At 31.0% G+C, this 72,089-nt stretch overlaps 2 protein-coding genes across 2 annotated transcripts; one reads left to right on the top strand and one right to left on the bottom strand.

Annotated features, from left to right (window-relative positions):
• Positions 1-20,190: 20,190 nt before the first annotated feature.
• LOC143074770 (interleukin 17-like protein) lies at positions 20,191-20,962 on the top strand. Its single transcript, XM_076250055.1, has one exon. It carries the CDS (start codon positions 20,230-20,232, stop codon positions 20,755-20,757), a length of 528 nt encoding a protein of 175 aa, XP_076106170.1. The 5' UTR covers positions 20,191-20,229; the 3' UTR covers positions 20,758-20,962.
• A 15,182-nt stretch (positions 20,963-36,144) lies between these two features.
• On the bottom strand, positions 36,145-37,851 carry LOC143074771 (uncharacterized). Its single transcript, XM_076250056.1, has 2 exons — positions 37,728-37,851; positions 36,145-37,393 (listed from the first exon to the last, which is right to left on the bottom strand). The coding sequence occupies exons 1-2, from the start codon at positions 37,740-37,742 to the stop codon at positions 36,824-36,826; spliced, it is 585 nt and encodes a 194-aa protein (XP_076106171.1). The 5' UTR covers positions 37,743-37,851; the 3' UTR covers positions 36,145-36,823.
• Between the last annotated feature and the right edge of the window lie 34,238 nt (positions 37,852-72,089).

Consider the following 72,089-nt stretch of genomic DNA (forward strand, 5'->3'; position numbering starts at 1 on the left):
ATAAATAAACTTAACTAAATATAGCTTTCTAAACAGCAATAATATAATTTTACAATCCAAGTGATCATTCATTTACGTTCAACGTTCAAAGTGTATAGTCAGAGACACGTGCAGAATTTTCGGATGGGGTATGAGTGTAATTCTTAAAATGAAATATGAATATAAAATTTGTTTTGGACGATTGCATGATAAAGACTTATAAATCTTCAAGTTTATAGTACGTCCTCTACACCTCATCATAAAACTGAATCCGTTACTTATAGTTATCATTTTGAATGCATTTACATTGTACCCTTGGCTAGCTCATTAAAAGCCAGCAGCTTTGACTTATCGATTGGTTACATGTAACTGTTTGAACTAACGACTCCAGAAGGTGATAGTGAGGTTTTTGTCGATAGACTTCACTTGCATAGCCTTTATATTTTACTATTTACTTTATTTTATTAAGTGTTTTTACACAGCTTTTATGTTCTCTCAACTGATAGAGTATCTGACATATGTGTTGTTGTTTTGAATTATCTTATATATATATATATTTGCTCTTTTAATCGTTAACGTTTTTGGTTTGTTTCGCTCAAGTCATCCAACATGTGTCATTAATCTACGGGACTTAAGAACTGTAAGGCAATATTCCATGTGTGTTACAAAATGTGTAATAAGTTTTTTTTTTAATATAACATGCTTGCAAACGTTTGTTTTTTCAACTATACTCCTTTCAATTTTTTACTTTCTTTACATATTTCTGTGTTTCTTTATAAAAGATTGTTTTAAGTCTTCCACTTCATACTACATGTACTATTTCTATAGAAATTAAAATGTTGTATTATTATACTTCACGTTCAAATGTAAGGTTTTGATTGTTTAATGCGAGGGTGGTAATTAACTCAATCCCGTGGCTAAGCGGGAGACAAATTTTGACTCTCAGCCTCTTTTGAAGACCAATCGAATATCGATAATTTAAAGAACAATCATTATGATTTGAATTTACGTCAAATAATTAAAGAAAATGCTCAAGTTCTACGTTCTGACTCAGAACTCTTTTTTTATAGACTGTCAATATTAAAAATAAAGTTCAACCGTTATAGACAATAATGATAGGCCATGCAGAATACTAATTTAAACTAGAACACACCCGCGAAATCGCGGGCATTTAGAGCTTGGTTGAAAGTATGTACACTGTTGTTTACAGTCGGGATTTTTGTAAAAGATTGTATGTCTGGAAACTTTCAGAAAAGGTATCAAAATTCATAGGTTCTTGAAGACAGGACAATTTGTTTAAGCCCTCTCCCTGTTTTCCAAAGTCCGTTATTTTTTATTTTTTTTCTGTTAACTTCCATTATTTTCGCGTTTCTGTATATTATGAACATACGTATCAATTTCAAGTTTCTTCTCAACGGCGATCACTGATAAATTTATATTTTATTAAAGAGTCTCTATCAACGCGAAAAATGTTTGTTCTGTCCCCAAGTCCTCTTATAAATGAAAAGGTATAGAACAGATTGGTATCCCCCGCAAAAGCATTGTCAACCATGGCTTCGCCTCAGTTGACATATTGTCTAGAGTAGCAATCTGCACTATTAACCTTACAGTAATGTGTTATTTACATGATAATAAATGTTTTATTTAAAAATATACCAGTTGTTTTGTAGGAATTGACACAATGTGCTACATACAATATTACAAACTGTCAAATCACGATCAAGGACACTTGTATTAAATACAATACTTCTTCCAAATATTTCACACATTTTTATGTCCTATAGATCCGGGGAAAAAATCTCATTACATAAAAATTAAATATCATTCCATCATAGATAATACGGTGTCTTATGTTACAAGCATTAAATTTGGTTTTGGTTCACTTACAGACACATCATTGTTTATTATTTCCTATGAATATTTAAAGACCATATAATTTATAAAACTGATTTAAACTGGAAGTATTTGTTAAACATTTGGTGTTTCAACATGGTCTGAAAACTTACCATCCGCACCGGATTTTTAAACGATAGCTGTCGTGTGTTTTTTTTTTTAAATTAATGGTAACGCCTTTCTAAAGTAATGTTCCATTGTAATTGAAATAATGTCAAAAATCCCATCAATTTCCTGTTTTTTATTAATGCAAATTAAACAAAAACAAACGAGGAATCTTTTTCACGGATTTGTTTTTTATTATTTGACTTTTATGAATTTGACCTTGAACAATAGAAATCAACACCCATACATTGAAAAGAAACTGACAGCACCATGGCGAAAGACAAACACGACAAAATAAGTCAACACAACACTACATACATAGAAAAATAAGGACTTCTGATTTTGTATACAAACTTTTTCGTGGTTTTCGTAGAAACAAAGAAATCACGAATTCAAAAGTTCAACGTATATAAACAAGTTAACTGTTTAATTGTATGCAGATTTTTGAACAACCACATCATCAAAAGTAGGGCAAAAGATAAAAAAGGGATATGCAAACTCACTGAATACCCACATTGTCGTATGCTAGAAGTTTAACAAATAATGTTATCTACATAGAAAGAAAACAATAAACATATAGTCTAAAACATAAAATCTTCAATATTATACTAACCTTTAAATTCTTTATTCATATAAAACAAAAGACGACGTGGTATGATTGTCAATGACACGACTCCACAAGAGACCAAATGATATAGAAATTTACATTTATTAGTCACCATACGGCCTTCAACAATGAGAAAACCTAACTGCATAGTCAGTTATTACACTGGTATGACGGATGAAAACAAACATCTGGCACAAGCTTGCGTCTGGTTATTGAAAATTGGGTTTATCATGTTTACACCTTACATGTATGTATATTCAAATAAGTTTCTGTTAGATGGGATAAACAATATGAGAATTCGTCCCTGTATTTTTGTGCAAGATTAGATGTCAAAATTCGATTTAGAACGTACGTATATTTATAATCTTACCGAATAGACCGAACATCACGTTATCTAAGGAAACTATTTAAACTTACATGCATGTGAAAAGATCGATGTAGTTTAATATTTTCAGATTACCTTATTACATGGCATTGATACATAAAAGTCTTTCTCACGACAATACAGGTTATACATATATATATATATATTGAATGGACGAACACTAAATTTTATGAATTGTTTAATACTTTCCTTTATATACAAGGAAGGTTATCAAAAGTATATACCACACGGTAAGTGAAGCAATTTATAGTAGTCGCCTTGAACGATGAGTTCACATTATTGGTTGACTTTGACAGAAATTTGTCATAATGGATACTTTTATCTGCATGTGACACAACTGGAATAAAAATAGAGCCCAACTAGAGAGAAGCCTATCTCCGGAAATGCACTACAATAAATTTCAGAAGTAGTTATAAACTTTAAGGAAAATCGGGTGTTTCTTCCATCTTAGATTGTAAAATAGCAGAAAACAATAGGTCCAGATCTAATAATGTAATATTCAAATCTTAAGAGAAGAATATTATTTATTTTGTAACTTTTTATCTAAATGAGGACAACATGTGTATATTCATATTTTTGGAACTTTTTCTTTCTTTTTAACATGTTAAAAACAGAACATATCATGTTTGATTATATTTATTTCAACTTTGCCATTTAAGGGGAGAAAAGTACCGATTATCAGGTTGATGTTATTAGTTAAATAGTGTGATAGTGACCTAATACGGTATATATATGGGGTCAGTAAATTCCATATGGAGTGAGCACGAAGCTCGAATCCCCATATGGAATTTACTGACCCCATATATTCTGCATTACGTCACTAGAACCCTATGTAACGAATTTATCTTACCGACTGTCTGAAGGGCATACGATACAGTTTTGATCCCGTATTTATATTTTGATACAAATTTCCATATAGACTATTTTTTACCTGATTGAATCAAATATGATTAAATCAAATATGTAATAAAAATATACCTTCATGTGCTACTTTTTGAGTAAAACGAGGTCGACATTTTGTACATTTGCTCAAAATTCAGATTTGTCTTCGTATTTTCCCTTTCGAAAGAAAGACATAACTTTTTTGTTTTAAAAGATACACGCATATTGGTTTTTTTTAAATAATTTGTAATTTATGTTTTTATAAGTATCCTAAAAAAATATACATTTCTTTTTCAGAAATAACTCATATTTATCAAATGTTCATGAATGTAGAAAAAACAACATCATCTTTTGCTGTTTATTTTTTTTTAAATGCACTATTTACGTTTTCATGAAAATTGGCACACATAATCTTCTCGCGTAATCAAACCAAATGGCATTTTGAAAAAGAGGGATCCATGAACTCGTTTTCAAGTTAAATAAGTATGGATGATAAATATCAGCCGAAAACTTAATCTTTTCCCGATAAGTCGTAGTTTGACTTCGCGAAAATAACAATTTACGTTAGCAACGTCATTATCTCCCCAGTAACTGTATCGTATGCCCTTAACGTGTGAAAGTTAGACTAGTGACCTATCAAAATGTGCTAGTCGTCAATACTGTTAGCATTAATAAACTACTTCAATTGATACTACAAAAACAGATGCCAACAATAACAACTTGTTAGGTTTAAATGTGTTTTATGAAATTATTTCAATCTTAATCATCAATTTCTTCGTCTGTTGAAACCCTTCAGATTTTTTCTCAGTACCGGTTTGTTTTTATAAAGGAACGTTACACCAACACTAACAGTGTATGAAATAAACCCCGCCTCCCATCTACCTAATATGGAATATAAAGGGACGTACCACCACTACTAACCGTGTATGAAATAAGCCCCGCCTCCCTACTTACCTAATATGAAATATACACGGTCTCCACGCGGATACTTTTAACCAATCATATTCCTAAAAAGGTAAGATCATGTAAAATATCAGCTGCGAGTCTAAAGCTTTTTGTCGAGTAAGCGCAGTGAACAACATCATAAAGCCTTGAAGTTCATATTGTGTCGAGCAGCTGATATTTTACAATATCAATATGCAGATAACCTGATAATTGATTTATCGGGATGTCTTTGCGTCTTTTGTAAGCATTTTCCTAGTTATAACAGCAACCTGAAGATGACTTGATAAGTTTGGGTTAAACTTATCAACGTCGGTTCAATTATTATGACGTCGCTGATATGTCAGGGTCTAAGTTATTAAGGCTGAGTCAACGTATTTGACGTTACAAAGCCATAATATGCCATTTTATTGGGAGCTCAGCAGAGTGATATAGCCAGTGGGACAACCGATATTCCGATAATGTAACTTTTTAAGAGGAACGTGCTTTTGTTTTGTTTTAATCTTTTGAAAGCACATTATTAAAGCTACATGTATGGTCTCAGAATTTATTTTAAAAATTCTTTCGTTTTATTTTCTTTTTATCAAAAAAATTTCGTTTTTCCATGTACATAATCTTTACAAAATCTGACAATCTTTCCAACATGTAGTTTGAAAAAGAAGTGAATGGATAATGGGAATGTTTCAAAGAGACAACAACCGAACCAAAGAGAAAAAAAACAGCATGATACATTTTTATCACCTTCATTTTGAAAATTTTTGAAAATATGCCATGATTTTGATTTAGATCTCCATCTATCTAAAACTACGGAAATAATCTACAGTATGGTGCACGGTATATAAAAAGGTCATTGGCAAATACTCTCACGATGTTTTGTTCTATCTGTATTAAAAGGTCAACAGGAAACAATTTATCAAACATTAGTAAAATGTACAAACACTTAATAAACTATAAAAATTAAAGCTTTCTATTTTTCTGAAACAGCAAACCTACATTTTTGTATAACCAGGATAATCAGTAATTAACGTAAACGTTCATAGTCAGGGGCGGGTGCAATATTTTCGGATGAGGATTTTTTGTAAATCAAAAAATGGAACATAAATATAATTTTGGACGATTGTATTCTTACAAATGACAAATCTTTAAATCAAAGTACATGTACGTCATCTACGCCCCACTCCAAAAACTGAACCGTCTGTACCAGTTATCATTTCTATACGCTTTTACATTGTACCCAAGGTCATTAAAAGCACACAGCTTTGACTTATCGACTGATTACATTGTACAAGTAACTGTTTAAATTTATGACTCTAGAAGGTGATAGTGAGGTCTTTGTCGATAGGCATTATTTGTATAGCCTTTGTATTCTACAATTTACTTTATTTGATTAAGTGTTTTTACACAGCTTTTATGTCCATTCAAATCATAGAGTTTCTGACATTTTCTGTTGGTGTTATGAATTATCTTATTTGCCCTTTTAATCGATAACGTTTTGGGTTTGTTTCGCTCAAAGCATCCTAATGTGTCATTAATCTACGGGACCTAAGAACTGTAAGGTAATCTTTATCTATTCGCATGTGTGTTACAAAATGTGTAAACAAGTTTTTGAAAAACTATACCATGTCTGATAACGTTAGTTGTTTCAACGAAACTCCTTTTAAGTTTTTATTTTCTTTACATTTTTCTTCACTACTATTTCTATAGAAAATCTTGTATTATTATACTTCACGTTAAATGCCAGATTTTGATTGGTTAATACGAGGGAGATATTTTACTCTTTCCCGTGGCAAAGCGGGAGACAGTTTTTGAATGTCAGGCACTCGTGAGATCAATCAAATATCGTTAATTTAAAGGACAAAGATTTGAGATTTCGTCAACTAATCAGAGACAATGCTCAAGCTTTACGTTCTGCCTCAAAACGTTTTTGATAGACTGTCAATACTAAAAATAAAACTTAACTGTAAATTACAATAATGATAGGCCATGCAGTATAATAAATTAAATAACATAGCTTAAAGGGTATAGAGGAGATTGGTATTCCTCGAAAAGGCATTATTAACCTTGACTTAGCCTGGTTGACAATATTTTCTAGGGGTAACAATCTATACTATCATCCTCTCAGTTATGTGTTATTTATGATACACAATGACAAAATTAATAGAAAATTTATTTAAAATATACCAGTTGTTGTTTAGGAACAAACACAATGAGCTTCATTATGTTTAACTGTGAAATTATCATATCATGATCAAGGACACTTATATGAAATGCAATACTTCTTTCAAATATTTCACACAATTATACCATCAATAGATCCAGAAAAAATTCTCGTTATATAATATCATTCCGTCATAGATAATACACGGTGTCTTATGTTACACGCATTCAATTTGGTTCTGGTCACTTAAATTACCGACACATTTTAATAATATCCTATGAATATTTAAATACCATATAATTTCTAAGACTGATTTAATCTGGCAGTATTTTGTTAATTTTTTGAGTTTTTTAAATGAAAAATACACATCCGCAAGGCATTTTTTGACGATTTTTGTCTGCTGTTTTATTTATTTTTCTGAAGAAATGGTAACGCCTTTATCAAGTAACGTTCCGTTGTGTCTGAAATAATAAAAAATCCAATGAAATTCCTGTTTGATATTAATGCAAAATTGATAGAAGCAGACGATATGATCTTTTTCACGGATTCGATTTTTATTACTAGTATATGACTCCTAGGAATTTGACCTTTAACAATAGAAATATTAAAAGAGGCGGAAGATATAAAGGTGACTTTTAAAACTCGTAGATCGAAGTGAATCTAACATAGCCACCTGAGCCTTTTGTCGATGACTATGAGATGTTGGCTTTACTCATTGTTGAAGGCCGTACGGTGACCTATAATTGTTAATTTCTGTGCCATTTGGTCTTTTGTGGAGTGTTGTCTCATTGACAATCATATCACATCTTCTTTTTCGAATAAATATGATTATGTAAAATGGTGAATGAAAATGGGTACTATGTCAAAGGGAAAACAATCCGACTAAAAAGCAAAAAACCGCGGAAGGCCTTCAATGGGTCTTTAACACAGCGAAAAAAAATTGAACACGGAGGCTGGTTTCAGCTTTCAGACTTATCGAATACCACGTAATCAATGCAAGTTTTCCTTACTCCATGCACGAAAATAAGTAACAGCGAGAAAAAAAATGAACCAAAAGTACTAGTAAATACTCTTTGAATAGCTCACAAACCAATCAAGAAAAAGACGAATAACAGTTCACAAAAAAATCAATCCCAAAACAATACACAGACAAAAAAAAAAAAAATGACTGACCAACACAAACCATTATAGCTTAAAGTGAGGGTCATTTAATTTTAGTGCTACGGAAGGTTGAGCTTCTGCTTCACAAGCAACAATATATCATGTAATATAATACAGCGTCAAGTTATACAATCAAGAAACTAAAATCAAACAAGTACGCTTAGTATCTATACAATATACACGAACGATAAAGAGTGGAGAGTTGTCTCATTGACAATCATACCACATCTTCTATTTTTTTTATATCTACTTTAAGGACAGTTCACGTATATCAAGAATCTGACGTTTTCCTTGGAATTGTCTTGCATATTAAGCGTAAGTTTGAACACATTTACTTATTGCGGATTGGGAAACAAGTTAATAAAATTTATATTAATCCCTCTCCACTTTGCGGTTGCGTGTGCGGCCTTATAACAGCATTAGTCTTCTTTTTTTCGAAATCTACAAGGGTGTCTTTAACGTGTACAATATATTGCTCTCGCTTAACACGGGTCAGCCATTTATCGTTCCCTTCCGATGGACTAACATTGTTACTCAAGACCATACTCACAAATGGTGTCAAAGGAGAGCCGAAAATTAGGTCCTTGAATTTTTTCTCCCCGGAACGTGAATCGATCCAGGAACCTTTGTGTTTGTAGTCTGATGCGCATGTCACTACACCACGGCTCTCTAAAGAATTTGGAAAGCTAACATTTCTATGGGAACATTTAGTGTTTTGTGTTTGGTCATATTTTAAAGAGAGGAAAAAGATATGAACGACAGTTCTAATGAAAACGTCAGATTCTGGATAAGAGTGATTTTTCTGTAAGCTAGATACAATCATGTAAACCGCCATATTGGATTGTACTATTATAATAGCAGTATATAATCGAACTAGATCTTTTGCCCAAATTTTCAAATTCCTTTTTTGCAGACATATTTGCAATTTATGTGTAAGACTATTTAATTATGTAAAGAAAAATTAGTGATGTATCTAAATCGTATAACAATACCAAATATTTGGATTTAATAATCATTTTTCAATTTTACCATTTTATGGGAGATAACTCTTATAAAAGAAGTTTTTTTCATGAACAGTCTGTTATTTTGCACGACTTGTAGTTATAAAAAAAACCACGGTGACCCATACCTTTTATTAATCCTTTGAAAAAGGCATAGTTATAAATCTTCATTTTGACAAATTGTAAGAAAATTTATTTGAGGAAATACAAAATGTATATACCGATGACCAACCTTAAACGTATTCTTTACAAATCATTGCGAAACCCCAAAGGAGTTTCTATATCAAAAACAATTCTTCTATATCAAAAACAATTCTGGTGACATGTCTATTATTTAGATATATTCTAGGTACTCATCGTGCTCTGTGTGTGTGAACTAGAGGGCTATATGGTTTTTCTAGACAAAACTAAAATTCATAAATGTAAACATTTTAATTAAAAAAAAAAGTCAAAATAAATAATCAATACTATCACAAATATTTTGAAATGAACACATTTCATGTTAGTATATGATTGAAATATCAGTCCACAGGACTTGACAGAAACGTCCACATACTGTGGAACATGCTAAATTGTCTCTAAACCGGTACGGGAACATCATCAGAAGGAGGATCAGCTGGTGCACTGTTCTCTATTTCCTTTGCTTGGGCGCAGGTATACCCTATGGGTAACAGGAAATGTTGTTCTTCATATTGATAGACATTATCCACACATCCGGTTCTCTTGAGTATCTTTACCTGGTGATGGATCCTCTCACAGCCCTGTTGTCCGTCAGAACCAATACATGTTCGGCATCTGGTGTTGGCGAATTCGATTTGATTGGGATACCTTTCGTTGCTCCAATCAACATCGATAAACCATGGACAGGAACTTCTAAACATCACCGGATAGTTACCCTTGACAAATGTGGAAGGACATTTCTGCTTTATAGCATGTGTATTTGTAAAAGTGTAAAGAAAGTTAAATTCAGCATCCAGATCTGTATACTCGTGTGGTATGAGCAGGCGTTTGAAATCTAGACCACTGTTCAACTTTTCCAAACGTTTTTGTAGATCTTTTGGATCAAGGCACTTTTGATCCCTTATTGCTGCACAGTCGCCCATAGACCAGAAGGCACATATCAGCATCCCAAAAAATAATATCTGAAAAAAGCAAATATATCATTAACATGAAATATCTGTACAATAAGTTGCATTAACAACGGTAAAGTCTTCAAATTAAGATTTTTTTATTATCTTTTTTTTTTCGTGTATAATTTTTTCTGGTAAAAATCATCAGATATGATTAGTATAAAAGTTTGAGGAGTCAAAATATAAAGCATACAAAACAAGAATGTGTTCCAAGAACACAGATGCCCAACTCGCACTATAATTTTCTATGTTCAGTAGACCGTAAAATTTGGGTAAAAACTCTAATTTGGCATTAACATCAAAAAGATCATATCATAGGTAACATGTGTACTAAGTTTCAAGTGGATTGGACTTCAACTTCATAAAAAAACTACCTTGAACAAAAAACTTTAACCTGATATGGGACGAACGGACGGATGGACGAACGGTACGACGAACGAACGAACGGACCCACAGACTAGAAAACATAATGCCCCTCTACTATCCTAGGTGGGGCATAAACATAAAAGCAAACAGTGCCTAAACACAAGATCAACAATCCTCTAGGGTCACCTTTGAATAAATGAGTTGCAACATTAGTTGATGTGCATTTCGGTTTATTTATAACATGTGTAATTGTAAATTAACAAACATGATGCATCGTATATGTCATGGTAATACTTAACACTGCTACTGGTAATTTCATAGATTACATTTATGTTTACTTAGCAAAATTGTTTGATAGAGAATATTTTTTTCCCAACCATGACGGCCTAAATGTGCAGAATAATTTCACTATATAACGTTTAAGAATAATATGAAAGTAGATAAAAATAGTTTTAAACAAAGTATAACATATATAGATATAGGAAGATGTGGTATGAGTGCCAATGAGACAACTCTTCATCCAAGTAACAATGTTTTAACGTATTAAAACCATTATAGGTAAATATACGGCCTTCAACACGGAGCTTAGATTTTACACATTTTAAACCTAATTCAAACATTCAAGAGCTATAAACAAACCCTCGAGGAAAAGAAACGCGTCAATCAACATCCCGACAAGGAATCTACGAGGAATGTACATAACAGAGTGAGATTAGGTTTCCTTTTTTTGTTTGGCGGGAGTTACATTCATGTTTACATGTATATGACAACTACTTATAGGCATTGCTATCGAATTTTCAGTAAGTAACTGCTGTTTATGTTTCCTTGATCATAAGACCGGGGTATTTTTGCTAAGATATTATAGTTCACATTGATACTAGTAATTTTTTTATTAATCTAGCTGTGTCTTCTAATGCAAAAATAGTTACACATGATAAAATCTGTAAATATGTGTCTTTATATAAATATCCGATATAAAAAGGTATATTTGGTTTTATACTCAACTTTACTACAAAGTGTTTTATTGAACAAAATTAAAAAACAAGCAAATAATTCATCTTACATCAAGGTTCCTAACATCCCAGCTATGTTTACTTTCGATTAAATATTTGACGATAAAGGTACTTTAAAACATTAAGTAAAAAATAAGGGGGGAAATGTTTTAAAAGTTCCCTTGATTTACACTTATAGGTTACATGAGCGCAATTATTCCTTTACATTTTACCGGGATTTTTTTTGCCTAAAGATGGTACTCATAATTAAATTTGAGCGGCTTCTAATTAGATAATACAGGATTTTAACTACTTTCAATCGAAAGCTTATCCATTTGGGTTGAAAAAAGACAGAAAATCAAATTCATATTTTACACTTAAGATTGAGAATTGAAAAGAGGGATATGTCAAAGGTACAACAACCTGACCAAAAAGCAAAACACAACTAAAGACCACCAATGGGTCTTCAACGCAACAAGAAAGGTAAAGAAGTATATTCAATTTTCTTCAACTGCATTTTTCATCAAATTTTGCCACACATTGTTTGGCTGTTTTACAAATTGAATGCTGACATTTCTAGTATCAGGAAGTGTTTTTACCCATTTTTTCAGTTAAAGAGTCTTAAAATGTGGAACCCCATGCGAAATGATTTACGAATAGATGCGTTTTTGTAAACTATGGAAAATGTAAAATAACAAAATATACCGAACTGCAATGAAAGTCTCTTATAAAAAGGTTATATACCACCATTGAAACCACTCGTTATCAACAATACTATTTTTACAAATTAAATAATATTTTTCCATACAAAAAAAATGATACACTTTGAGAAGGCGAAACAGGCTTTTGTAGACTGCAATGTTCAGTGAACCTATATAAAATATCTTTTAAGGGAAAATATTGAATACACAAAATATGACGGCTATTATTACTAGCCATAAACCTACCGTAATGACTGTTTTATCAGATGATAAAATTGTCATATGATAAATATGAGAACTGCACTTACTGTTTGAATTTCCATTTTATGTCTTAATGTTTGAGAACTGCTAGTTAAAAATGGTGCAAAGTCGTTACCAGAAGTGTTGAAAACTTAATAATGAATTCATATTTTCGGTTTGTGTTATTTATACTGTCAAATTTATCGGATGTGCATCCTTGTTCTATTTCAAATTATTTTGTCTTTCCCACTGAAATACCATAAAATTTCAAGTTGCAACCATAAATTTGTGATTGAATTACAAAAGAGACTACATGATATATACATGTATATGATAACCATATAACAGAGTAAAAGTCATAATGAGGAAGCTCTGGTCAAGAATACTTTATTGCATACGATGAAATTGGCCCCTATTGGATCTTTCTTTTCTGTTAGACATCATAAGGATGTACAAAGCCATAACATTTATTGGGCATTTTGAGACAACATATCATTTTACTGTGAAACTATTATTAATACCTACGAAATATGACTCTTGTCTTATCATTTGAATTTGTAATTTCAATTTGAAATGTGATAGCACATGTATTGTTAAGGTTTAGAGATATTGCACAGATGGTTAATTTAAACTTTATTAGGGGGACTAAACATCTGTTCATAATAACATTGAGAATTGAAATTGGGAATGTATCAAAGTCACAACAACCCGACTAAAGAGCAGAAGACATCTGAAAGCCACCAATGGATCATCAACACAGCACTAGCACTAGTAACTCCAATCTCTGAAAGAGAGAGTTGTATTTCGGAAGTTAAAATGACGCTCTAAACTACAATCTGAATACCGACCTCCATAGTCTACATTAATATTCGATTTTAAAGGTCCCTTAGAACCCTTCCGACTACGGTTATGTTTGATAAAATCTTCTGATACTATAAGGCAATGTCATAGCCAACGTTTTTAATTGTACAAACAGTTTGAGTTTACATGAAAGTTCATAATTTGATAACATACATATTCATTTTTTGATACAAATAAGGCCGTTAGTTTTTCTCGTTTGAATTGTTTTACAGGGTCATATCGGGGCCTTTTATAGCTGACTATGCGCCATGGGCTTTGCTCATTGTTGAAGGCCGTATGGTGACCTATAGTTGTTAATGTCTGTGTCATTTTGGTCTCTTGTGGATAGTTGTCTCATTGGCAATCATACCACATCGTCTTTTTTTTATATATATATATGACACACTCAGAATGTATGTTCCAACTTCCAACAGACGGAGCACATTAGTAATTCATTGTATTGTTTGTCTATTGTATGATTGTGGTATACATGTGCATTACTTAATAAATAAATTAACATAAGTTACAAATACCATACTGTAGAATAGAGGAATAACAATATATTTTGTAAGTTTTGCCGCTGTACGCGCCAGTTAAGAATTTGACGGTAGCAACTGCAGTTTTATTAGCGACGGCCATTCAATAAATAAAACTGTACTTGACTGTGATTGTCAAATCGAAAAATTGACGGATGCAATTTCATAACTACATAAATCAATAGAACACCTGTCAATCAAACACAGATTATTCTATTTCGCAACTTTGAATCAAATGCTGTATTTTTAGTGTGAAATGATCTAACAACGTCATATGGAGTGTATTTGTCCTTTTTAACGCTACTGTGTCTTGTAGTGATATAAGATGAACAATTAAGGAGCAATATATATTTTTTTTTATTAAAAGTATCTAATTTATATTCTATTTATATAAAAAAAAGTAGTTCTTAAAATATTATAAAGCCATATGACAACTGAAATGGTAAAATGGAAGAATACAAATTTGCAAACTCATTTGCAAGTTCGATGCTTATAAAACGTTGATAAAATTGAGAATGGAAATGGGGAATGTGTCAAAGAGACAACAACCCGACCAAATAAAAAACAACAGCAGAGGGTCACCAACAGGTCTTCAATGTAGCGAGAAATTCCCGCACCCGGAGGTGCCGTTTTCTTATAATCGATAGATAAACCTAATTTCATTGTTTCTTTCTTTCTCTCTGTGTTATGAAGTGATAAGGATGATAAGAATATGATTGTTGATAGATTAAGGTAGTTGACTATTTTTTATTCGTCGTGTTACAGAAACAAAATATTGGTTTGTTTGATTAAATTACATGTTTTACTTTTGCAACATCTTTATTTCATTTAAAAATTTGATATCGTTTCAGCAATATGAAAAAAACCCAAAAGATATTAAAATAATAGAAAGTAAAACTTTGACACCGGAAGTAATTGATACAACTTCTTTGTCATCACTTCTGTTATTAACGGGTAGAGTTTCAAATAAAACATTTAGGAGTGGAGTACTATATCATTTCCATACAATGTTTGCCACATGGTTCATACTTTTAGGTACATAGCAATATGATAACGTGCAATAAATTTGAAGGAAGCAACTCTCGATATCCAAAAAGCCTCCCGCAAAACTTTCGTTTTTTAAATATTAAAACAAAAACTACGGATATATGTACGTTCCATAGACCACAGTGTTGTCATTTGTTCCTCTTTCCTTGTCTATTTGATCGTAATATGTAGGCGAAAAGCAAGTGGCGTACTATTTGGAATTAAAGTACATGAATTTGTTGTGGCGATCATTAACTACTGTCTCGAATCTAGTGCATGCTTGCCTAAGCCAGATTTATTTTGGTTTAATACCCTTAAACTCAGTTATTGCATTGGTGCTTAGCTGTTATGATTCTAGCATCACTAATAAGTCTTATATTAATTAAACAAAATGTACGTTTGCGAAAGTAAATGTTGATGACTATACAAGTCATGTAGTTATGCATGATGACCGAAAGCATATTCTCAATGATGTTTTCATATTTGTCAAAACGCTTTTGGTTTTTATATATCTTCAAGCATTCTGTACTTTCGACTTTCAGAAGCATTGGTGCTTATAGGTATTACAATAATTGTGTATTTATCCTTTATAGTATGTTATAATATAGGGTTATTGCATGAATATTGGGGAATATTGTCCCGAGTAGAATTTTATATTGCACGAGCTTGCGAGTGCAATATATGTTCTACGAGGGACAATATTCCCCAATATTCATGCAATAACCCTTTTATTGTATAGCAATATAATATTTAAAAGTAAAAATTGGTTTAAACTAAGATTTTGTCGTTGATGACGTCATGAATTTTGAAGATTTATTGCACTAGTGCAATATTAGAATTTATTGCACGCTAACTTTTGGTTACTTTCTGTGGGAAATATTATATTGCTATACAATAATACCTCATATAATATAATTTGAAATAACTGTAATTTTTAATATCGAAATGACTTTCTGTAAATGAGTTCATTTAATTTGCTGGTGTCACTACAATGACTTAAATGTTTATTAAACATGCGTGGCCTTGTCCTGCTTTCTGCTCTTTGGTTAAGTTAATTGTTGTCTCTTTGACACATTCCCCATTTCCAATCTTATTTTATATGCAAAGAAATTCGTGTTTTGTACATAAAAGGCTGTTGTTTTTCTCTTTTTTAATGCTCTTAGTTTTTTTTCATGTCGAGCAGTTGGTTTGGCTCATTGTTGAAGACCGTTTGGTTACCTTTTTAATTACTCAAGTATAGATGCATGTAGTTGACTCATAATTTGGTATACTGCCACAATGTTTTGTACACATTAAATAGTTTAACTTGGCATTTTGTGTATTTTCACCTATAAAACATGCTATTCAATTGCCAATAAAATTAATAACACCATTATATTTTTTTTATATTGACATCATCAGCTCGGATGAACATGTCAGCTCGTCCTAGCGTTCTCGCTTAATAATTTTGCTGATACAGTTAGTATCAAAATAAAATGTAATCCTACTATATTTATTCTGGTAGAATAATATATATATATAGTTGTATATGTTGATATTACTGAATTGTGAGTGTATCCTAGTCATTACCCCCTGGGAAAACTTAATTTGGATAAACACAATTTTTTCCATAGTATTATATTGTCTATTAAAACTATATTGTAATAATACCTTATCTTCTAACTATTTTTTTTATGTTTGTTCTCTACCATACAAGAAAATATCCTGTTTTGAGAGTCCCATTTACTGACTCCACCCAAGAATTTCATCAATTTTGGGTTGTCATGTTTAGGATAATAAATATTACTTTTATCTATATCATGTTACTAGGGTACGTGTGTCCTTCCTTTCGGGTGTTAATAACATAGCTTATGGTTAAATACGATGATTATATTGCGGTTGACATATTTTTAGCCATCATAGGAAATATATATTTTTTTTTCCAAAAAAAAAAGTAAAAAAGAAAAATATGTCCGTTTTCTCTACATCCTATGGAAATTCTATTTTTTATGTTTTCGTCTTATATATAAGACAGAATTGTCTTTTCGAATCATTGTGCCATTTGCATACCAGAATAATTTCACCTTCTTTACAACAAAAAATGATTGCGAGACACGTAAGTTATCAAAGACTGTGCAATCTACTACACAGTTGCACATTTTTGTGGCTATTAAGCAAACAACCAACAACTAAAATAAATATACCAGACACAATTAAGAAATTTACATAATTGTAACCATTTACATACATATTGTTTCAGATCGGAGTTGTCCTCCAAATTTCTTTTTGTGTTGTTGGGTAGCTTTCTAATTCATATACAAGATCTATAATTTATTCCAAATCCCGGCAACAGAAAATTGTCACTTCTTTTTTAGGTGTGCATACTTCATATTTAGTTCTATTCTGCATTTATAACATAAAAAATCATACCAGAATTTGATTTCCGTTCGCTTCTATATAAAAAGCTAAATTTGAAAGGATTTTAATGGGCTAATTGCTCATTTACCTATTGTTTAGTAAAATATTTTTAAACATAAATTCACATGCTTTACTTTAAATTTATACAATAAGATATTGAAAGAAATAGTTATTACAAGTGCAGAGTCCGATTTAAAAAAACAACAACATTTGAACAAGTTTATTATAGTATAACATGTAGTCTGTAATAATCTTTCACACCTTTTGGTTTTTCATTCAAACGTTACGCACGCTGTTCCTACAACACCGAGGATTTAGAACAGAATCTTCGCAATTTCCTCCGCAAAACAAAATAAAAATGTTAGCAAATACGAACCAATATTAAAACAAATTCAATATATGTTTTAAATTATGTTTATATAGCTCTTAATCATAAACTAAGTAATATCTAGTATATTTGAGGAATAAAAGAACAAAGTTATGTGAAAAAACGGATGTCCAACGTTACATTAATGAAAAAGTGTTTTAACTCTTATGTATAGTGAACCTATTTCTTATTCTCTGATCTTCTTGAAACTTGGCTGGAACAACGAAGTGTTTCGGTTCTTTGTGGTGTGCAAGCCGTTATTTTGTCAAATTTCATTTGACTCGGTGGCTGCATATTAAGCTGGAATAAGAAAAATGTCCAACGACGTTTTTCGTTAACTCGACGACTGAAAGTGAATTTTATAAGTAGATATAGCGGAAAATTAATAAAAAGAGTTAGACAATAATAACATATACCAAAAGAACAAATATTTGCCTCATTGTTAGTGAGTTCAAATATTGCAGATTCTATAAAATCTGCTCTACACAGTCGTTTTTCAAGCGGTAGCCATTTTGTCCAAGTTGATATTTAATTTTTCAAAGCAGTTAACGCGTATTTTTTAACTGATATTTCAATAAGTTATTTATAATTGATCAAAACAAAAGTTAGATACACGAAGAGTACAAAATGCCAAGATTCTTTTCTTATTAACTTCATATTTGGGTCTTAAAGGAATAAAATGTTTCCACACATTACAAAACGATAGCCAATTTGTCCAAACGTCTTAAAACGTCGAAAAATCCGAAAAACGCTAATTTCCGACGTTACATGTGCTAAAGTTTCAATTAAATGTTCATGATAATAAAAACAAATCGTGTGGTGAAATTTGTAAAAAGATGTTAATGCAATAATGGCTGCCGAAAAAAAAAGAAAAGTGTATGTTGCTATAGACTCTGTCCGGCGACATAGATTCGACACAGGTTAAATTTTTAAATTTTTATTAATCGTTTATAGCTTTTAACGATTTATTCAAAAGAATGAATGGTGAAATGGAAAAAAAAATCTCATTGCATGAACTTCGTTCAACTTTTGAAAGACAAATTGGAGAAACCAAGACAGTCCTCTCAATGTAAAATGCGAATTTTAATTTATGTTGCGGAAGTACTACGAAATAGATCATTTAAAGTCGTCACTTCAGTAAGGTGCATTCACCAATATTAGAAGACTTAATACAAGTCCACGGAATGTTTTACTTGGCGATTTGTCCTGCTAATCATGTTATAACTGTCGTGATGAAAGTCATTCATGTACTAGAGAGGCCGGGACTTTTTGTCAATATAAACTTGTGCATGAAATGGAGATAGTTGAACGACTAATCCCAAACAGCGACACAAACCATTTTATTGAATTAATAAAACCCGGGATTATATTAATCGCTTTTACGGACGATCCAGGAGTAGATTACTATATTTTAAAACGTATATCAGAAGTTAAACAATTTAAGCAAGCAACTTATTAGATGACTTTGGAAATAATTGTCAAGCCAAGGTTCAAGTAACTGATGGGATGTATTTCGACAAATTATGTGCCAGGGAATATACAATTCTATTCAAATTAACTAAGGGTAAAAATGTTTCCATTTACTGCAGAGTGTCAGATATATTTGTATTGGGGTATATTAAGATATAGAAACTTTACAATGACTGATGATATGCACCATGAAAGTTAAACATCCTATGAAAAAAGTTTTGTACATCTAAAAAACATTTTTTTTTATGGAAAACCGTATACATGTACTTCAGTCCCATTTTCCCGTCCTACATTACTTGCGACAGTAATGCATTTTTAGGTAAAATAACTTAAAGGGTGCAGATTATTAAATCAATTTCCACAACTTGAGGTAATTTATGATAAAATGACATCACAAAAAGAACAGAACCAACAACATATAAAAAACGAACAAAACTTTATCGAAAATTAATCGAAGTCAAAAACCCTCTTTGACGCTGCATTTTTAGTGTAACGTCGTGTTGTAGGAACATCGTGCACAACGTTTTTACAGTATCTTTTGTTATTTTCGTAGTGTTTGGAAATAATGGATGTCAGTTATAAGCCTTAACAAATGAAAATAACGAACTCTATTGTCTGATATACCCTCAACATTTAAGAAAAAAAATCATAATAAAAAAATAGATGTCGTACATCGAAATGAGAAACCGTTGTATACATGTATATGACAGCCACTGGGAAATGCTGATAGATGTGTAGTACAAAAAAATGTATATACTTTGAACAAAACATTCATTTCTTGTCTGAACTGATTCATATTCGAATTTTGAATATAATTATGGTATTCACGTTATCATAGTGTGATTGTAATGTTTGTAGACCCATTAAAATAAATTCAACGAACATCTAATTTCCATCGTATCTATTCAACAATAATCAGTTCGTTTAAAAATTAAACATATAATGCTAAAACGTCAGAAATGAGTTCCAAATGTTTCTTGTAAAAATTACAATTGCTTTTGTATGTTTTCAGACTGCCACCTTCTTTCTTCAACTGGTTATTATATTCCTTATGTACCATGACTCTGCATGCAGGAAACGACTCTGTTCAGAACCAGACAATCTCCATGAACGTTTTCTTAGAATAAACAAAGGACTGGACATTAAAAACATTCTAATGACAGACCATCAATATAACAATACCCAGGACATTTATCAATTACAGTTCCTCAGCAAGGCCCATGACATAAGTAGAAAATGTCCATCAACGACATTAAAGGGGGATTACCCGGTCATGTTCCGGTCAACGTGTCCGTGGTTCCTTGATACTGATACTAATAAACATAGATACCCGAAAGATATTATATTTGCCAATACAAGATGTAATAGAGGATGTATTGGTGGGAAGAAAGGACAAGTCTGTGAGAAAATCCAAGTACCAATTAAAGTGTTAGAGCAGACGTGTTGCAAACATCACAAATTCCAATATGAGGAAGTAGAAATACTCCTTCCTGTCGCGTATACATGTACTCAGTTAAAAGAAACAACTCGAAGTATAGAAATTATGTCTCATGGAACGGAAATTCCAATTGCATTATGATTTATTGTCTCGAATTTCAGCAACCTACGGGTGATGTCATAGATCGATACTTAATTTGTCATTAACTTTGTGTTGATAGTTTCATTAGTAGTCTAACATGCTTAATTCTTAGTGTAACGTTTGAGCATAAATTATTTTCCTAACGACTATAGCGTTTGTTGCAGCAATGGATCATAAGAGTCCAACTTATAATCACTACTTATACTCATCTATGTTACATCAGCTCAGATGTATGTAATGTTACGATATCAAGAGAAAATTGGTAATAAAAAAGTCTGTTTATTAGAGTTTAATATCATTTTTGAAGAAATAGGGCTTAAAAAGTAATTCCGGTTTCAATAGGAATTCGTATTGCCAAACATTTTAATTTTCGTACTTATGCTGATCCTACAAATCTGTTAATGTTATTGTTATTTTGCTAGTTTCCTGTACACATCTTACAACGTTAATGTTCTGTAGCGTCCTCAAGACTATTTAAAGCCCTTATTTTAATTGTGTACATTCTGATTCATATCAGTAAAAGATCAATTCAGCTCGGAATGCGCTCAATTAGGCTTATCTGGATACCGATTGTCTGGTAGAATAATCAGTCCCGTGACATACATGTATCTGAAATTGTGGTGTTCACGTGAAAAAGGTCAGAATTTTGATAGTCTGTGCTTTGATTTAAATCTTTTTGGAATCATTGTCTTGTGTTCCGCCTGCATGTCTTCAACAAAAGATATAAAAAAGAATGTTTACAACTTTCCTCACACGAACAAAAAACCGTGAAGGCGACAGTCAATTTAACAAACAAACATGAAGAAACTTCAAAAGGGGCGACTAGACCGGGTTAGCATCTCCTGCTTTGCATTCAACACCCTTGAATTACACATGTACAGAACTTATACTATAAAAACTCTTTATTTGGTAAAGGTAACGTCAAGACTAATTCTTTTTTTTTAATACAATCAATTTTAATATTGAGTTTGAGTTTGTTGTCAATTTCAAAGCTTTTGATTGTTTTTCCATCATTTCATAAGGTTTCAAAAACACATTGGAATGAGACTCTCTGGATTTTGGATTCGAGGCGAATTTTTGTTTAATATATTGTTTTGACACAAGTGTATTATTTAAGATAGTTTATTGACCTGTACACGTCTAATATTTATGTCTTTAGGTTGATGTCTGTTTGACTTATAACCACCGCCACCTTTATTTTTATATAAACAATAACTTATGCATCCTTAAAGAAGCTCTAGAAAGAATGAAGCCTAAACGATATAAAGCAAGAACATGCTGTTCAAATCTGCTGGTTGCAATTTAATCATGATTATAAACATAGAGATAAGAAGATGTTGTATTATAAGTCGAGCATTGAGCGAGGATCCCAGCCTAAAGCCGCGATATAGCCTTTTTGTGCTAATGCGGCGTAAAGCAAACAACAATCAATCAATCAATCAATCAATAAAGCCCCTATTGAATTGTTTTAATGCTGTGTAGAGTCATTACAACTGAAATAATTGCATTAAATATACCTTTTATGATTTCTTTTTATTATATTTTCGTTTTCACCATAGTTTTGGAAATGTGCAACTTGAGATATCAAAACCATATTAAGAAGACCGTATACGATTTGATAATATTGTATCTTTCATGCCAACTGTTCTTCGTCATAATCCATTCAAACTATACAAGGAACAATCCGCATTTTTACTTTTTTTTCTTCAAATATGCGAATATAAGCCTATAGTATAAATAGCAAATTAAATGCGCATTTACAGTTATTTTAAAACAAAATATCGGATTACATAATGTTTAATACTGACAAAACAAATCCACATTCCAATCAAAAATTTACCACACGTGTATATGCAGACACATGGGCTTGATTCATTTTGTCCAATTACAGGGTACATGTTTGACATCATATATGTCGCCTTGGATAAACAATGGGAAATGAAGGGGAAAAGTGGCGGATTTACAACAATTAATATTTCCCCGTACTATGTTACATACTCAACAACACAAGAAACGCACAATTTTCTTGAAGCCAAATGATATAAGTACATATTAAATAATCTACTTCTAGTTTTCTTATTTACCGTTGCAAAACCTTAACGCAAAATAAACGAACAATAATGTTTCTTTTTTACGAGTTTTGAATATTGCTTGATTAATGGTGTTTAACACCACTATCACCACTATCACCACTATTGGCTACACAGAGGCGGTCCATGACTTCTTATCTTTTGTTTGTTTGAACATCTGCATTTTGTGCATGTATCCTATTCAAGATTGGTATTTTCTAAAGTATTTGCTCTCTGACATGACTAACATATAGTCTCTATTTTAGGTAAACATTCGTGTATGAATTAATGATGATTAAGTTTTATTTAGTGATGACTTAGTTGATTGTTGTTTGCCCAACGTCCAGTGGCAATTTTGTCATGACTATTCACATAACTTGTAACAATAGTCAATTTCTGCAAATTGAATTGATCAGAAAGTTTGACAAAAACAAATTTAACGAGAAGGGCGAAAGATACCAGAGGGACATTCAAACTCATAGATAAAAAAACCCAACCTGAAATACCATGGCTAAAAAAAGACAAGTAGAAAAACTATAGTACATAATACACAACATAGATAACTAAAGACTTAGCAACACGAACCCCACCATAAACTGGATAATGTCAGGTCACTATTTTGACCCTTTGAACTATAATATCTGAAGGTATGACACCTCTGTAAAATAACGTCCGTTGTATGAAAAAACACAAGTTTGACGGGATGGATGTTTTGCTTCAAGAGAGGGGTGAAATATACCAGAGCGACAGTCAAACTTATAGATCGAAAATAAACTGACAACGCATGCATGCATGGCTAAAAAAGAAAAAGACAAATAATAGAACACAATACACAACATATAAAACTAAAGACTAAGCAACACGAACCCCACCAAAAACTGAGGGTGTTCAAACTTCTTACTTCTAATGCACACCTATCAAAGTTATGAGGGTAGGTGAAATAGGGCAGTATTTTCACTTGGCAAAAGTACATCTCTCATAGAAGTGGTACTCGCTTTATACGAGGCAGTGGTATCGACTTCTTTTATTCTATACCGGACGTGGATTTGTACGTATACATCCCGCTTACCATAAGGACACCCTTCTTAGACATGATTTTAACTGTTGAATATAAGTCAAGTCAAGATAGTTTAACAGGTTGCCACAAAAACCATACAAATGGTAATGCAAGCACGGAACTTTGTGAGAACTTGCCTTTATGTGCATGTAATCATATTAAGGGGATTTGCATCAAAAAAATTCTTCCTATCATGGCGGTTATCTAATAATCTTTGATTTTCAAAATGACGTCTATATCCAAGTAAAAGACATCAAATGCATGTTCCCTTTTGCATAAAAATTGCTTGTCTTTTATTCAAATTGTTAATTGATTGAGTGAATGAAAGTTTATTTATCTAATTTGAATACAACTTCCGGTCGAATATCGGTCGATCACTAACTTCCGGTTTTAGAAATATCTTACATATGACGCATACCTATATCACGTTGCAAAATGTGTTGGTCTGGTTTCAATTTCCATAATTGAACAAAATGATGTCAATTTTAAATTCAAGACGACCACCGTGAAAAATCCGTAAAATATGTTTGCTACCCTTTTTAATTATTCTTTTCAAAGTACACCATTAAGAACGTACATGTATGTGCCAAATCCTATACTTGTATCACCACGAAGAATGATTTTGTCAAATGGTACTGACCCGTCCCACTAAGAAGACATGACTATATATGACCATGACTTTATTTGCCTAAAGGTAAGATGGCACTCTATGCCCCCTGAATTACTGAATAGTTTAAATGATTTGTGAGTGTAGTCGTTTTCACATAAAAGACGTTGCAGTCAAATAGGTGCTAAAGAACTAAACCTAATGTCATTGTAAAGTTGTTGTGTTTCACTTGTTTAAGAGTATACTACAGATACCCCTTCATATTATGATGTTGCATATAATCCCCCTCAATATAAGTTGATAAGCTATTATCATCTTATGACGAAATAGCAAAAGCTGGTCTTGTTGCCACCCCTATAAAATTGTTATCAGAGAGGAAAGGTTTTCATTCATTGATCATTATAAATGCGAATAATTTATTTTGTTTCAGGAAATCCGCTTTTTTTCTTTATAAATATTTAAATTTCGAAATAGTTTTATTATGAATGAAATATATTTGTGAAAACACATGTACATTGAAATAAGAAACAAATCATCTGCAATGAAAAATCAAGTAAGGCACTTTCGTTTTTTTGTTCGTAGATTGTGTTAATACGCGAATTAATGAAAACATATATATTAACTGCATAATCGGCTTGAAGGGAATGTTTGTTACATAAAACTTACGCCCTTTGTGCAAGATAAAAAGTGTCAAAAGCAAAAACTAAGCAATGTAATCAAATTAATTAGAAAATTTCAAGTGATTAATGACGCACATGCCTTATCGATTGATTATTGTAAGTTCGTTCATACAATTGTTGAAAACGTATATTTTAAATCTTACTAATACCTAAACAGGTACTTGCACTAACTTTTTTAATATCAGAAGACGACATTCATCATTTATATATTTCTCACTCTAACTCATGTCATTACGCAATGGTCTTATTCACATAAAATATGTTTCATAATGAGAATCTAACCCTTCGAGTGACTTGACCATAGCTTTTCTCTCTGGAGTTTTAAACAAGACGTATTTCTAATGAGTGAAATATATTTAAATTTCAGGTCATATACAGTCTACTATTTTCATTGTTAATACAATTATTAGAGGGTGCTCCTGTTTTCAAAAACTCATCTTGCAGCGACCCTAACGACACTTTCCTCCAGTCACGCTTCAATGAGCTCAATAATGGACTTGATATGCGAAAATTATTTCTGGATTCTGATTGGACAGAAAATGATATTGATGCCAGGTTTAACGCATTAGTCAGTATGAGTAATTCCCGTGCTTCCAGTCCAAGTTTCTGTACGGTTACAGGGAAAGGTAACGACCCATTGATGTTCAGAAGCCTTTGTCCATGGACGATTGGATCAGAAAATCAACGTGATGGTATATTTCCAAAAAGTTTATATTACGCCAAAACAAACTGTACAAGTTGCATCGGGTCACATAAAAGTTGTGAACCATTAAATTACAGAATTAAAATTTTGGAACGCACAACGCAGTGCAACAGTGATGGGTTGTACGTTTACAAGGAAAAGACTCAACCATTACCGATAGCCTATGTTTGTGCCCAGGCTAGAGAAGTAGAGCAAACTGGCCAATCAGTGACGATAGCTAGTATTATTGACGCCCCGGTACCAGTCCGTTAATTATTTATATTGTTATCACATTTATTTATTTGTTAAACTGTTATAACTCTAATTTATTTGTCCATGTTATACAATGAGATTATACATTGTTCAATATTTTTAATATTTTCAATACTTTTAATATTTTTATACAAATATACATTTATATGCATTTTTTTCGGAAATAAATCTCTTGTTTGTTTTTAAATTTGTCATTTTTTTCATGAAACACACACAATACAGGTCCTCTTTTAATATATTTAAGAGGTAAACAAAGGTTACAATAATAACACTAGACAATACTAGTACACTTCATATTTTATTTATTTATCAAATCAGATACAAATATTAAAAAAAAAACCCACACCAAACACATTTGATGCGTCTGTACCGGTTTTCTTGATAAGCTTCATGTACAATTTGTATGCTAAAAGCTCAAATTCTTGTAACCAATGATGTTTGAATTAAAACTTAAATAATTGAGAAGCAAACAACAAAAAGGAACAACAAAAACCCCAACCCCAAACTAATTTCAACATTTCAGGAAGGAGTTAGAACTTTAGAGGATAGACCTTGGTTCAGGAAGATAACTCTTGAAATCAATCATGCGTTTGTAAACGCCAAGTTTCATCAGTTTATTCTAAACATTTATCTGAAACAGATTGGAAATACTCTTTGCATCCTAGAAGCTTAGAATATATCTATGAAAATGGTTGACACAAAAGAACTGATGATTTTAAGAGATATTTCCCTTACTGACCTTGGTCTATATACATGAGCCTCTTAATACTTCTTAACTTTATCAATACATGGAGAATAAAAAGTACAACTGAAAATCGTTGATTTGATGCATAGAGTCGAGCTTTCGGTTTTGTTAGGTTTTATGGAATTTCCCATTTTAATTTACCTTGTAGCCGGGTATTTTTGCTATTACACTTTCATACCAAGTCTTATCATACTGAGACTCGCTGCTTGATTTCTCGTTCAGTGTATAGAATGAATCTTTTTGTTGTTAATGTCTGTGTCATTTTGGTCTTTTGTGGATAGTTGTCTCATTGGCAATCATACCACATCTTCTTTTTTTTTTATTTGATCCACACTTTTATCAATGCTTAACTTAAACATGATTTATTCATATGATATAAAATTGAGATTGGAAACGGGAAAATGTGTCAAAGAGACAACAATCCGACCAAAGAGCAGAACACAGCAAAAGGCCATGCATTAAGTGGTCTATAACGCATCGAAAATCAAGCAACTGGAGGCGGGTTTCACCTGCCCTCTAAAAAATAATGTATACTAGTTCAGCGAAATGGACGCCACACTAAACTCCAAAACAAATGTATAAGAAAAAAAAACAAAACCCACAAAATGATTAACAAAGGCTAGATATAGAATTCTATCATCACAATCATAGATCGAAAATAAACCGATAACGCACATTTTGCTCCTGTCCCAAGTCAGTCTTGTTTGCTTTTTAATAGTACAGTATGACGTCCATTATCACTGAACTATTTTTTTGTATTAATTATTACATAGCTGTGAGCAATGACATGAAAACTTGGAGTCAAAGAACTGAGGATATGGATGTAAAAAGGGAGGGGGTTTCCTTCACATGTGAAAACAATTTTATACGTTTTTGAGGTATTTTTCTTTTAAGAATAACGCTTATTCTTTGAAAAATCATGAAAACCTTTTACTATATGATTTATTTGATTATTTTTACATGGTTCATTTCTGTTCAGTATTTTTACTACCTATTTTATTTTTAAAATTTTCATAGTTATTCTTTATTCTTTTTTCATCACGTTTTTCTTCACTGCTCGTTTTTTTGTTTTGCTCATTTGTCTCTTTTCTTTGATTTTTTGGCCATTATTCATTATTTTTGAAAAAAACATCCAGATCCCCAAAATTCAATTTAGGACTAATAAATAATTAAAAAAAAAAATGTGTGGTGCAATATAGTTTAGTGTGGTGCAATATAGTTTAGAGGAAAAAACCCGGAACGATAATCGTCCAAAATAAAATGTTTGTTAAATTTTTTAAATTAGATTAAACAAAACCTTTTCTTTTCTTAGGTAAAAAAATCTAATCTTTATGAACAAATTATATAAAACGTATTCAGAATCAGTATAATTATGATACAATTGAGAATGGAAATGGGGAGAATGTCGAGGAGACAATAACCCGACCAAAGAGCATCCGGATATGGGCCTCAGCTGGCTTCTATATAAATATTTGTACTAGATCAGTGAAAATGGACGTTATACTAAACTCCAAAACATATAAATGAACTTTTAAAAGAAAACATAGAAGACTAACACAGGCCAGAGATCTTTACATAGAGACCAACAGTTTATTATCAAGAAGTCATGTTTTATAGCTGACTATGCGTATTGGGCTTTGCTCATTGGTGAAAGCCGTACGGTGACATTAAATTGTTAATTTCTATATCATTTGGTCTCTTATGGAGAGTTGTCTCATTGGCAATCATATCACATATTCTTTTTGTTTATATAATCAGTGTAAGGCTATTCTAATATGAGATTGTGATAGAAAAAATATAAATTTCATTTCGAAGTCAGCTAAAGATAGCGCATAAATAAAAGCATAAATAAAAGCATATTTTCTAAATCTTAACTAAGCACATTATAACTGTGTGTTCTTTTGAAAACAAAATATACTAAATATAACACAAATGATGCTTTGACCTATAACTAAATCCCGAAATCTGATTTCTACCCTTAAATTAAATAGTGAAATTGTTAGACATCTTATCAGATTTTATTACAAAGCGAATGTTCATGTACCTTATAAACCCGGAAGTCATCATTCACCTGTGACTGTATATTTATGTATGGGTATCTTGTATCAACACTGACATTCTTTATCAGTTGACATACCTGTCGTTTAAATTGATAGACCAATATTATAATGGGAAACAAACTTGCTTGTTTAATTTAAACGAGCGCTAAAAATGAAATTAAGGTGGTACCTAACACTTTAACTAAAATTAATTTGGCTCGCTTAATTTTCTTAAAAATTTTGACAAAGTGTTAACTTTGACCCTTTGACAAAAATATAAAAATTTCCAAAAAATTGAACCAACCATTTATTCAGAAAAATTACACTGGTTATATAGCAGTTTGACAAACACTTATTTTGATCATTGAGAAGATTAATATTCCTTTAAGAACACAACGTCGTTAAAACGTTCTGCTGATTTTACAGAGGTATCTCCCTGTAGTGTTAGGTACCACATTAAAAGTGGAAGTTGATAATAACAATTCAACACAGTCGCTGTCAGGTGTAATGCAATTCATATTCGACCTTTATTGATACAAGCATTTTCTTATTTTTTTTTACCTGAGTTTTGTCAATTTGAAATGAGATTATCGCATAACTACCAATATTGTCACGTTATAATATATAAAATTATATATTTTTTTCTAATTTATTCACAAAAAAAACATTACAAAAACTACATAGAGATTCGGGTTGTAGGACCCAAATTTTTGTTGATGTTCGTGTTGCTCAGTTCTTGGTTTTTATGTGAGTTTTGTGTACTGTTGTTTGTCTGTTGGACGTTTTTAGTGGCATGGCATTATCAGATCTATCAGTTGACTACAATGTACCTCGTTGGTATATTTCGCCTCACTTTCACATTTGTTGTAACATTTCGAAAAAGGAATGCATTTAACTAATGCATAGATCTGATTCCATCTACGGGGTTGGCTTTATATTTAATTTGTTTACTTTTATTTTATCTGCTGTTGATGTTTGTATAAGGCTATCGAATTTCAAATAAATTGGTGCCGAGCATCACTGAATTGTCATTATTTACCTGAATGCGCATTTTGTGCTGTGCTATGTCATTGGTACCGTTAATGTTATTCACATAAAAAGGCATATATCACTACTTCGATCGAGATTGTTAAAAAAAAACTGTTCAATATTGTAGCAGATAGCTATCTGTAGAACTGACCCTCTCGTGGGATTAGTTTTGATATACTAGTTACTAATACGCCAGATATCTATTCACGATTTAATCATGTTGTTATCTCTTCATTTCATTGGTCTAAAAAACAAGAAACTCTGATTGGTTACGCTCGAATTTCGAATATCGGATCTCGCATGATCTCTCTGGGCTTTCGTAGATATATTTTTATGTTGAATGATGTACATGTTCTACGCAGCTAGGCTGACTATAATATATATAGAATAACCATACATTGTCTCGAAATATCAATGTTATTTGTACAAGGCTTAGAAACAGGTAGAAAGCGAGGCTGTGCCGAGCCGAGTACAAATAACATTGATATTTCGAGACAATGTATGGTTATTCTTTATATACTGCACCTCTTATAACTGTTCTAAATGAAGTATTTAGGGTAAAAATCATCATTTCTTAATTTTGAGCGAAAGACGTAAAATTTCCGCGAATCTGTATGTTTTATTGACGTCATAAATAAAACTCTACGGAAACACATTGTCAGCGTCATAAACAAGGTGATATACGGTCAGTGACTGTATATCACATATGAATATACGGTCAATGCAATTTGACTGCTCAAATAGCACAGTTGCAGTATATATGTTTGTTCCTATCAAAGTACCAATGAAAATCAATTAAGTAATTCATTATAGTGATATAGATAATGCAGTGTTTATGATCAGTAGTCGAAATCTACGTAGTCCATCGTAGTAGCTATGATATTAAACACACCCCTGTATTATTTGTTTTGTTTATGTTTATATATTCGGTAAACAGCCCAGGAGAGGTTATGTTTGTATGTTTAAACTTCTATTCTATTCTTTTCAATGCTACTGATAGAAATAGATAATTGCCGACTTCTTTTCCTAAATTGAAGATAAATACAAATATTTTAACTACACCATAGGTTCACGAACCAATTTGCCCGAAGCAGGTGTGTGGTAGATTTATCTGCAATGCGGAAGTAAGCTAATGGATATGTAGATACATATAAAGTATACATAATTTAAAGGGAAGACGATATTGAAGTGTTAGATAAGTTCCCGCTTACCTTTACCTTGGTTTTTACAAACTAGTGACACTGTACTTAAATTCAACAAAGCGTTTATTTCCTGTTTTATCATTATGAAATAATGAATGGACGTAAAAGTGTTTCAATGAATTGGTATAATCATTATTTTAAGGGACGACGTCAAAAGTTCAATGTAGGATAAAAAAAAAACTTAATTCATATAGTTTTTTCACTGACCCCCTACCCCACCTCTTAACTTAATTTGGGAAAAATTGATTGACCAATAAGGGCATATATAAAAACATGTAAAAATGATGTCAGTTAAACAAAAATTGCAGCAAGTTTTACCCCACCCACCCCAAAACTATTCGAATTAAGTTTTTTTTTTATCCTTAATTGATTTTTTGATGTCGTCCCTAACATTATGGATTATTCAAGAAATAAGGATTACGCATAATCACTTTTAATCTCATTTTTTTTACAAATTCATTGATATGATTTCAGGATTATCATACAGAGATACAACAATCAACAGTACATTAGCTCAATCACAATAAAAACGAACAAATATGTAAACAAACAGTGGCACAATAACACAATGATGGGATTTATAAGTACAGAGCCTCGTCAAAAGGTCAACATTTGAAAAACAATGCTTTAATTCAAGTGGACATTTGTGGCATTAACTAAATAATGTGAATCGAATAGATGTTGGTGTCGGAAAGGACAGATGTGCATAACTCGATGTCATTCAAATTTAAATGAGAAAAATAGAATATTGTGTTTAACATTTGAACAGTTTTGTTTAAAAGATGTCATCATACATGTAATCCCTGACATAGTTTTCTAGAGATCATGCATAATTCCTAAAAAGATATATATTATATTTATACATAAAAAGTAAATCACAAAAATACGTAACTCCGAGGAAAATTTAATCGTCAAGTTCTATTCAAATAATTTAATTTTGGATGTAACGCGTCTTCTGATTGGCTGACGTTATTTTGTTATCAGCCCATAGACATAATTCAGTCATGTGACCGTGACGTCATCAGCGTTTTTTCATGGTTTTCAACGGTTTAAAATCGAAATAACATAAAAAATGTGGTGCACACTGTTAAATAACCCGCTAAGCGCGTTATTCAGTGTGCACCACATTTTTTATGCTATTTCTTCATAGACAGAAAAAAATATTACAGCATTCCTTAAATGGCAAAATCTAATGACAAAACACATCAAACGAATGGACAAAAACTGTCATATTCCTGACTTGGTACAGGCATTTTCAAATGTAGAAAATGGTGTATTGGACCTGGTTTTATAGCGCCAAAACACTCATTTATATGACAGTCGCATCAAATTCCGTTATATTTACAACGATGCGTGAAAAAAACAGACATAATAAACAAAAGTCAAAACATGGGAACAACAGAAAAGACAAACAGACAAATAATAGTACACAATACACAACATAGAAAACTAAGAACTAAGCAAGACGAACCCCACCAAAAACTGGGGGTGATCTCAGATGTTCTGGAAGGGTAAGCAGATCCTGCTCCACACATGGCACCCGTCGTGCTGCTTATATTATAACAAATCCGATAACTAGCCTATTCGGTTGTTCACATTCTTGAAAAGGGAAGGTTATTGGAATTACGACATAATGAACATATCCGATATCATCTGTGAAATGGTTTTAACGTTCAACCAACATGATATGTTGAAAACAATACATGAACATGCATTCACTATTAACGTCAATGATAGTACAGCTCTCTAAATCATAACTGTAAAATATAAAGATAGAAACAGTAAGTACAAGGACACATCCGACTGTTTCCACAAAGCTCTAACTAATGTAAATAAAGCTAGCTATTGTCTCATCATAAAATTGAGAATGGAAATGGGGAATGTGTTAAAAAAAAGGAACGAAAGATACCAGAGGGACAGTCAAACTCATAAATAGAAAATATACTGACAACGCCATGGCTAGAAATGAAAAAGACAAACAGACAAACAATAGTACACATGACACAACATATACAAGCAAAAGATTAATCCGCACGAACCCCACAAAAACTGGAAGTGACCTCAGGAGCTCCGGAAGGGTAAGCAGATCCTGCTCGACATGTGGCACCCGTCGTGTTGCTCATGTTATAACAAATCCGGCAAATAGTCTATTTCGGTAGTTCACATTCATAAAAGGGAAGGGGAATGTAGTTACGACGTAAGGAACATATCCGATATCATCTGTGAAACGGTTATTTCTTAACGGTCAACCAACTCGGGATTGCGTCCGCAAATTTACGAAGGAATGATTTCAACTTCACCAGTTTGATAGCTTCCTTATGAAAAGCAAACCTCTATCAAGAAAATCTGGTAGGAAATACAAGCACGAGAATGTCGTATCATTTGGGAGATATATACCCCGTATGCAGGGGCTGCTTGAATGTTGCTACATAGAAATGGAAAGTTCACATTTGGAAAGCTGAAATAATCTCTTTTGTCGTAAAGTTTTGTTTTCAACCAACCCTCATTGTCAAATTCTAGATGTAAGTCAAGATATGAGGTCGACTCAACTGTATCTGTTGTATCCTTTATCTCTAGTTCGATTGGATAGATGCACTGAACAAATTCACCAAATTTTGAATTATTTAGTGAGAGAACATCATCTATATAGCGGAAAGTAGAGTTAAAGGATATTGCTAACTTCTTATCTTTCTTCCTAAGAAGTTCCTGTATGAAATCAGCCTCATAATGATAAAGAAACAAGTCGACAAGAAGAGTGGCACAATTGGTTCCCATTTGAATGCCGACAGTCTGTTAAAAACACGTCCTCCGAACGTAACAAATAGGTTGTCAATCAAGAAATCAACCATCTTGATAGCGTCAGATTCAGACAATTTTTTTTTAATCAGAGTGATCCTTTACAAAGTAGGATTTATCTCTCCCTAAGACAAGATACTTGTTTTTACTTTGGTCATTATTTTTTATGAAACAATACCAACTCTAATATTTAGTCTTTAGTTTGGAATGTGGAATACTTGTGTAAAGTGTAGAAAAGTCAAATGTTTTAATTCTATTGGAAGATGAAAGAGAGTTAGATTGTATGTACTTTAAAAGATCTTTGGATTGTTTTAGTATCCACATCTGATTCACGCCACCTCTAGAATAGGCAGTTTCACAATAACTATGTCCGGCTTTGATTGCTGATAGAATAGATGTTAATAATTTAGAAAGAGGTTTCGTGGAGCACTTTGAAGACCCAGCAATATACCGTTGTTTGTAAGGACACTTATGTAGTTTAGGTATCCAATACAGTGATGGAAGATCCAGTTCTTCATCTTTGGTTGAAATTCCAAAGGAACATAGAACAGACCTATAAATATCTAGGATTTTATCTTTGGTAAGTGTTGTGATGGTATATGTTGAGTTTCCAAGTGATTTGTCAATACCTAAATCGTTTATCAAACAGTTAATGTAATGAGTTTTACACACAAAAACGATATTGTTTGGGGATTTATCTGCGGGGACAATAACATATTTGCCATGGAGGTAGGATAAGTGTCTTTGGGTCTTTAAAGATTGACGTAGCATGGACATTGATAGACCCATTCAGTTTCTTAATTGTGATTTGTATCAACGACTTCACAGCCTTAATCAATTCGGAAAGAGTGTCTACGTCTTCCTTCTCTCTTAGTCCATTGTCTGGCATAATCCTCGACTGAATCCATCAAAATGTTGAAGTTGTATTTCCAATTGATGGATTTAGGCTGACGATATTTCGGAAGAGACAACAACCCGACTAAAGAGCAGACAACAGCCGAAGGCCACCAATGGATATTCAATGCAGCGAGAAACTACCGCATCCGGAGGCGTGCTTGAGTTAGCCCCTAAACAAAAATGTATAGTTGTAAGTGATATTGGACGTCATACTGAACTCCGAAATATACATAATAAACTAAAATTAGAAATCATACAAGTCTGACAAAAGCCAGAGGCACCCGAATACGGACAGGCGCAAAAATGCGGCGTCCTTTATATTTTTTATACGTATTACCTCCCGTTGTACAGTGGTGACTTACACATTTAAATATTTTCTAACTAACCGAAACCAACTAATTTCTGCCTACATGCTACGCTTTTCCGATTTTGAGTTTTTATGCTTTCCTTCGTATAATATTTATTTAAATTCCTAATATTACGATTGATATTGAAATTTGCCGTTTCAGAATCAAATGTTTTCTTGGTATTGTTTTTACAACAGCGTACGCCGAAAATGTAGTGATTTGATGGAGATAGCTTAAACATCAGACATTCAACAAATGACAAGCTTTTCCAAGAAACAGATTGGTGGGGTTTGTGTTGCTCCATCTTTAGTTTTATATGTTGTGTTTTGTTTGTCTTTTCTTTTTAGCCATGGCTCTGTCAGTTAATTGTGCGACGTATGAGTTTTGAATGACCCTCTTATATTATAGACACGAAAGACTTTTTTATGAAATATTTAATACATTTAAAAACTATATAGACACCTGTCTGATTTTAGAAACTCTGTGTTTCTAACCAGTAGATGTTTTTTTTTAAGTCAAACTTTGTTTGTGAGCGTGCTTTGCTTCACAAATTTAATGCTGTAGGTGTCATTTGGTAGAATTAGCTTTCCCTTCAAACAATTTTTGAAATGTCCAGTTGTATGCTGTTCTCATTTAGAACAAACTATTATGTTGGGGACTTTTGTAGCTGACTATGCAGTATGGGCTTTGAAGGCCGTACAGTGACCTATAGTTGTTTATTTCTGTGTCAGATTGGTCTCTTGTGGAGAGTTGTCTCATTGTCAATCATACCACATCTTCTTTTGTATATGTTACTAAGAATGAATGTTATGTATACTTTACAAATTAACAGCAATACTATAGGTTCTCTCCTGCTGTTTATGAATTAGAAATGAGGAATATGTTTTATGTATAGTATAATAAATTTTTCCTGGCTATATGTATTTACTTGTAAAAGCGTTTTGCTGACATATTTAAAGCAGAATAAATATCTTATCAATTTTATTAAAGAAAAGCAGTAAAAAATAAATGCAACACTAAAACAATTGCAACAGAGCATAAAACAATACATTGTAAAATGTATGATAAGATTCAATTTGAGAATTTGAGCAAATCTATAATATTCTTAAACTACATTCACATTTTAACTACGACTTTGATAAACAAATACAACCCTGTTTCATTGACTACATTTCGAACAGTAAACATGCATATTTCAATAACTATTCACGCGTACGTTAAACAAAAATACATTTAAAGAATCATTTAAAATAAAAAAATAAAATACATAAAACCCCTTAAAATCAATTTTCTACATTTACAAATTTTATTTTAACAGAGCAAAAACAATAAAAAAAATACACACAATACACACACTCACAATCTCACACACTTAAATATAATATTAAACGGAATGTCTTAAAACATAATCAGTATCAAGTTCACGGAAATAAATACTATCATATATACACACAAAGGCAGTGACTAGCTTCAGTTCGAGACTGTTTGATTGCGGACGGAAATTGCACTCATGTAACCGTTGATTTGAGTATTTTACAATTTAATATCAAAAATATACAACCATGTTCATATATGTCCATAGGACATTACAATGCTTGTTCCAATTACTCTGGAAAGGATGTGTTGGATATAATACATAGACCTTACATTTCCTCTGGTCCGTCAGCTGGTGGGCGGGCAGTGGTTATTTGTACATCATTTACTACTTCTCTTGGCTGTTCACATACAAAGGCTACTGGAATATACGTGTCTGTTACTTCATATTTATAATATCCATTTGTACATCCTGCTCTTTTTAATACTTGAATTTTCTGTTGAATTGGTGAACATTTTTGATCCCCGGAAGCATCTATACACTTGGTACATTTAGTGCTGGCTCTGTAGAGTTCATGAGGGAATGTTTCAGCGCTGTATGGAGTCTTCTCTAAATACCATGGGCATGATGTACGTACCATTAAAGGAAGATTAGATCCTTTTAAAAATGTTGAAGGACAGCTGCTTTGAGCTTTATCTATACCAAAATATACAAGTTGACCGAAGTCAGCTTCTAATGTGTTCTGTGTCCAACCTTCCGTGAAAAATAATGATCTGTAATCTACACCTCCATTTAAACTATTGAATCTGGTCTGTAAATTTGATGGATCTGTACATGTGGGGGCACTTTTGACAGATATGAAACTGTAGAAGATGAATAGTACGACAGCTTTAAAGATCTGAAAATGAATAAAAAAATCAATTTGAAAAGTTAAGTTTTTGTCAATCACATGTATAAATCTTTGATTTATTAAGACATTTTTTTCACAATTTTGGATTAAATACAACATTTTTTTTTATAAAGGTGAAGTTGGTTTTCAGAGCTATTACTGACAATTTGTAACATTTTTTAAAGTTTATAATTTCACATTCTCAAATATTGAATAAAGCTATATTGGTACTATATAAAATTTTAAAATATGAAAAAGGTCGTAATAAATATAATCATATATCGAATAGCTACTTCATAAAAACTACTAGTTGCATTTTGTACAATTAATTATTGTTGCTTACATTGATAAAATTCATCTTGTATTTTTTTCTTGTTAACTTATTTAGGCTTCTTGTGTTCTTGTCTTACTGCTACTGTTATGTTGTAGACATACTAAGACAATATATATATATGTATTTGAAAAAGGATGTATCTATTTTTAAGATTTGGAATATCTTTAAATTCATCCACTGAGAAGTAGCCGCAATTCAACAGATCACCTAGCCTCTGTGGGAAATTTGTATTGTATAATAATACCGCAAGATATCACGCGGAAGTCATCTGTTATCATTTCCTTAGCTATTATTAGAAGGTCTTTAAAAATTAGGTGATTTCCTCTCAGTAGTTTTAGTCAATTCACACACTTTTATTGATTTTGTGGTTTAAATTTTATTTACCTGTGATATACAAGTTTGTGAGTTATCAGGAAAATTATATAGAAAAGTTATCTTTTATTAACAGTTACAATAAGAATTAGAATGTGTTACTATTGGACAATCTTCAGGGACACTGCATACATAGATAAAGTTTTATTTTGCCTTTTGTTCACAGTGTTGTATTTTTACATTAAAATTTTAAGAAAGACCTTTACAAATTACAACATACTTATAGCAACAGAATTTGTATTGTTACACCAGATTTATGATGATTTGAGTAATAAATGTATTATTATTGATGCTTAAAATCATTATTCGATATGTACATAAGAATTCTGCAAAAACAAAATTTTACAGCATTTAGTTAAATTCGTGTAAATGCTGATTTTGCTATTTTATATGAGAATACATACGCAAATAGGTCACACTATAAGTTTGATTTTATCATATCCACTTAAAAGATTTTGAATGTATTCACTTTTTATCTGTTATCATGTACATTCGACTTTTAATTTCTTAACAATTTAAATTCTGTAAACAATATTTTACTGTGATATAAACAGGGATATGGATCAATCAGCATGTATGTTTGTTTTTGTTTATCTTTGAAAATATTTGTTTTTATTGAAAGAGATCATATAAAGTCTATAACTGTCAAAAACAATATATTGGTTGTTTGTTTAATCGAAATTCAATAAACGACAAATCACAATTATTCAACTGGTAGGAAAAAATTCAGCCAATATAAATGTGATGAAAGAGCTTTTTTTGCAGTATGAACCAAACTAGTTATGGCACACTTGATAGTGGATAAATATTGCTACCTTTAAAATGAAACATAAAAGGATTTTAAAAATGTCCCTTACTAGACATGCTAAAACTAATTTTACTAATATTATATAACAAACCTTTCTTGCTTACATAAATTGTACAAATATTTTTGTATCATATACGTAATACGTATCTCTACAATAACTGTCTCGTCAGTGATGCTAAGACTGGAGTATTTGAATATATGAAAATAATTTAAAAAAATGAAGACCTTATAAATGAAAACGACCAAGAGTTAAGCCAAAAGAGGGAAAATAATCGTAGTGTTGCATGAGGGAAAATAATCGTAGTGTTGCATGAGGGAAAATAATCGTAGTGTTGCATGAGTGAAAAGAATCGTAGCGTTGCATGACGGAATATCATTCGTTCGTTTAAATTAATTTTCAAAAATGGGAAGAATGAACCTGTTGATTGTTTGTTCGTTTTTAAATGTATAACATGTATAAATGATTAAGAAACTTTATTTTCAATTATGTCAGGAAAAGTTGAAATAAGATGTATTCGGCTGTTATTTAGGGTTTGATTGGGCATACATATCTTTAGTTGTTTTGTCTTTTTAAATAAATCTTTGGTTTTATCAATTTTTTGTCTTTGAACAATCCTGATGAAGGCAAATTCAGACAAGCGCGTCGGAAGCATGGAAGTTATAAAAAAAACCTCTTCAAAAATACAAAGTTATAATTGTGTATACGCGTCTGGTCTACACAGACTCATCAGTTAAGTTTTTTTAAATTTTCTGTGGAAGGCATATACAAATAACGAACTAAAATAGAATTTCGAAAATAAAAAAAAAAAATAACTTTTTAAAATTCTATTTGTCCAAACGCTTTTCTGGATTAATATTAATCAGAAACGGTAAAAAAAACAAAATTAAAAACACCTGACTTATAAGAACTCGCGAATCTCTATATGTACAACATTGGGTCTTACAAATGCAAACAAAATCTTCGTTCTAATGTAATTGGTGAAAAATAACAAATGATAGATATTTAAAAAAAAACAACAAGCTTGATAATTACAGATGTGATTGCCTTGTTCTTATATAATTAGGTGATCACACTGCAAATAAGAGGGTTACCTATCCCCTTAAAACATTAAACATTGTGGCCAAATGGCTTTATTTGATGTCCCTGTTAGGATCTAATATCATCTCAGTTTGTCAAAATTTGTGTTTTATGTCTTGTTGTTTTTATCAATATGTGTGAACTGACAAATTTGTGAAGGTTTAAAATGAGATAATCATTTTAGAATTGTTTTACAAAAGTCATTTTTGAGGCTTTTATATTTCGTGTGAGCCAAGGCTCCGTATTGAAGGCCGTACTTTGACCTAAACTTGTTTACTTTTTACAACTCGTAGATTGGATGGAGAGTTATCTCTTTGACACTCATACATTGTATCACGTTTATTTCTATATATGATTGTTCAATACTCTATCAGTAATGCTAACAATTCATAGCAGTTTATTTCGACACAACAAAAATCGCAACTATAGTTATGCGTCTAAAGAAGCGTGGATCTTCTGGATTTTTTTCTCTGAGAAAAAGTAAAAACATAACGTCATAGAGTGTGATTGCCAGTGAAACATATATATAAAGATATCAAATAACGAAGATCTATTATTGCAATTTCTCCTTGTGGTTAGTCTTGTTTTGTATTTTAGAAAGTAATTTGTGAGATGTGAATAGGTGGCTCCATGTTTTTTAATTTTCGTTAAATAAAACGAATGCTGCTTAATTTTGTAACTCTGTAAATTAGTTTGAACACATTAATTTTTTGATTTAAACCCATATTTGATTTATTTTTGTTATGGAAGTGATGATTATTATCACAAAACACCAATTCCTCATGGAATTTATAAAAGTAATACATATAATGCATAATGCAGGTACACGTGTTCACAGAATGGATGTGTGACTTTTCTTTCTTGCATAATAATTGAAGGCTATGTTCAATATATTTAATTTGTTCCTCTTCCGTCATTATAATGTAAATTTTCATTAAAAATACTATGTAATCCACAGGGAAAGGAAACTTAGTCATAAAGTGATACGTTAAAAGTGTTCATGGAAGGGTACTCATTATTAACCCCTTTTGAAAAAAACCCTACCTGTTTTAACAACGTTTGTTTAGCCTTTTTAACTTTTGTGAATTCGAGCGTCCATGATGAGTCTTTTGTAGACAAAACGCGCGTCTGGCGTAAATACAAAATTTAATCCTCGTGTCAATGATGAGTTTATTTACGTGTTAGAAGAAACATTTTTATAAAATTGAGAATGGAATATTCAATCTGACCATTTCTTCTTTTTATTTGATGATGATTGTCAAATGATAAATAAAAAAGTAATTTTAATTGCTATTTGTATCGTATATACTTGATTTGATATTCTTATATTACATAACCGATTTATACCATACAATATTTGTCATGTAAAGGTCAAGGTTATAGAATTAAATACTAGTATAATGATAGATTGACTTATATATCTAAGGTTATGAATGTATTTTATTATACTAAATACTACGGAATTTCATGTCCTCAATGCTCTTCAATTTCTTACTTTCTTTTGCCTTTATTACTTTGTTTATTCGAACGTCTCTCTTAAATCAAAATGCGAGTTTGGTGTACACAATTTTAGTTCTGGTATCTATGATGAGTTCGTTTATATCATCAATGCTTTAAATTATTTAGTTTTATTCTTAAATAAATGTCTTGATAAAATGCAGACAATCAGTGTAATTAGGTCACTGTGATGTCACTATTAAACCTAATACAAAATTTAGAGCTATAAATACTGATATATGTCAGATTAGTATTTTATGAACATTTGAAGGATGTTTTTTTGTAGATTTGGACATTTGTTATTCTAATTATAAGAAGGGTAAAAAAAGGAAAAGGGTAACGAAGGATGCTAATGGACTTTAAAACAAACGAGAAAGTTGAGGTGAACAAAAACTATAAAAGAGGGGCGAAAGATACCAGAGGGACAGTCAAACTCGTAGATCGAAAATAAACTGACAACTCCATGGCTGAGTAATAAAAAGACAAACAGACAAATAACAGTACACAAGATAGAAAACTATACAAACGTATCTATTTCTGTTAAACAGATATACGACGAACATAACAGAAACATTAAACAAAAAATTAAAAATCTCAAATCTATAGGATATATTTTAGTACAAGAACTTTAACTTAAGGTATAAATGAATAAAAACGAATTAAAACTAAGAAGAAATACCAGTAATCAGAACAGGCTTATCTTAAAATAGTTTAGTAGTAAAGATAGACAATAATCCGTCTGTAATGGCATTGCATAACTATATGGTTTTGACCAGACAGGATTGATTTGTAATTAAGACAAATGGGATGAGACGAATTATGCTACCGCATAAACTTCGTAACACAGTGGTCGCATATTTTTGTGCGTGAATATGTAAACTGTTTATAATTGATTTAAACCTCCTTATGTTTAATGGCCTCCTGGAGTGTTATTGTGAAGTACTTCCCTAGTGATTGTGAATACTATTATATAGAAATGGGTGTACATCTAATTTCCCTTTAAATCGTTAAAATGAATAGTCGATGTAGAATGATCACTTATTTCATGTTGTCCTCAACTCAATATAATTGTTTAAAATAACACAAGATTGCAATGTATGACAAAGTTTGAACGAAAAGTAAAATATCTGTGGGATCTTATTTATCTAAATTTCAAAAGAATTTGACCTGATGTACCATTGTACTTTCCTACTGATCTACATAATGAGTAGACGGTCACAGAGCCAAATCAAACAAAATAATTCAATTAATCAGCTTTGTCGTAGTAACATGGGTACACGTTTGTGTTATTCATGAATATACAAATACACATGATACAGAAAAGGGTGCTTCAAGTGGTATAAAAATACGGATATTTTTGTAACTGAAACTTGGTGTTATAAAATAAGTAAAATCAAGAAAAATATATTTCTTATACAAAGCTCTGTTTATTGTCTGTATAGGTTCTTGATGATTTTAATATACTTTTTGCCTCGAGCATCACCGAATCAAATAACGAGATTCGCATCTTGGACACTTAACTCGATAAAGTGTATGTTATTATTACCTAGTGAACGTAATGTTGGACGAATTATTTTTGGTTTGTTTTAGAAATAACCTGTTATGAATAAAAGTGAACTTTTTGTCTCATCAGCAATAACACAAACAGGCATGTCATCTTAATTTTATTAAAAAGTAATTACCAAACAAGTGGGAATTTCCAGTAAAATAAAATTTCAAAATTCTTAATTATCCGCATAATGAAAAAAAAAACAAGACGGTAGAAAAAGTAAAATCTGTGCACATAATACAAAAGGGAATTGTGTAAAAGTAAAACACTATTCTATAAGAAGACGACAAAGAAACACAAAAACTGACTCATAATTTGTAATTTTTTTGATGCATTTCACGAGAAGTAGCTACAATTTTCAAATAGGGAACAAACATCAATTGTATCAAAAAGATATATTTGATAAATCTCTCTTTTGTTTATATTTTATTTATATTGTTATATAATTCTGTTTCTAATTTGAATTACAACATGTAATGTTGAAATTTGAAAATACCTATGCATATGAACCTATTTCTGGTAAACTTCCGATCTGAGTTCCTGTGATTTTGTCGTTTCGTATAACATTGATTAGTATCTATTATATGTTGAATTTCTTTGCCAGATTTAGTTTATTGATGGTACTCCATGTCTTTTTTCATCAATTTACAGTTATGGCGTGGTTGTCAGTTTGTGGCGTGGTCATCAGTTGGCATGACAAAGAATGTAATAAAACCGGTACTACCTAGCTATAGGGAACGTCTTAAATTGGTAGGGATATACCTGTTTGTCTGTTCTTTGTTGATGAAATCATTGTGAACTTGAGATGAGGCACAGCAACAAAGGCGATGTTTTCTGCTTTTTGTGATTTTTGACAGTGCAAATACTGATTTTGTTTCATATCTTTTCTTTTCTATTATTGTGGAAATCTTTTCGAAGTTGTATTTAAACACAGTTATCACGGGATATGTTTTGCAACAAACATTTGACATAGAGAATATTAACAACAGTAATTGTATGTAGCATATCCTGAAATAGTAATGGTTCAAGTACGCATGATTGTCCATCTGCTGAGTTGAGCCTTTTTCAACTGATTTTTATAGTTCGTTCTTATGTTGAACTGTTACACCATTCTCCCAGGTTAGGGGGAGGGTTTGGATCCCGCTAACATGTTTAACCCCGCCACCTTGTTAATGTATGTGCCTGTCCCAAGTCAGGAGCCTGTAATTCAGTGGTTGTCGTTTGTTATGTGTTACATATTTGTTTTTCGCTCATTTTTTTTTATATAAATAAGGCCGTTAGTTTTCTCGTTTGAATTGTGTTACATTACCATATCGGGGCCTTTAATAGCTGACTATGCGGTATGGGCTTTGGTCATTGTTGAAGGCCGTACGGTGACCTATAGTTGTTAATGTCTGTGTCATTTTGGTCTCTTGTGGACAGTTGTCTCATTGACAATCATACCACATCTTCTTTTTTATATTGTCTGTTGTTTTACAATGGCAATAATTAATGCAGACACATATTTCATTTAAAAGAAAGGCGAAAGATACTAAAGTAATAACCATTCGGAAACGAACTGACAAAACCATGTCAAAAACGAAAAAAAATAAAAATATAAAAAAGACTGAACATCTCGAATACCACAAAAATCCCATGCTCGTCTAGGTGCTCTGGCAGGGTACGTTGACCATATTACATACATGGTACATGTCATGTTGCTATTGTAAGTAAAAACTCATATAAAGTAATCATATTATATTGACATATCGATATAAATATATATGTGTGTCAACAATTTTAACTTTTTATTTGTATATTAAAACTTCATATAATTGATATATCGCCCCATGTGTATGTTTGAATTGTCATCCTTTCAGGTAAATTGTAATTTTAGCGGAAAACAAATACCTTCCATTATAGGGTATATGGCCTTTAAACATAATTTACTTAAAAATAAGAACCAAATGATTCATTAATTAAAAATTCAAATTAACATCTGCTGACTGCTAGGAAAAAACAAGTATTTAAGCAGTTTTTTCTTTTGAATATAGCAACGTCTTTATGGTTTTTTAAATGAAAAGACGAAAAAGTGTTTGACCCATATAACCAAAGTAATTTAGAATTATGGCCAGTTTCAATACTAATTGATTTTACTCTACATATATTAACCGATTCTATTCTTTTGTTTTGACTTCATAACAACGTATTACTATAACATTTGTGTAATCCGGATATCTATCGGACTGACAATGGATTATTATTAAATACATATTAAGTAATGGTATCATAGCGATGTTATAATTGCTTTTAACAAATATATATCCGTGTACTATACATGCTTTAACATAATCTATATAAGGTATGTTATAAACAAAGATACAAAACGTAAACAAACATAACAGCGACAAATAATAAAATATTTCTTAACATTTATTAACCCGCTATAACATAATACCACGATAAAAAAAATTCTGATATTCTTTCTGATTTGAAAATACACAGCCAATATACTCTTTTTGCAATAGAATAATCCGTTTGACAGATACCAATAGATATCTTTCTATTGTCGTTACAGCAATCCAGTCCCCCTTTTCTCGAATGTGATCTACTGAATTCATCTTATTATTTTATTATATACTTAGTAGTAAATACAGATACATGGTATGTGTAATACAATCATTGGCAAGCTTGCTGTATCAACCACCCGTGATGATATCGATATCAGCACGGTTGCAAAGACTTTATCACACCTTTAATCTGTATCACGTCACGTCATTACGTCATAACGTTACTTTTTCAAAGATGGACGATGTTGACGGTGGTGATGTAACAAACTTTGATATTTCTACCGAGAAATTTGTACAGTCTATGAGAAATAAGAACACTGTCAGAAAAACACAAAGTGAAATCAACAGGTTTAATTTTTTTACAAACAAACAATGACGAACAGCGTGCGTTGGAAGAATTGCCAAAGATTATTTTGGACAGCTATTTGGCTAGATTTTTTTTTATGTCAACCAGGAAAAAGGACGGAGAAGAATACGAACCTGACTCGTTAAAACAGTTTCAGTGCAGTATCAACAGATATCTTAGTGAGAACAAATCTGAAATACTACTAAGTATATAATAAAGTGTATATGATATGGCATTTTCAATATCACACACCGTATCAACCCTCAACCAATATAATCCCTCGAGCAAATGTCTCGGGTTGATACAGGTGTGATATTGAAAATGCCACATAATATTCTCTATTAATAGTAATACGGGTGCCACATGTGGAGCAGACACTCTTCTGGAGCACCTATATACCCGTTTTTGTAACGGTTTGTGTTACTCAGTTGGTAGGTTTTATGTTGTGTTTTTGTACTGTTTGTTTCTTTTTTGTAGACATGGGTTTGTAATTTATTTTGACCAATAAGTTTGATTGTTCCTTTGTAGCTTTTGACTATCTTTAGCAGATTTTCTCTTTTTATCACTTCGGGTGAATGTGTATATGTTGTCACGTTAAACTTTCGATGACATTTTTTACCATTTCTTGACACTAAAATTTTTGAATGGTCTAAAATGTTTTCAATTTAGACTTGTATATATATATATATATATATATTATATAAGTGTAAAACTTTGCAAAACGGTACTAATATAAGATGTTATTATTCGAAGATGTTGTTATTAAATCGTATTGACAAATATTTCGGCTTAACAAAAAGCCTTCTTCAGTGTCAATGGTTTTAACAATACTTATATCAGGTGTAATACAGGTAAGTTTTGGTCTATTGATGTTAATCCATAATCTTGAACATCATAATATAAATAAAACTCGATACTCCAATATACGTGATTTTTGTCTCTTTACATTCAAAAATGAGTGAAAAACAAAATTGTTAGTATTTCTTATTGATGCCGTTTGGATGATGTACATTTAGTTCATTTTATCTTCGTATAATAACATCTCATAATAGTACCGTCGTGCGAATTTTTAGACCTGTAAAGTTTTTTCCTTATCTGCATAGTATCGTCTATTCTAGACGATCCGGTACATAATAAATTTGCTGGTTGGTCCTTTTTTCTATCCATTGTGGTCGGGAGCGCTAAAGATAACAATATTTGAAAAAGGCACGTGTCATGAGATAACAATGTATTTCAAGAGCAAGTGTGGTTTTCCATTGAAATCTCTATAGTAAGTAAAGGACGTTCTATTGATTAACAAAAAAATAAGACTTGGATTCTTGATTGATATTATTATATAATGTTCATGTGTGTAACACTTGTTTCTGGTCTGGAATAATTTTTATCAAATTCTAACAAAAAACGCTGTGAGTGAAATAAAATGGAACAGCGATTAACATCAACTTTTTACTGATGTATGTAGACGTTAGTTGTAGAACAATTTCATTATTTCATTAACAAAGTTTATACAGAACAACACGTTTCCTTAACAGCAAGTCAAAGTCGAACTCAAGTAATTTTCACTCTATTGTTTTCCGAAAAAAACAATAAGATGTAGAAAGAGATTATTTAAACACATTACATATCTAGATTTAAATGATAAAATGTAGTTTCAGTATGGAAATAACTCAAAGGAAGTTTATATACATGTTAAAGATCGTACTTTGACCTACTACACAGCTACTTTTGCATAGGTACTATTTCTGTACTATTTCTGTACTAAAAATCTGCAGTACTGGAAATCTACTTTTAATATTCAGCACTATTTCGTTACTTTAAAATTATTGTATTATTTAGGTACCTGTATTTTACAGTACTTTATTTGTACTTGAAATTTAGGCACTACAGATTTTTGGTTACTACTGTTACATTTTCATCATTTTGAATGTTTTTCTATTTCAAATCTCTTAAAAGTTATGATTTTCATGGAATATTGCTATAACTGTCGATATTATTTCTGTACCAATATATTTAGTACAAATCAAGTACTGTAAAATACAGGTACCTAAATATTACAATAATTTTAAAGTAAAGAAATAGTACTAAATATTAAAAGTAAACTTCCAGTACTATATATTTTAGTACAGAAATAGTACCTATGAAAAGGTAGCTGTGTAGTATAATGGTTGACTTTTATAAATATAAATTGTGACTTGGGTTGAGAGTTTTCTTATTTGCACTCATACCACATCTTCTTATTTCTATGTTCTTTATATTTGTCCAGCAGCCAAACGCATGTTAATTTATTTATCATTGTTATTTGTATATTTCATCTTCAAACCTCTCACTGCATTGCATACATATTCATCATTAAGAAAATTTACACAAGAAGACATGTTTGTAAATATCATTACACATCATATTATATGACTTTCAATAATGATGGTCTTTTGATCTGTTAAAGCAAAACAGACTGTCTTTCTTTTGATTATCATTCATCGTCTGTCAAACTTTGACAACTTTCGTTTTTAATGTTATATTTAACACTGCTATACAAGCGCAAGGTTTGACTAGCCACAAAACCAGGTTCAACCCACTATCTTTTTTCTACAAATGTCCTGTACCAAGTCAGGAAAATGGTATCTGTTATCTTATCTGTGTGTGTTGCATTGTCGTTTTGTTTTATTGTTGCACTTCAGTGTTTCTGTTGTTTCATTGTTATCCTCTCAGCATTTTTGTCAGATGTTTGTTTTTTATCTTTGATTTTTTTGAATTTCTATACCCATTTTTGTTAATATTATTCACCTATTGACTGGTTATGAGGGTAATAATAAGCGTGTTGCCTTGATATTCTGGCTATTTTTCGAGGCGAGGCTGAAGCAATGGTAAGTATCAAAAGGACAAGACACTTTCTAGTACACTTACAACCAGTCATTGAGTGTTTATTTTACCGAGCAAAACAACTTTCTAAGAATGGCATACACCACTAAGAACAAAATTCACATATGGATGCAAAAGATAAACTATCAGGGTTGTTTTGCGTGTGGTATTTGTCTATATTTTAGTTATTGTAATCAAGGTCCGGGATCTTTGTCTAAAATTTCACGTGCATATAACAAACTCTAGCTGTCGCATAAACCAAGATTATGAAGACGCAATGAAGACAGACCCATACCATGCATTTTTTCAGTTCTTTAAATATGTCTGATACATTTTCTTTTTCTTTTTAATTGCTTCTGTAATTCAAATCTGAATTTGAAATTGTGGCGAAAGAAACACATATATTTTACCGTTAGGAAGGTTTAGAGTTTGATGTTGCTAAGTCCACAAATGAAAACAGAATCGTCACTGACGTCATTGTTGTCCAATGAAAATTTTTTATGCAAAAGTACGAGAAGCATGTTTATTAAACTATTGATCGGGGTGATAGTATTTGGAACTGTCAAGTATTCGGTGGAATGAATAGCAGAATAATTTCATTCGCTTTTAAATAGAACAAAATCATACTGAGGTATAATAAAATGGAACAATAATTAACTGTCACACAACTAGATGATCAGTCCTGCTATAAAACTAGATTTCTCTGGAAAGGCCTGTACTTAGTCAATAATGTATGTGACTGTCCAAGTCAGGGGCCTGTAATTATGTTGTTCACGTTTGTTGATATGTTACATATTTGTTTTTCGTTCATTTTTTGTACATAAATAAGGTTGTAGTGTTATTGTTCTAATTCTTTTACATTTGCCATTTCTGAACCTTTTATAGCTGACTGTGCGGTATGAGCTTTACTCGTTGTTGAAGGCCGTACGGCGACCTATCGTTTTTAATTTCTGTGTCATTTTGTCTCTTGTGGAGAGCTGTCTCATTGGCAAGATTACCACATCTGCTTTTTTATATTAGTTGATTTCCTCAAAAACAAGTTTCTAGTGTGAATCTGACTAGAATATGTTTTGCCAGACGTTAATTCACGACTGAGATTGATTGACATCAAACTTTTATGTAACGTTTTTCATCTTTTATTTTCATATTATCATAGTATAACTTGAACCACTTAATTTGATTGAATTTAACCCTAGAAAACAGTCGTGTCAACTATCTGTTTCACAGTGTGTAAATCATTAAAGCATGAATGCATTGGTTATTGTCCAGGTTATCAGCTATACTAAGTTTAAAAGTACCCGTATCGAAAAAATGTGGTACAAATGAATTTAAAATGATATAATTGTTCGATTTGAATATCAAATGAACATAACGTTATGCTTATGACACGGAAAGAGGAAGTAACAAAGAGTTCTAATAAGTATATACATTTTATACGTCCTAGTGAATAGCACTTATTTATAAACTAAACCAAAGCAATACAAGGATAAAGCACATCACATTTAACTAGCTGAATAGAGGACACGTACAGCTAAGCATGGAAAGTTTAGTTTTTTAGCATCTCCGTATTGTTGTCCGGTATCGTCTTTAAGCTTCCCTATTTTAAACCTGTGACGTAGCAGTCAAATTAAGGTTACACCCTTTATAATAATAATATCAATCGATTTCCCCATTTTACTTACATTCTAATCAGATTTAATTTCAATCATTTGTTTTATATTAGTGTGTTTTTTGGAAATAATTAATGTACTTTCTTTAGAAAAAAATCATATTCGTTAAACTACACTGCAATAAAAAATTCTCTTTCATTCATGTCATCTACTATTTACTGGAATAAAACACCAGGGCCAGAATAATAGGACTATCGGTAAAACTTTGATTTTTTGAATGGATAGAGTTGAGATGATCCTTTTGTTTATATTTATTTATTTTACACTAGCTGCATCAACCACGTGGTTACCGACTATAGAATTTGGATTTATTTCATTTGAATATGACAGTAATTTGATACGGGTATGTATCGACTGCTCCAATTGACTACAAGAAACATTATCACAATGAGGACAAGCAGGTATCCCTTATTAATATTGACACATTTTCTACATTTGAAAATGCCTGTACCAAGTCAGAAATATGACAGTTGTTGTCCATTCGTTTGATGTGTTTTATCATTTGAGTTCGCCATTTAATTAGGGACTTACCGTTTTGAATTTTCCTCGGAGTTCAGTATTTTTGTAATTTTACTTTTTAATTTCACTAATTACATGAGCGATGACACTTATTTGTTGAATTGTTTAATGACATCATCTACTTTATCCATTTATTTTCTGCGATTCATTTAGTTACAGGTAATAACACCAATTTAGGATAATTATTTGAAAAAAAGATAAACAACAGACAACCAATTATATTCATTAAAGAAAGTAAACCAGGTTTTAAATGTTGTCGTTAAATGATAATGAGATCTGATATTTACTATATTTTTGTTTTAATACGTGTACCTATTTTATTCATTAGCACAAAAAAATATTTTGACAAATATTAGGTTTTATATTACAACATACACTTCAATATTTTTTCTAAAAAAAGCAAACATTGTCATGGCATCAATTCACAGCTGATGCTATGAACATTTATCTAAAACGCAGACCACTTATGACAGATTTTGAATACATAATTTGACGTTGTTTCTTGTCAGGTTCCTTAGAATAATTTGTATTTTTAGCCTATACGGCCACGCATTATTTGGGGATTTGATGGTAACAAATACTCGTTAACTGGCCCCGCTTATGCTTCGCCAGAAAAATTAATTTAAGACCATCAACCAAGTTGTTGCCATCGGCATTACAGTTATCTTTTAAAAAACGGTGACAAAAAGAAAAGGAACAAATCTGAGCTAATTAGTAAATTTGAAATATTTCGGAATTTGGATTACATCCGATTTAAAAAGATAAATAGGTAACTTTTTATATCATGCAAAGCTTGGATTCCGAACCTTTTGTCTTTCTTTCGTTTTATCAGTGATTCAATTTTTGTAAATGGTGGCGAAAATCATCATTGAGAAATCAAATGTCGAAATGCCCATCTAGTGAAGTAAAAATGGCACCGTTACTGTTATTACAACTATCTTTTATATCTTATTTGAACAGAATTGTCTTATCTTATAAGGATCGAACCATTCCTTTAAATGGAACGGATTTTTAATCTCAAGAGTAAGATAACTTAAATGAATCCGGAAGGGTAAATTAAAAGAACATAAATACCGAACTCCGATGAAAATTGTAAACGGAAAGTACCTAGTAAGCAAATAGCAAAATCAAAAGGTCAAGTACATCAAACGAATTGATAACAACTGTCATATTCCTGACTGTGTACAAGCATTTTCTGATGTAGACAATTGTGGATCAGACAAGTTTTTCTGGCTAGCTAAACCTTTCCCTTGTATGACAGTCGTCAACGATACCACTATAATGACCCGTTTTGCTGACACATCAAACCTTTATTTGATGTATAATTATTTTTATGCTGACTTAGTCACGTGGGTAAGCGATGACTGTTATTTTCAAATACATTCTTTGCATCGAAATCATATTGACATGCAACCTATTTATTTTTTTACTTTAAGTCTTTTATGGTTATACTGCTCTTCAACTGTTTCTGTTGAATTCGGATTCGGTTTTATATATATTTGGCTTTCAAATATTCAGCTTTGAGCGTTCCTGCTGATGTTAAATCGTTTCATTTTCTTTCGTACAATTTAACAATAAACACAAACAATGCATTATTACAACTATCATTACTAAGTTGAGTTCATCGTAAAATCTAATCATCTTTATTCGATTGAATTCAACATTGGAAAAAAGTCATTTTAAATATCGTTTCATAGTGTTTTGAATCAAATCACCAGGAGTAATTGTTCATTTTCCGGGTGAACAGATGTTAAAAGTTTAAAGGTACACGTATCCAATAAATAGGATACAAATGACAATTTATTGAAATAAATTCTAAACTTTCAATTTATCTTTAAGACATTGAAACTAACGCTTTCTCTTTATAATTATACGTTGTGTTTTTAGTGCTAGTAAATAATTTTAAACAAATCTTAAAGACGGAGCAATACCATGATGAAGCATAATACCAAAAAAGTAGCTGGAATGACGACATCTATACATCTATAGCGTAACATGGAAATTTTCATTTTGTATAGCGTCTATGTATTTTAAATCTGTCGTCTTTAAGATCCCCCATTCAAAACCTCTGACGTATTAATGAGCTTCATGTTACACACTTTATAGTGATAATAATATACATCAATTAAACCTTTATCAACAAGCATTTTATTAAGTTGAAAAATCCTATTATTTGTTTAATGTTAAAGATTTTTGTTATTCTTTAAAATTCACAGCAAAAATATCTTCAGAAAAGAATTCTACTCTAAGATTGAAATTACTCAAGCATTATTCATATTTAGAAGCACTAAAACGAATGTGAAACCCTTAAATTTATGACGGAATGCAACCGGAAACTTAACCCAATTTTTGTAAAAGACATATAAGAATTATCTACTGTGAATTTTATTGAAATGCTTAAACTGTTATGACATTTCCTGTTAACAGATGCCTCCATAATAATCATGAAGAAATACACTCGAAAGTACCAAATGATCATCATTTTGGTATTATTGGTAATAAGTACTCAATAGGTATGGTAAAACAACTTGAGGTTAACTGCATATTTGTAGTGGAAATTCTGTTTGAACCATGTTTTCATTTGCGAGAATGACCCGGCTTGGACTGAATAATTTTACTATAGGTTTTACATGATAGTTAGAATAATTACTGGTGAGGCCCAAGTATGTTTATTCATTTGACAAAAGTGGGAACAAACAGTTATTCTTTATTTTATTGAAACATTTCTTGTACTTAAACTCACTTGTAGAAATGTGTATGATTGCCAATGAGACAACTGTCCACAAAAGACCAAAATGACACAGATATAAACAACTATAGGTCACCGTACGGCCTTCAACAATGAGCAAAGCCCATACCGCATAGTGAGCTATGAAAGGCCCCGATAAGACAATGTATAACAATTCAAACTAGAAAACTAAAGGCCTCATTTATATTAGCAGTGAAAACTCAGAGAAGACACCAGTTTAATCAACATCTACACAATAATTGCATTCACACTCATTTAAGCTAAATACATTCGACAAAGAAGACATACATTTCTTTAATATCGATGTTAAACTGGAATCTTATCTTGTGTGTAATTCTATTCCAGATGTACCTACAGAACAGTATTATAAGATTATTTTTTTTCGTGTTTTCAGTTATTCTTTTACGAAAGGTTTGATACAATATATGTCAGTTTTCCCCAAACTACTGACTACTGAACTAATAATATACTCGGGGACTGATAGTCAATAAGCAGCCATATCTTATATCACTTTTTGCGAACAGAAACACTAAAATGAATTATATTGTATTTAAAAAAAATGACAAAAAGTAAAATAATGCTTCAGCCAAATGCCGAAGCGTGGAGAAAACAATATTGGAAAAAAAAACTAAATAGAAAAATTGTGCATGTCATTTAAACAAAGACACTCAAAATTGTGTAAAGGTCTCAAAAAGTATTCTAACAAATTGCAGGAATGCATTGTGGAATAACTTTCTGTCGTCATTAGCATCAACAAATCTTTGCAAATGCAAACTTCCGACTAACAAAAAAAATTAGGAAATTATTATAGCTTCATTTTATGAAGTAATTGAATTGTATGTATATACATCATAACTTTTACTTGTTAAAATATCGACTCTTTTACTAAACATGTTACAACGAGCTCCTTTACCTTATAGATATATTATCTTAAAGATTGCGGAAGGTAGCACGGTTTGAATAAGTGATTATTTACGACCATTTAAAAAGATAAGACTTTAAATAATCATGATAATAGAGCAATACATATGATAATATACGTTATTTAAATGACCTTAACTATAAATCAAGGATTTACCTAGAACTTGAATTCTATACTATGACATGAATCTAATGATGAATAAATGTGTAAATAACTTTGTTACTGTGCCCTGTAGTTTAAACGTTTGAAGTAATAACATAACAAATCGATACAACCTTCATCTGTGATTGGCGAGTGACCTGTAAAAACAGTAAAACAAATTTAAATGACGAAATTGGATTATTAACGAACGAAGTGGACAAACCCAACATAAACACGCTGTATGCTTATTTAATAAATATTTTTTGTTAAATCAAAATAATAAAAAAAACATTTGACATAAGGAATACTATTTTTATCATGAAGTTTTTCTGTTCTCTCAGAAAACTTAAATTATTTGAATGAATTTTATCTTTTATGTGTTCTATTTATCTTAAATTAGACAAATACGATTTCATTTTTTTTATTATAACTAAATGCTTATGGTGATGCTAGCAACAATTAAATTTTGTTTAACAAATGTTGAGTTTTTTTTAAGTGCATCAAATAATAAATATATAATTTATTCTCATCACTTCTCTAGGAAATTCTGTAAATAATGTATCCCAAAATAGATGCACTTGTGTTATTATAGAATAAATGAATGTCTTATATTTTTGTTTTTAACTCCCCCGCAAAACCAATATATTTATGTAAAACATGCAACAAAGGAGACGTATATCTCATCTCATTCCGTGTGGAGTTCATGAGACTCCTTAATCTTATAATAAAATTGCATATCAAAACTGAATGTTCGAGATCTGAAAATCGAATTTACTATGTTGTTTCTTAATTTACTCTAATTCGTTTAAAATCTTAATGAAAATTCATGAACGATACATCAATAGAACAACACGTGTATCTTACAGAGGACACACTATGCCAATTAAGAAAATGTTTGAGGTTTCTAAAAGGCCTCGATTAAATACAGGTCTTCCCTTTAAGGATAACTGAATTATTTTCAATTGGTACACGATGTCATTTTAATTTAAAATTAATCAAGTGTAAACGACCTTCTAGAGTGAGATACATCATTTCCGTATTGATTGACCTAGTTTTTGAACTTTTCATATCCAGGTTTAATTGACAGATTTAATCACAAAATACATATTGGACAGGGTAAAGAGTATAAGTACGACAGCAATGTAGCTTGTTTGTTCATAATAGTAAATTGTTTTTTGAATAGAATCAATGATTATAGATTTTGATTTATTTTTTTTTAGTTTTAAAAGTATGTATATGGGGTTTAGATAGTTATATATTGAAGTAAATAGTTATCAAAGGTACCAGGATTATAATTTAGTACGCCAGACGCGCGTTTCGTCTACATAAGACTCATCAGTGACGCTCATATCGAAATACTTGTAAAGCCAAACTAGAACAAATTTGAAGAGCATTTAAAATCCAAAATTATTAGTTATAATAGTCATCATGTATCATCAACTTCGTGTCGGGTTTGATAGGAGAAAGATTAACATAGTTCTTTTCAATTCTTATAGAAGTTTTTGTAATAGCTGGTATTGACTTAAGATAATCAAGAGAAGTTTTATTTCATTATTGAATAGGTAATACATATTATACCAATGAAACACGAGCGAATATATATGATGAAAACATAAATTAGCCGAAAAGTCTTTTGTTTTATATCGTATGATTTCATCAGATTTTATATATAACTCCCATCTACATGTATATCTCGCCATAATTGCTAGCTGTGTTAATATGTTGATAGAATATCACGTTAATGGTACGATAGTGTCCTTTCTGTGCAAATTAATGAAGGACTTAACCATAATAATGCAAAGATGTGAACAGTAAACCTTCTTAAAATCATAGATAATTCGGGTTTACGTCACTTGAAACTGACGCATACATAATTGTTATTGATTGGAGTTCGTTATTCATTGGGGTTCGTGTTGTTTATTCTTTAGTTTTCTATGTTGTGTCATGTGTACTATTGTTTTTCTGTTTGTCTTTTTCATTTTTAGCCATGGCGTTGTCAGTTTGTTTTAGATTTATGAGTTTGACTGTCCCTTTGGTATCTTTCGTCCCTCTTTTATTATGACAAATTAATAAACAACCAATGAACAGATATTTATTTCACTACAACTCAACAACCGTTCCTTTATATTTATAACAATACACCTTATCAAATGTGTGCTATATCTAGTTACATATATTTAACATAGGTGCTTAAACATTAAGAAATACTTCCGGCCAACGCGGCGGGGGTTTGATATTGTATATGCTTGTGGTTAACGGTGTAGAATGTAGGTTCTATTTATGGAATGTTTTGTCAACTATACAAGCATACTCATATTCAAGTATATAAATCGATTAAATGTAGAAAAAAAAAAGAAAATTCATCTGTATCAAAGTCATATGAAACCTCAAATTATATGCAAGTGACCGTCAAGAGACCCTTCTCGTAAAAATCCGGTGGAAGTAATACGTATGGATCTGTCATTGAATTAAATCATCATCTGATTGAACATGTAAAAAAACGTGCTCAATATCCATGCTTAGTTGTTAATTGTTTACTTTAATGTGACAATCGGTAAACTACGGCTTCAAATCACGACAATTCAGTAGCTGTCATATTTTCACTTTATAACTGACAGAGAGAAAAAAGTTACCATGATAAGATATGTTTTCGTGAAAAAAGATAAAATCGTGCACAGAAGACTAAGTTTATGATATATCCATGCATTAGGTCAAGAATTGGATTAACATTATTTTTTTCGAAAAAATTATTTTACATTTTATTTTTCTTCTATTCCGAAATCGCTGGTCTAAAACACATTTATATTACACAAGGAATCATCACTTTGCATAAACGTAATACTTCTCCTTTTAAAATATTTTGTTTATTTAAGAATCAATATAAATTTGATTTTTTACGTGGCCTCAGACCATTTTCATTGATTGGGAACCACATCGGTATCTTGTTTTGTCCTTATAACTGTTATGGTGTTATGTAAATGTCGTCATAGATTATACTCTTCAATTTAAAGTGTATAAAACAATAATAAAAGAATGTTCAGTATGGTAAATTAAATATAACAGACTTCGCCTCGGTTGACAGTGTGTTTCCTGGTTAACAGACTATTCTGTCACTCTCTTAACTAAGTATTATTGATATAATGAATCTTATCTATTCAAATTGAATTTCTATGCGTTTAAACACTTCTAAAGTAATTGACGACTTAAATTCACGACAATAAAGTAGCTGTCGAATTTTCACTTCATAACAGAAAGAGAAAAAAAATTACGATGAGTTTAAACTTTTATTGGTACGGATTCAATATCTCCTTAATTTTATCATGCCCATTTTATATAAATCTTAATGTTTTATCAGTGCTATATTTTTAAAATCTGTTTGTTTTAGAATTTTTAACATGGGCTTTCATATTTTAATGTAAATACTTATATATGTGAATTGATATATGTTGTAAAGCGCTTAGAGTAATTTTAGTTTTATATAATGCGCTGTTATAAGTACTGTATAATTAAATAATAAGTAAACACTTCTAAAGTAATTTTCAAAACATCAGCATTCTCCTAGACAATAATTAAGCTCCTCTACGTATCCCCTACATATGTTTCAGGAGTATACTATCAACTAAAAGTTTACAACTATATTTCTTTGTGTTTTTTATATCTAAATTAAAGCACTTAGGACATTAATCTTGGTATAGTTTATCATTACCTAGTGAAAGTAATGATGGACGCACTATTTTTGGTTTGTTTTCAAAAATAGCCTGCTATAAATATGTTTTTTTTCTCTAATCAGCAATAACACAAAGCAGGTAATCCGTATTAGCAAATAATTTACTGATAGGCACTTTTTTTATTCTCATGCTCAAAAACGAATCCAACTGAGTTGCTGTTAGGTGACATGTGCTGTTATAATAACAAATCTTTCCAGTCACGTGGTATAGCAAGTTTGATAGATAGAATGTCTACAAAAGTAACATTCGGGTTATAGTTTTTGTAAATAGCATCATGAGACAAAAATGCGCCTTTATCATCTACAATATCATTAATGAACCTTACGTCTTTCATGTACCAAGACCTGTAAACAATACTCGTTCTGTCAACTTTTGTAAACGGATTGAACCAAATAAATTCTTTTCTAACATGAAATGCATTTAATGGGATGAAAATACCCCTGAAACGTTTTCAGGTAGATAACACTTCACTTAAAAAAGAGGTGCTTTTAAATTTAAAAACTCAAATTCACATCTGCTCATAAATAAATCCTCTCATTCAAAAAGGGAGAAGAATGCTTTGGAAACATGTGTCCATTTGGAGTCATATTCTGACATAAATCTTTTTACCCACATAATACGAAATGATAACAGCTGTACTTCAAAATTGGGGACTTTAAGTCCCCCCTCGCTAGGAGACTTTTGAATAACTTCCGATCTAACTTTCTGAAAAATCCTTTTAACAGGCCAAAAAATACAGTTTTATAATTCACACTTTTTAGACTTCTCCACTTAACATACAGCAGGAGTGAGATTTAAGATTGTTTGTCTCAAGAGTCTGAATAATGTGTCTTTTGAGGGAGGATGATCAATAAATGAAAACTCGTTTCCAAAGCCACTGAAATTAAGAGAAGTTAAATTGATAAAATAATTAGCCATTATCTACTTTTGGCTTTACAGTCTTATTAATTTCATATGTAATACACTTAACGTAGTTGAACATTATATAACTAAGTAGAAAAATAAAAATACAGAAAAACATATCAAATATACAATACAATACAAAAAGAGAAAATTCTCTCTGTTCGATCTATACTATTGATGCCATTATAGGCATCTTCTGCCGATTGTTTTTACCACCCCAAATTCACTGATCGGTATCAATCATATTGCTAAATTTTATTCAAAAATTCTTGTTGTGTCCATAAAAATGTTAACGCTTTTACTGGTATTGTAATTGAAGTTAAATGTAGCTAAGTATTGCACTGTAGTGTAATTCTGATTAGTATCGGTTCTCCCAGACGTTAACTTAGTATAACTATTGACAACATTTATGCCGAGTTTTTCATTTTATGATACTTGTTCACGAAGGTAAATGATGAAATCATATCAGCATATAATCTATGTCTGATATACAAATTATGAAATTTATAATATACATGATGTTCACAAATAAAATATTATTATAATAGTATCGAAAATAATGAACGACTGTATCTAATTGAATTTAACATTGGGAACATACTCGTCTTAACTATCCGTTTCACAGTGTGTAAATCATGAAAGCATTACTTTATTGTTTATTTTCAAGGTTATCAGATATAATAAGTTTAAAAGTGCCCGTATCGAAAAAATGTGGTACAAATGAATTTAAAATGATAGAATTGTTACATTTGAATATCAAATGAAAATAACGTTATACATTTGGCATTAAAAAGAGGAAGTAACAAATAGTTCTAATACGTATACAGTTTATACGTTCTAGTGAATAACACTTATTTATAAACTACACCAAAGCAATAAAATGACAAAGCGTATTACAGTATACTAGCTGAAATGAGCACACGTACAGCTAAGCGTGGAAAGTTTAGTTATTTAGCATCTCCGTATTTCTGTCCGGTATCGTCTTTAAGATTCCCGATTTTTAACCTGTGACGTAGCAGTCAATTTTAGGTTACACCCTTTATAGGGTCTTTATAATAATATCAATCGATTTACTATATTTTACTAACATTTGAATCAGATTTAAATTCTGTCATTTGTTTTATATAAGTCAGTGTGTTGTTTGGTATATTTAATTTCCTTTCTTAAGAAAAAAAATCATAATCGTCAAACTACGCCGCAATTACAAATTCTCCTTTATTTATGTTATCTACCATTTGCTGGAATGAATCGCCCTGGCCAGAATAATAGTACAATTGGATAAACTTTGCTTTTTAGAATTGATAGAGTTGACATGATCCCTGGTATATATTTATTGATTGACAATAGCTGCATCAATTCCTAATGCTGTTAAATCGAGTAAAACGATTGTTTTCATTTTTTTCGTACAATTTAATAATAAACAAATAATCCATTATAATAACTACTAGTATTAACATTATTTATTGGAACTCATGGTAAATCTAAACATCTGTTGATTGAATTCAACCTTTTTGTTTTCCGGGTAAACAGATGTTATAGTTTATAAAAGTACACGTATCCAATAAATGGACATTAAAATCGAGGAAGTAACACCTACTCGTTATAAGTATACGGTGTTTTTCGGGCTAGTTAATAATTATCAAATTTTTTTAAAGAAGCAGCAATACAATGATGAAGCATAAAGTAGCTAAAATGACGACAGCTATAGCTTAACATGGAAATTTTCATTTAGTATAGCGTCTTTCTATTTGAAATCTGTTAGTCTTTAAGATCCCCTATTCAAAACCTCTGACGTATTAATGAGCTTTAGGTTACACACTTATTAATACAAATATGCATCAATTAAATCTTTATCAACAAACATTATATTAAGTTGCAAAATCCTACTATTTCATTTATGTTAGATTTTTATTTATTTTTAATATTCACCCCAACAAATCTTCAGACAAATCCATATTAGTCAATTAACCTATGATTGAAATGACTCATGCATTTGCATTTTTAGAAGTACTAAAATTGAAGTCAAACCCTTAAAATTATCACGAATGCAACTGGAAACTTAATCCAACTTTTGTAAAAGGCATTTAAGATTTAAGTTCTGTGAATTTTAATTGCAATGTCTTAAATTAGTATGACGTTTCCTGTTAACAGATATTCACCTTATACTCCTGTAAACACATATTTGAAAGTCAAAAGTAGAAACGAAAAAAGAAAAATCACATCTCTGAGGAAATTTCAAAAAGAAAAGTCCCTAATCAAATAGCAAAATTAGAAGCACAAACATATCAAACGATGGATAACAACTGTCATATTCCTGACTTGGTACCGGCATTTTCTCATGTAGAAAATGGTGGATTAAACCAGGTTATAAAGCTAGCTAATCCTCTCACTTGAACGAGTAGACAATAAATTCAAGTACATTTATTCATTTGACAAAAGCTAGAAAAAAACCAGTCATTTCTCATTTTTATTGAGACATCTCTTGTACTGCAACTCACTCGAAGCAATGTTTTTTCTTTAAATGATGTAATCAAATGTCTTTATTGTAAATTCATGCTCCAGCGTTCACTTTTACCAAACTCCTTTAATTTACTACTGTAGAGAAAACACTAAGAAGACATCAGTGTAATCAACATCTACCCAAAAATTGCATTCACACTCGGTTAGCCAAATACATTCGATGAAGAAAACGTACACTTCTTTATATATTGAATATCGTTGATAAATTGGGATCTTATCTTGTCTGTAATACTATACCAGATGTACCTACTTTTTTTCTCGTGTACAAAAAAAAACTTTAACAAATATTTTGATTTATAATACACACATCCTTAACCAATAAAACCAAAGGAAAAAGGAACAAACTATACATAACATTTATTTGATATTTTTATTTCATTATAAAGAAAAACATATGGAATTCTTTTGCTAATTCTTATTTCGTTTTTTAATCACCTAAACATGAGGTTAACAATTATAATTATACCAAAAATTGTTCTCTAGCTAATTTAACATTAGATATAACTTTGACTAACAAATATGGGTAAATTTTCAAATTATTACACATATAAACATAAAATCTAGTTATTAAACTACAATGTATTCATATTTGTTTTTTTTTTTCACCTTAAAATTTTACAGTTTACTTAAAACTTTGTTGCATAAAACAATTGATCAACATCGAACTGATGATACACTCGTCCAACAACAAACTTATTTGTATTATCTTTTTGCAAACAGAAACATTTAAACAAATTATATAAAGTTCTAATAAACAGAATGACATAATGTAAAGTAATGCCGAAGACAGAGAGAAAAAAGTATGAGAACTATCAAAATTGGGTCGTAAATGGTCAATTTCATTTTTTTTATATAAATAAGGTCGTTAGTTTTCTCGGTTGAAATGTTTTACATTGTCTTATCGGAGCCTTTTATAGCTGACTATGCGGTATGGACTTTGCTCATTGTTGAAGGCCGTACGGTGACCTATAGTTGTTAATGTCTGTATCATTTTGGTCTCTTGTGGACAGTTGTCTCATTGGTCATCATACCACATCTTCTTTTTTATAGGTGTCAAAAAGTATTCAAACTAGTTGCAAGGATGTGTTTTGAGGATAATTTTCTGTCGTTATTAACGTCAACATATTTTTGCAATTGCAAGTTTCCTGAAATGAATGAACTTCCGATTTACAGATATATAAGGAAATTGTTATAACTTTATTTTATTATTATGTCATTGATCTGTTTGTATATACACCATTACTTTTACTTGTTAATAGATTGACACTTTTACAGAACATGTATTAAAGAAACCGTTTACCTTATACATATATTATCTTCAAGATTAAGGAAGGCCAATCAAAGATCGAGGTAGCATGACACGTTTACAAAACACGTAATAGAAGAACTGTTTACCTTATAGATATATTATCTTCAAGATTGAGGAAGGCCAATCAAAGATCGAGGTAGCATGACACTTTTACAAAACATGTAATATACACGATATATAATTTTTGAGTATAATAAATTGCCTAACGGTGATGTAGCTGCAATTAGATTGTCTTAAACAGATTAAGAGTTTTGCTGAGTACAGTATTTTGAAGTGCATCAAAAAATAAATATACATTTTGTTCTCAGCACTTCTCAAGATAATTCTGTAAAACATGTCTCCCAAATAGATGCACTGTTATACGAGGTTACATAAATGTCTTATATTTTTGTTTTAACCCCCCCCCCCTCCGCACAACGAATATATTCATTTAATACATAGAAAGAAGATGAATATCCGATCGACATATAATTCCGTTTGGAGTTTTTGTGACTCCTTCATCTTAAAAAAAGTAGCATATCATAAATGAATGTTCCAGATGAACGATACATTGCTTATTAATTAACAACGCATGTTTCTTACACGCAATGCCAATGAGGAAAATGTTTAACGTATCTATAATGTTATGCTTCGATTAAATAGTGCGTGTTCCTTTAATGATTACTGAAATATTTTCAATTGGTACACGATTTCATTTTAATTTGAAATTAATCAACTGTTAACGACCTTCTAGAATGAGATACATCACTTCCGTATTGATTGACCTAGTTAATGAACTTTTCTTATCGATTTTCAATTTAAAGTTTTTATCACACAATATATGTTGGACAGGGTGAAGGGTATAAGTACAACAGCATTACGGACAGGATAGTAAATTTAATTTTTAAAAAGAATCAATGGTTATAGATTGTAATTTATTATTTTTGTCTTAAGATGTCTTACTCAGTTTAAAAGTATGTCTATGGGGTTTAGATAATTTTATATTGAAGTAATAATCATGTATCGTAAACAATAATCACCCAACACGACGTCTGGTTTTGTAAGTAAAAGAATAAAATAACTCGATTCAATAATTAAAGTTTTTGTAATAGCTAGTGTTTGTCTAAACAAATATTGAATTAAGATAACCAAGAGAAGTTTTATCTTATCAGATATGTAAGTAATACATATGAATTCCCCATGAAACCCTTGCGAATAGATATGAAGAAAACATAAACTAACCGACAAGACTTTTGTTCTATCATGTTTATATCGTAGGATTTAATTAGAATTTACATTTTACCCCGATTTGCATCTATGTCTAGCTATAATTGCATATTTTTTTAATTGTGTAAATATGTTAACAGAATATCACGTTAATGGTACAGTAGTATCCTTTCTGTGCAAATTAATATCACGATTAATGGAACAATAGTATCCTTTATGTGCAAATTAATATCGCGATTAATTATAGTATTCTTTCTGTGCAAATTAATGAAGGACTTAACCATAATAATGCATACATGTGAACAGCTAAAGCTTATTAAAAGTAAACATAAGCTAAGAATACGCAAGGAATTTAACCAAACGATAAATCGGGTTTACGTCATTTGAAACTGAGTGCATACATCATTCCCTTTATGACGAATTTATCAGCAACCAATGAAAACATATTTTTTCGCTACAATTCAACAACCGTTCCTTTATGTTTATTACAATACACGTTATCAAACAGACTTAGTGTGATATATTTAGTTACATATATTTAACATAGGTGCTTAAACATTAAGAAATACTTCCGGCCATCGCGGCGAGGGTTTGATATTATATATTCTTGTGGTTAACGGTGTAGAGTGTAGGTTCTATTTATGGAATGTTTTGTCAACTATACAAGCATACTCATATTCAAGTATATAAATCGATTAAATTAGTAAAAAAAAAACCGGAAAATTCATCTGTAATAATTTGTTCAAAAAGTTAATTCACATTTTATTTTTCTTCTATTCCGAAATCGATGGTTTAAAACACATTTATATTACACAGGGAATCAACACTTTGCATAAACGTAAAACTTCTCCTTTTACAACATATTGTTTTACATATTTGAAAATCTATATAAATTTATTTTTTTACGTGGCCTCAGACCATTTTCATTGATTGGGAACCACATCGGTATCTTGTTTTGTCCTTTTAACTGTTATGGTGTTATGTAAATGTCATCATATATAATAATCTTCAATTTAAAGTTATTAAATCAATGATAACAGAATGTTCAGTATGGGAAATTAAATATAACACACTTCGCCTCGGTTGTCAGTGTGTTTGTTCCCTGGTTAACAAACTGTTCTGTCATCCTCTCTGCTAAATGTTATTGATATAATGAATCTTAGCTATTCATATTGAATTTCTATGCGTTTAAACACTTCAAAAGTAATTATCAAAACTTGAGCATCCTTCTAAACCATAATAAAACCCCTCGACGCATACCTTAAATATGTTTCAGGAATATACTTACATCTGAAAGTATAAAACTATATTTTCTTTGTGTTTTATTTTTTATATCTAAATGAAAACATCTAGGACATTAAACTTGTTATAGTTTATTATGTTATCATTACGTAGTGAACGTAATGTTGGACGAATTATTTTTGGTTTGTTTTAAAAATAGCCTGTTATAAATAAAAATAATTTGTTGTCTAATCAGCAATTACACAAACCATATATTTCGTCTAAATTGTATTAGAAAGTAATTGAACAAAATGAGAATTTACAGTAATTTTTAATTTCGTAATTCTTAATTATCTGCCAAAAAAATATAATGCAAACTGTACAAATAACACAAAAGGGAATAATGTAAAACTAAAACATCAGTCTATAAGAAGTACATAAACCAGGTATTCCGTCTTAATTAATTGAAAAAAAAATGAGAATTTACAGTAAATTAAGAAATTCATAATTCTTATTTATCTGCCAAAAAAAAAATATTATAAAAATTGTACAAATAACACAAAAGGGAATTATGTAAAACTTGAACATCAGTCTATAAGAGGTACAAAGACACCCACAAATAGACCGTCGATATGTAAAAGTTATGTCGCGTATCACAAGTAGTAGATACAATTTTTACAAAACTTAAATTTTAACAAAAAAGCTTGTACATGTATACCAACAACATAAAAAAAAATAAAACTACGTTATAGTAAATAGAACAATTGCGTTTTCGTTATTTTGTAACAGTGCAAATGCACTAAAAAGACTAATTTTATTCTTTTGTTATTACTTTATAACAATGTATAACTAATACATTTGTGTAATCCGTATAGCTACCGGACAGTCAATGGACAATGGATTAATATCAAATACACAAGCAGTAGTATCATAGCGATTTTATAAGTGTTTTTTTACAAATATACCTCCGTGTACTATTCATGCTGTAACATAGTCTATATAACGTATGTTATAAACAAAGATAAAAAACGTAAACAAACAAACCAGCGAAAAAAAACCCAATATTTCTTATAATTTATTAACCCGCTATAGCACTACAATAACGATTTTCTGATATTCTTTCTAATTTGAAGATGCACAGCCAATATACTCATTTTGCAATAGAATAGTTCCTTTTTACATGTATAAATGAATATCTTCCAATTGTCGTAATTGCAATCCGGTCCCTTTGTTCGAATGTGATCTACAGAATTAATCTTCACATCGGGTTTGTACTACCATGAATTTTTTCACGGGCGCCACATGTGAAGCAGGAACTGTTTGTAATTTTCTTTAAGCTATGGTGTTGTGAATTAATTTTCTATCTATGAGTTTGAATGTCCCACATGGATCTTTTGCCTCTTTTTTTAATGATTTTGTAATTTAAATTAACCTTTTCTTATTGTTTTGTTTTGTCATTCCCGGGATTTACTGAGTTGACCATGCGGTATGGTATATGCTCATTGTTAAAGACCGTATATTGAAATATAGGTGGCATTTTCTGTATTATTTTGGTCTCTTGTGGAAAGTTCTTTTATGGGAAATCATACCATATTTTTCTTTTTTTTTAAGTGCAATATGTTCAATAGAAATAATTCCTCTCGTCATTTCTCTCTTGTCAATGGTGTTTTTTTTTACTCCGTGTTGTACATCATTCCTACAAGAATAGATTTTATAATCTGATAAATATCTTTATCTGTAATTTATCAAAAAATATCTTATTAAGGTGAATATATTTATTCATAATCAACTATATTTGTAACACACGCATTCAATTTAGATAAATAGTAATAATCAAACTCTAAGAAGATGTGTTATGATTGCCAATATGACAACTCTCCACAAGAGACCAAATTACACAGAAATTAACAACTATATGTCGCCGTACGGCTTTCAACAATGAATAAAGTCTTTATTGCCTAGTCAGCTATGAAAGGTCCCGAAATGACAAATGTAAAAGAATTCAAACGTAAACACTAACGGCGTTATTACAAAAAATGAACGACAAACAAATTTGAAACACATCAACAAACGACAACCACTGAGTCTGTTGATTAACAAACCAAATTAAATGATGTTAATGCGTTGAACACTTGTGTTTGTTCTTGAATAATTTTCATGAAATTCTAACAAAAAATGCTTTGAGTGAACGAAATTCAAAAGAACCAAAATGGAACAGCGATTAATTTTCAACATCAACTTTTACTGATGTATGTTCACGTTAGTTGTAGAACATTTCATGACTTCATGAGCATAGCCTATACAGAACAAAACATTTCCTTAACAGCAAGTCTAGGTCGAACTCTAACAATTTTCATTCTACTGTTTTCCACATAACAATAAGATGTAGAAAGAGATTGTATCAGACACTTGACATATTTAGATTTAAATGTTAAACTGTAATTTCAGTATGGAAATAACCCAAAGGAAGTTTATATACTTGTCGAAGACCGTTGTACTTTGACCTACAATAGTTTACTTTTATAAATTGTGACTTGGGTGGAGAGTTTTCTCATTGGCACTCATACCACATCTTCTTATATCTATGGTCTTCATATTTGTCCAGCATCCAAACACATGCTAATTTATTTACCATTGTTTTTGTATATTTTTTCTACAGACCTTCCGTTGCATACATATTCATGATTAAAACATTTTACACACAAAGACATTTTTCTACAGACCTTTCATGACAAACATATTCATGATTAAAACAATGTACACACGAAGACATGCTTGTAATTATCATGATAACAATTCATATTATGACTTCAATAATGAAGATCTTTTATTTTCTAAAATCAACAGAGCATACTGTTATTCTTTTGATTATCCTTTTTTCGTATGTCAAACTTTGACAACGTTCGTCTCCATAACCACAACTACAAAACCATTTTTTTGTCTTCGTCAGAATTATAACAACTGCAATTATTATTTTGTCAGGATTTTGGTCGGATTCATTTTGTATGTTATTTAAAAGTGTTTGACTTTTCGTCAGTTGTATTGTAATGTAAGTCTATGATTATGTTTACACATTTGTGGCTGATTGGTCCATATAATAGTTTTATTACCGAATTTAAATATTTGAATTTCTCCACCCAGTTTTGTCAATATAACCGAATTATACCTAACTGTCGCACACCTGGAAGAGCAGTCATGCTATAAAACTATTTTTATCTTCGGACAATGACTGTACTAAGTCAAATTTACGACAGTTTTTGTAGTTGTTACTAAGATGATTTTGTAAGGTGTTTAATATTAAGTTTGTGGTACTTTTGTAAGAACAACTTTTTCGCTAACAAGGCATGGCTTTTTCAGTTTGTCGCGATGTATGAGTTTAGAATGCCGTAGAGGTATTGACTTGTGTGGCTGTCTTACTATTTTGATCTGATTGTCACTGGTGAGTCTAATGAGGACGAAACGCTCGTCTAGCTTATTAAGTTATAAGTTATAAACCTGATACCTTTGATACTTATAAGCATGTCGAAATGTGTATTTGTGTATTTCTCTGTCCTGAATGTCATGCATCTTTTTGTACTGTGGCCCTGGCATATAATGTTGTCATTTTATTGTTATATTCAACATTGCCATAATAGTGCGAGGTTTGACTAGCCACAAACCCAGGTTCAACCCACCATTTTTAAAAACAAATGGCCTGTACAAAGTCAGGAAAATAGTAGTTGTAATCTTGTATTACTTTCTTTGTGAGTTGCATTGTCGTTTGTTTTTTGTTGCACTTCAGTGTTGCAGTTGATTGTTGTTTTTCTCTTATAGTTGATGTATTTCCCTCGGTTTCTGATTGAAACTCAGATTTGCTTTCTCTCCATCGATTTGATGACTTTCGAACAGCGGTATACTACTGATGCCGTTATTGGCATTTTCTGCCTTTTTCTTTTTACCAACTCAGTCTCACTGTTCGGTTTCAATCATATTACTAAATTTTAATTCAAAAATTCTTGTTGTGTCCATACAAATCTTAACGCTTTTACTGCTTTTTTAATTGAAGTTGAATGTAGCTAAGTATTGCAATGTAATGTAATTCTGATTAGAATCAGTTCTTCCAGACGTTTACTTACGACTTCTATTGACAACTTTGAAGCCGAGTTTTTCATTTTTATGATACCTTGTTCACGAAGGTAAGAGATGAAATCAAATCAGCATATAATCTAGGTCTTATATACTAGTACACATCATGCAATTTGTGGTATACATGATATACACAAATAAAATATTATCATAACCATTATTATCATAATAATATCGAAAATCTTGAACGAATGAATCTAATTGAATTTAACCTTGGCAACATACTCGAATTAACTACATGTATCCGTTTTACAGTGTGTAAATCATTAAAGCATGACTGCATTGTTTATTTTCAAGGTTATCAGATATAATAAGTTTAAAAGTGCCCGTATCGAAAAAATGTGGTACAAATGAATTTAAAACGATAGAATTGTTACATTTGAATATCAAATGAAAATAACGTTTGACATTCAAAGAGGAAGTAACAAATAGTTCTATCAAGTATACAGTTTATACATCCTACTGAATAACATGTATTTATAAACTAAACCAAAGCAATAAAATGACAAAGCATATTACAGTAAAGCTGAAATGAGGACACGTACAGCTAAGCGTGGAAAGTTTAGTTATTTAGCATCTCCGTATTTCTGTCCGGTATCATCTTTAAGATTCCCGATTTTTAACCTGTGACGTAGCAGTCAATTTTAGGTTACACCCTTTATAGGGTCTTTATAATAATATCAATCGATTTTCTATATTTTACTAACATTTGAATCAGATTTAAATTCTGTCATTTGTTTTATATAAGTGTGTTGTTTGGTATATTTAATTTCCTTTCTTGAGAAAAAAAATCATAACCGTCAAACTACGCCGCCATTACAAATTCTCCTTGATTCATGTTATCTACCATTTGCTGGAATGAATCGCCCTGGCCAGAATAATAGTACAATAGGCTTAACTTTGATTTTTAGAATGGATAGAGTTGGGATGATCCTTGGTGTATATTTATTTATTGACAATAGCTGCATCAATTCTTATGATATTAAATCGAGTAAAACGATTGTTTTCATTTTTTTCGTACAATTTAATAATAAACACATAATCCACTATTATAACATTTAACATTATTTAGTGGAACTCATTGTAAATCTAAACATCTGTATTTCATTAAACTCAACTTTGGAAAAGAATCTTAGATATTTGTTTAACAGTGTGTCTAATCATATCACCAGGAATGTATTGTTCATTTTCCAGGTGAACAGATGTTATAAGTTTAAAAGTACACGTATCCATTAAATGGGATATAAATGAAAATTTAATGAAATAATTTTAAACTTTCAATTTATCTTTAAGACAATGAATACGAGGAAGTAACACATACTCTTTATTATAGTATATAGTTTTTTAGTGCTAGTAAATAATTAAAAAAAAAACAATTAAAGAGGCAATACAATGATGAAGCATAATACAAAAAAGTAGCTGAAATTACGAAATCTATACATCTATAGTTTAAAATGGAAATTTTCATTTTATATAGCGTCTATGTATTTGAAAACTGTCCGTCTTTAAGATCCCCTATTTAAAACCTCTGACGTATTAATAAGCTTTAGGTTACACACTTAATACAAAGATGCTTCAATTAAAGCTTTATCAACAATCATTATATCAAGTTGCAAAATCCTACTATTTCATTTATGTTAGATTTTTATTTATTTTAAATATTCACCCCAAAAATCTTACGAAAAATCCATATTAGTCAATTAACCTACGATTGAAATGACTCATGCATATGCATTTTTAAAAGTACTAAAATTGCAGTCAAACCCTTGAAATAATCACGAATGCAACTGGAAACTTAATCTAACTGTTGAAAAAGGCATTTAAGATTTAACTTCTGTGAATTGTGTTGCAATGTCTTAAATTAGTATGACGTTTCCTGTTCACAGATATTCACCTTATACTCCTGTAAACACATATTTGAAAGTCAAAAGTAGATACGTAAAAAGTAAAATCACAACTCTGAGGAAATTTCAGAAAGGAAAGTCCCTATGCAAATGGCAAATTTAGAAGCTCAAACACACCAAACGATGGATAACAACAGTCATATTCCTGACTTGGTACCGGCATTTTTTCATGTAGAAAATGGTGGATTAAATCATGTTATAAAGCTAGCTAATCCTCTCACTTGAACGAGTGAGACAATACATTTAAGTATTTTTATTCGTTTGACAAAAGCTAGAAAAAAACAGTCAAACCTCATTTTTATTGAGACATCTCTTGTACTGCAACGCACTCGAAGCAATGTGATGTAATCAAATGTCTTTATTGTAAATTCAAGCTCCAGCGTTCACTTTTATCGA

This window comes from Mytilus galloprovincialis, chromosome 5, assembly GCF_965363235.1.
Source record: "Mytilus galloprovincialis chromosome 5, xbMytGall1.hap1.1, whole genome shotgun sequence".
Classification (NCBI taxonomy): Eukaryota; Metazoa; Mollusca; class Bivalvia; order Mytilida; family Mytilidae; genus Mytilus; species Mytilus galloprovincialis.

Coding starts and splice junctions, on each gene's coding strand:
- LOC143074770 (XM_076250055.1), top strand. CDS start 20,230: ATGTACCATGACTCTGCATGCAGGAAACGACTCTGTTCAGAACCAGAC.